This window comes from Heptranchias perlo, chromosome 8, assembly GCF_035084215.1.
Source record: "Heptranchias perlo isolate sHepPer1 chromosome 8, sHepPer1.hap1, whole genome shotgun sequence".
In the NCBI taxonomy this organism is placed as follows: Eukaryota; Metazoa; Chordata; class Chondrichthyes; order Hexanchiformes; family Hexanchidae; genus Heptranchias; species Heptranchias perlo.
In genome coordinates this window covers 35,118,966-35,191,054 of record NC_090332.1, presented here as the reverse complement: position 1 = coordinate 35,191,054, position 72,089 = coordinate 35,118,966, and the positions used below count along the sequence as shown (strand labels likewise).

The window sequence follows — 72,089 nt, the reverse complement described above, 5'->3', positions numbered from 1 at the left end:
TCCAACTACTAGCTACAGACATTAAATGGTTTCAATTGCTGGCAAGAATTTATGTATGTGAATTTGAAAACTGGAGGAAATAGACAAATTCATTCATTTAAATTAATGGAAGGAAAATCAGGTGAGCTCCATTACAGCCTTAAAATTCTCACCACCCAATTTTTCTCTCTTTGCCGACACTTTATGCCCAGGTGATGCAGACAAAAGTATACCTCATTATATTTATTGGCAGAACTATGTTGATAGGAAGATAGTTAATGTCTCAAGATTAACACCCGTGATATGAAAGGCTTCTTTTGGGTTAAAGGCTCTGCCATAGCTATTCATTTTTCATTGAGTGTTCAATATCCTTAATTAAGATCAGTTTCAATAGTCTAAATTGAAAGCTGGATTGTGAGTAATGGGAACGAATATTGCCTCAATCATGTACAAGATCACATTGGAAGTTTATGAAAGACTGTTTCCTCCAAGGGTCTTTTAGATTATTGAACTGTGTAAGAAATATGTTCTGAAGAATTTATTTTAACTCCTTATGCACTGACTCAGTCTTTATTGTTTCTAAATATTTTTACCATCACTAACTTGGTGTTTCTTTTTGCTACTGTGTAATTATTTTATTTTTAAGTAAATCTGACTATAAATTTTAGCCTGAACATAATGTTTTGACAATGTGCTGTTTACCTTCTTTCAGAGTAGACAGAAGGAAGAGCACGTTGAGCTGCTCATGTGATCTATGCTGTAACTAAAAGATGTTTGTTAGTCCTGTAGCATACTATCCCATTCATAACACAAATAACAGTGCAGGTATTGGTTCATATATTTGACTTTCTTCTGTGAACACAAATTGGGAGGAGGCCTCAACTGCAAATATAGTGTAATTCAGACAATATTTAATCTTTACCCATAAGGTTGGACAGTCTTTTACCAATCTAATAAACATGGAATAATTCTACAAATGGCTAAAATACTTCTCCAAATAATCATTATTTCTTTTGAATGGATTATTATACTATTAATACTCTTCCCTTTTTTGGTTGTGCATTCATTATTTCAATCCATTATACCAACCACATTGAACTCTAGTCACAATATCAGCTCTGATTCAATATACTAGAACTGGCCAAATTTTGATTGGCTCAGTTCTCAGGCCTGGTTTTCTGCGTACCATTAGAAACCAGGCCCCATGACATTCAACAGTGCAAAGTTGAGCCTTTTAGTCATGAAAGTATGTGAAACTGTGTTAAAGCGCAGTGTGTTACAAAAGACATGGTGTGAGTTCAACTTTAGTCAGCAACTTTGGCCTACTGCCTGCCCTGCATACTGTCTTTTCAAGTTAGAACTTGGGAGGGAAGGATTCAAAGCATACAGATCAGCACAAAATGTGAACCTACAGTACAATGACTTCATCAATACTCCATTTATCAGTAATTACTGACTCCATTAAAGCAAAGTTTACAACATAGACTGAAACAGAGCTTAAAATATGCCTCAGCAGATGGACAGAGAGTGTCAGTGATGCCATATTTCAAAGGCATCTGTGAGTTTGTTATCATTTAGTTTGGAGTCAGAAAGACAGCATAAACCAGGGTTTGTTGGGAAGAGAATGATTTACTTGACCTTGCATTTGTAGAACTGACAGCACGAACCTCATTAATTCCCTGGGTCACTCTCAAAGACATAAATTGGTTTGAAATCGAAATAAGTGGAGATTTACCAGACCTGTGCAAGGGATTATGAAATCTCTATAACCCAGGAAAGCATTTCCAAATCATTCTTTTAATAAATCAAACTGACTTTTAGGAGAAGGCTAATAAGTTTAATCAGGGAGTTTTGGAACTTTTTGTTCATAACAAACAGAAAATATAGTTATATTTCATTTGAGTATCAAATAAGAGTGATAATTCATTCCTATTTCTTCTTGGCCTGCTTATTGCTGTTGTTAAAAGCCACAGGCATTGAAAGAAATGGAAGCATAAATAACATTAGTGCACTCAGTTATTTTAAAAAGTTTCAAATATCTTTTGGCTGTTGCTCAAAACTTCTCAACTGAAAATAAGCCTTACCTTTTTCCATTTCAATCTTTAACCTCATCTTCTCTGGAAACACAGATGTTTATATAATGATTTTAAGCCAAGCTAATTCCTCTGGTCTTTCAAATTGTCATTTCTACATTTTTTTTGTTATTATTCACATAAAAATGGGAGAGCCCTGGCCAGAGGCCAGGTCACTGGCAGTAGTTCTGCTAAAAAGAGCATCAAGACCTGGAGACTAGCCAGCTATAAACACTATTCTTTGCATGTTTTTGACTCTTTTGAAGTTTGTTACTTTCAGTTATAATAGAAAAACAAACACCAATTAAACAGGACAATTGGCGAGGAGGATAAGGTCTGAGAATCAGGAAAATGAAACAGAGGCAAAAAAAAATGTGTCAGATGCCTCCTTACTTTAAACAAACAAAATTAAAAAAACAGTCAAGGCTTTGAATTTTTGTAGCCAGAATTTATTGTGGTTAAAGTAGGGTTATTTCAGTTTGCAAAGACCACATCGTTGTAGATTTTCAGTCATTCAACACCGAGCACTCCCTATCAATCTGTCTACCACAGAAAGATCTGTTATTAAAATGGACAGTCGGAAGGAGTGAGAACATAAAAACGACTTCATTAGCAGGTCATCATGGCCTAACTTACTATGTACCACTGTTGCACTATACCCTGCTTGGAAAATGCCCCTACTCAAAGTGTTAGATGGGTACCTCCCTTTCCTCAATGCATGAGCCAATGCTTGAAAATAAAGATAGCTAGGATACTACATGGATGAGCAATCATTTGTAACTTTGTTGACAGGGATGAAGTGCAGGTTGTTGAAATTTGTTTCTGGAATGTTAGCAGCTTTCTCTCACTTACATCTGGAGGCCTTGGATTTTTTAAAGTTGGTTCTGCTGTCAAAGGGCCTCACACGGAGTGACGATGGGTCGCAAGCCTTCCAACGCACAGACGAAGGATAAAGGATCGTGGGCCTGTTGCTGCCATGATTGAGACATATGTTATGTCCAGATCATCACACTATCAGGCCTGTCAATCGTTTACCACCTGATTAGGTGGACTACATCAAGCAGTGGGAGAGTGATTTGTGCATGTGGGGACGGGGGGAGGAAGGGGCAGGCGAATGGGCAGCATGAGAGGAGACAGAAAGATTGAATTAATTAACACTATTACTTCAGACAGAATATGAACGAAAGGGGACATAGTGAAATGCAGTCCAATAACTGAGTGATATAAAAATTACAGATATGTATTGTCAATAGCATAACATTGAAGAAAATAGAATACAGGACAAAATGAAAAGGCACATGAATACCCAAATCTAATACTGATACTGAGGTAAATTAATGGAAAAGTAAGGCTAGTATTTTCCCCAATGCTCTAGTGTGTAAATTCACCAAATGGGGGACTGAATGTGACGGACCTGAGGTGCCCCAGAATCAATCTATACTGAGTTAGCTGATCTCAAACATGATGACAGTGGGGTTCTACAATTGGCCTCAACTCAATGAGGACAACATTGAGCTCGGCTGTGATGTGCCTATGGTTAAATAGCCAGCAAGCAATCATTGTCTGGGATTACCCAGGAAAAATAAACACTTGGGTGAAGTATCAGAGAACTGCCAGTGCCCATGGAAGCATACCAAGCATAGTCCAGGATGGCAGAGGAAAAAGGAAAGAAAATTGAAGAAAATTAAGACTGGCATATTGGTTTACCCAGCCATCCTAAACTTTTGGACACTATTTGTTCTGTGATATGGTCTGTCTGTGGAGGTTAGAATCTGTGAGCTCTGTATGAGTCTGTGAGTCTGACTGATAATGTGGGGAAGCACTGGTGCTGCTGTATGGTTCTGAAGGAAGCAGGACCTGGATGTTTAATTTTAAATGTAGGATTTGTAAGGCAGAGATAACAAGGAGGCTGGCAACGTACCTGCAGAGAGAAATGAGACACAGATCAGGACTGAGAGGCAGAAATCTAACACAGAAGAACTAGAGGAACATTATGGGGGGCAAATAACAAGAGTAAGTGGGTGAAAGGCACTGTGCAAAGGAAAGAAAGAGATCAGAGAGTGTGCGAACAGGCAAAGGAGAACAGGAGGCCAAGTGAAACAATGAGAGCAGGTGAAGATCAGAGAGGCTGAGAGACAGTAAGAGCAAATGAAGGAAGGATGTGACTGAGGCAGTGATAGAAGGACGAAGAGAATCATAGAACTGTACAGTATGGATGAAAGCCATTTGACCCAATGCACCTATGCCTATGCTAGCTTTCTGAAAGAGCTATACATTCAGCCCCATTCCCCTGCCTTCTCCCCACACCCTTTTAATTGTTTTTTTTCAAATATTTAGCCATTTTCCTTTTCTATTTAAATTTGCTGACAACACAAAATTAGGGGGTTTGGCAAATAGTGAAGCGGACTATGAAAGAGTTCAGGAGCTCATTGACAGGCTAGCAAAATGGGCAGACAGGTGGAAGATACAATTTAGTGCAGAGAAGTCTGAGGTAATACGTTTTGGGAGGAAAAACAAGGGAGTATAAACCCAATGGAAAAACGCCGAAGGGTGTGGAGGAAGACTGAGACCTGGGAGTTTAAAGTGCAGGTAGTTAAAACCATAAGAAAGTCTAAAAGCATTTTGAGTTTTATAAATAAGATCAAAGAGTACAAGAGCAAACTGGTAGTGATAAATGTGTACAAGGTAAGGGTTAGGCTGCAGTTCGAGTACCGTGGACAGTTTTAAGTACCCCAATGCACCACCACCAATTCCCTAAAGGAGCTATCTATTCAGTTCTATGCCCCAGATCTTTAACATTTCACCTCCAACAGAGCCCTTAGTACTGCACTAAAGTATCAATGTCAATTGCATACTCAAGAAATTCAACCCATAACCTTCTGATTTAGAGGCAAGAATGCTACTAATTAAGTCAAGCTGACATTTTAGAGAGCATGGGGCAATGAGAGCAGAGAAAAGAGAGAATGACTAAGAAGCAGTGAGAAAGGATGAGGAGAGAGATCATGAAACAGTGAGAGCAAATAAAGGAGAAGAGATGAAAAGGAAGAAATCCAGGCCCAGAATTTCCATGAAGCTGCTCCCACACCACCACTGTAACATCACCAGAAGTGCGGTGGATATCCCACTTACATGTATAAACTGGGTAAGGTAACATAGTGGTTATGTTACTAGACTAGTAATCCAAAGGCCTGAACTAATGATCCAGACAATGCAAATTCAAATCCCACCATGGCAGTTTGAGAATTTGAATAAAATTTTTTAAAAATAAAATCTGAAAGTAAAAAAAAAAGCTGATACTAGTAGATGTAACCATGAAGCCGCCAGATTGTCATACAAGCCCAATTGGTTCACTAATCCCTTTTAGGGAAGGAAACCTGCCATCCTTGCTCGGTCTGGCCTATATATGACTCCTATCCCACACCAACGTGGTTGACTCTTAACTGCCCTCTGAAGTGGCCTAGCAAGCCACTCAGTTGTAGCAAACCACTAGAAAGGAACAAAAGAATTAAACTAGTTGGACCAGTCGGCTGTGACCTAGGCATGGAATCAGGACACGATAAAAGTGCACCCAGCCCAATTGACCTGACAAAGTCCTCCTCACTGACAACTGGAGGTCAACAGTGACCAGAAACTGAACTGGACCATCCACTTAAATGCTGTGACCATTAGACCAAGACAGAGGCTGGGTATTCTGAGGCAAGTGGCTCACCTCCTGACTTCTCAAATTCTCTACCACCTACAAGAAACAAGTCAGGAGTGTGATGGAATGCTCTCCACTTGCCTGGATGGTTGCATTGCCAACAACACTCAAGAAGCTCGAAACCATCCAGGACAAAGCTGCCCGCTTCATCAGCACCCCATCCACTGGCTTAAACATCCACTCCCTCCAACATCGGCGCACCGTGGCTGCAGTGTGTACTATCTACAGGATGCACTGCAGCAACTCACCAAGACTTCTTCGGCAGTATGTCCCAAAACTGTGACCTCCACCACCTAGAAGGATAAGGGCAGCAGGTTCCTGAGAACACCATAATCTCCAAGTTCCCCTCCAAGTCACACACCATCCTGACTTCAATATATATCGCCGTTCCTTCATTGTCAAAATCCCTACCTAACAGCATTGTGGGAGTACCTTCACCATACAGACTGCAGCGGTTCAAGGGGTAGACCCACCATCACCTTCTCAGGGCAACTAGGGATGGGCAATAAATGCAGCCATTGCCAGTAACAGCACATCCCGAGAATTAATTTTTTAAAATAATTTCCACCACACTTCCGGAAAAGTTACAGCAGTGGAGCGGGAGCAGCTGCGAGATAATTCCAGGCCCTTGATTTGGCAGAGAGAAAAACTAATTGACATCACTGGCAGGGATGCAGTCCGACAGAACAAAATAGAAATTCATAGTCTCATTCAAAGCTTCATGCTTGAAGATAAGCAATAATGAGAGGAAAATAAGGGGTCAAGAATAAACTACATAAGAACCTGTATAGTATGTATTACCATATGAAAACAAAAACTTATATATTAATAATTGGCAATTTCAGAAGATGCAGTGTAAAATAATTTCGTGGCTCATGCATAAGAGCAATTTAGCTACGTATCATATGCAGTTACAGCCAGGCAGTATGCTTCTGGTTTCAACCTAGCATGGCCAAGCTGTAAATCACATGTAAATTAGGTGTAGATAAAGATAATACCAGTCTGTGTTTTGTGCAATGTTTAAAGTTCTTGTATTGGGTCAAAATAGTCTAACACAAGCTTCTGGAAAAAGCTAATTACTTAAGATAAGAATACCTTCTAATTAAAGTTGCTCTCTTGTAACTTTTTCCACTACAAAAGAAACAGCACAGATTAGTGCTGAAACTTTTTTGTCTGCAATCTTTTCCCTGCAGGCAACACAGCAACAAATAAACAAATAAAAGAAAACTCATAACAAGAGAAAAATAATTCCCAGGAAAGCAGCATTGACAGAGGCCTGTGAATAGGGTGCCTATTTGCTTTTCCAGGCAGGATATGGAGTGCAGCATGGTGGCTAAACAGGTGTAGGAAATATCTGACAAAATGGATTAATATGAATAATGAGCACCTGGGATTGTCCATTTCTGTTATCTACTCTTCTAACATTATTTTTTCCCCACTGAACCCTTCCTGTGTGGCAGCATCTTCATTGGCAAAGGAATAGGTTGGACTCCTGTTCTGACCAATGTTGCTGCATAAAAATGCCCTGGAATGCCCCTCCTCCAATTTTCCCTCCCTGTGCCAATTGGGTCTCTACTCACTGCCTCTTCAGGATGGCACAACTGTGATTTGAAAGCTCATTGTATGAAGCATCATAGCACCAACCATGTCTTACTCTGCAATAGCAGAGCGTGTTGGTGCTCCAACACATTGTGCCACTCTACCTCCACAATATTTATTTTCACATTTTATCAGAAGGCTTGTCTTGCAGATTTCAGACAATAAACACATACAACTGGTATAAGTCAGAAAGATCCTTCACTGCTCATTCGCTTCTATGATTACATCACTACGCTCTTTACATTGGGTCTGGTGTTTTAAGTGCAAGTGATATTAGTGTGTGATGGCTGTGTTGCAGGGTCTTCCATTTAGTACAGAACGGCTCCAAAAACTTTTTTAAGGAGGTCTGATGATTCAAAATGTAACTGTGCCTGATGGAACAGGAAGATCCCAAGTTGATTCTAAGGACTACACTGAGTTCGCTAGTCTCAGCTGGGGCAGTAATACTGCCACTATAATTGGCTTCAGCATCTCTGAGCTAGGGAAAAGAAAAGTGCCAGTCAAGGTTCCCACTATTTAGTGACTCCCTCTGGAAAGAGGGGCTATGTGAATGTCCGGTGATGACACCATTAGACTCAGCTATGATGCGCAACCCCCTCAGAAGGACAATTAGTCTGCCAGTTAGTCTCATTGTCTAGGCACACACATGAACAATGGCCATTTGGGCAAAGTACTGGACAGACGTCATTCTTATGAAATTGTGCTATGGCATAAGTTAACACTTCAGGAGAGATGGGAAGAAAATTGGAGGGAAAAGGAATACATCTTTTTATCATACATTTGGGAACAGTTAAACTGCTATTTGTTGAAAGATTGTGACAATAAATGTGCGGATTCTTTATTTATAGGCAAGGCTGTGAGATTAGAATAAAGTATACTCCAGACTTGTAGTTGTACTAGTCAATTCCTTAGCGCTCTGACCATGCAACCTCAATCCGAGTCTCAGGACAATTTTTACTGCACTAGCCGGTGCCATTTACATCCTTCATCTTTAACCCTAGCCTCATAGGACTTGCTTCCTGAATTGGAAGCTATTTCCTGCTGTGAATTAATGTCAACTACAACCAGACCAAACTTCCACTGCTCATTTCATTTGTGAGCAATTTATTTTTGCAGTAAATGTAATACGTACTCATCACATTTCGGTGCAATCATTAGTTCAAACACTTTTAAAAGAAAGGCTGCCTCTAGGAGAATCTCTGAGTACAATACATGAGGCAGTGTGCATGGAGATACTGGAACATTCGACTGATTTATGTACTTAATTCAAGAAATCCTGTTATTAGATTATAGCACATTCTGATGTTCTTTCAACCAGCTCCTCTCCCACTCCCAATGTTTCCATATCATTATCAGAGCTTTGCTGTGCACAGCCCACTTTTTACTTGAATCCCACTGAATTTCCAGGTGTTTTTTTGTTTGCGGGAGTCAACATACCAAGAAAAAATATGGGGTACTTATTGGTAACAAACAGGGAAAGATTGCTCCCAATAAATTTATAACTGTAATATCCATGGCTTACGATTTTCACCTGCAGCCTATAAGGCTAGAATATCTGGCCCAGTCCCACCTGGAACTACCCCTCCCCCAAGGTTTTGTGTATAGTGTTCTCAAAAGGGGTGTGTTAGAACTTCATTAAGTATGTGTCCAGCATGTAAATAAGATCCTTTACATTAATCTCAGGATTTCCCAATCTTTGCATGGAAGATCCATTCAGTGTTAAGGTAAGTTGTATGAGCTTTCAATGGGACAGAGGCATTATTTGGCAAGGCAATGTAAAATTAATGATAAGGTTTGCTTTTAAATTAACGCACTTGCAGTATTTAAATTCTTGAAGTGGTACACAATGAAAGAAGGCATGTGAGGGAGATCATCTAGTACCAGAGTTGGGTCAGCAGTGAGGCAATTGCAGAGCTATAAACAACCTTCACCACTGCCATTGGCCTCATCTGCTATGCCTCTTTCTTCCAGTCTTCTAGTCAATTTGTTGCCCATAGATGTATCAAACAAGTGACTGATGCATTGTTCAGTAGGAACAACACCTCCAGCAACTTCCTACTGAATAACATTACCAGCATGGCATTACTGCCCAAATTCACTGCACTGCTGGATTCCTCAAAGTCTAGGAATTCATTGATGGCACCAGCTGGCCATTAGACACAAATGGTCTACGTGACCAAAAAGGGCTTCCACTCCAACAAATGCAGGTTACTGGTTATTAGCAACATCATATCATGCAAGGCAATGCTCACTTCCCAGGTAGCCATAACAATGCTTTCATTTTAAGATAATCATTGGTGGCAAGTTTATTTGAAGGTGCCACACTCAGTCAAATGTTGCCTCAGTCAAAAACAGCAAGGTCTCACAACAGCAACGAGATAATTACCAGATAATCCGTTTTATGTATGTTGCTTTAGGGATAAATATTGACCAGAACACTGGGCAAATTCCCCTGCTCTTCTTCAAATAATATCATGGAATCTCTTACGACGGGATCTCAATTTTAACGTTGCATCCGAAAGACGGCACCTCTGACAGTGCAGCACTCGCTCAATACTGCACTGAAGTATGATCTTAAGAGTATGTGCTCAAATCTCTGGATTTTAATTGAACCCACGCCCTTCTGACCCAAAGGCGAGAGTGCTACCACTGAACCAAGGCTGACACCATACAAATATTATCCTTACATTGGCCAGCCTAGAAGTGCTGAGCAGTACCCATTATAAATAAATTCATTCATTAATTAGGAACAGGACTTGCAACATGGGATCAGACACATTATCTGAGCCATGCATTTAAAGATTACGTGAAAAGCAATTTTATGAGAAAATAAACTTGAAATTGCTGTTCCTAACTAAACTTTAATCTCTTCCACCAATTCAATTTACATATAGCTATTTGCACCTCCAACATCACCGTCCTCCACAAGAAGAATCACCACTACCATTCCCAGTATCATGGTTCCCCTTTTCATAAACATAATTGGGTCAAAAATCATCAGTATCTCCTCATGAGGGACTCAGTGACTTTTGAGACATATGTTAAACCTTTGTGCTTCTAGCAAAATGTTTTTCTCTGAAACTGTCATGGAATATTTATAATTTTCTCCAAACATTAATTTTCTGGATATGCTTCTGCTTTGTATTGACGCATTATGAAAATTCTGCCAGCTTCAGCTGTGGCACCGTGGCATAATTGAACCATTCAGTTATTCATTGTCATCTGTTTAGCTCATTAGCTCACCAAGCAGCCTTCAGCAACTATCCTCTACAACTCTCTAACTAATAAAATATCTTTAGATAGCCCTCTATAATTTTCTAAACTTACCATAAAATAACCACCGTCAGAACCCTCTGTAATTCGTTTACAAGTGCTCAGGTTTTATCTATTCCGTGCGACAAATCCTCTGTGAAAGCAATTTTCAGTTTGTATGACCCTGATGCCCATGTAATAGCAAACATTTTAGTGACTACTTGTGCTCATTATGATGAGTTATATGAAAAATAAGATGACAGTAATAAATACAACGCTGGCAGTTGCTTCATCAATTCTGTTTCTTTTAGCTTTTCAAGATGTGCTGTTTAATTAATCAAACATGTAGCTGGAGCACTGGGAGACATTTGAAAAGGCTTGTGGTGCATACATCATCCATGGTTAAAATAGACAGAATTTGCCATTTGGAATAATTGAAAACATGAGCAGCAATCATTTTGATTGATGGTACTTTGAAGCTCACTTAGAAACTAAAAAAGAAAGACTTGCATTTAAATAGCACTTTATCACATCTTTTAGAAATGTCGCAAAATGCTTCACATCCAATAAATTATTTTGAAACACAGTGACTGTTGTTATGTAGACAAATGCAGCAACCAATTTGCTCACAGCAAGATCCCACAGACAGCAATAGGGTGAATGGAGGTAATTCTAAGTTTTGGCATTTTCCAATGGCTTCAATGGAAAAGAAAATTAGGAAAAGTGTATAACGGGCAGTTGATATGCTATCGCCCATTTTACATTATCGTCAAAAGTTAAAACTACCCCAAATGATTCTGTTTTAATGATGTTGGTTGATGGAGAAATATTGGTTAAGACATTGGGAAAACTCCCTGTTCTCCTCCAAATAGTGCCATGGGATATTTAATATCCACCTGGACCATCAGAGCAGACAGATAGGGCCTCAGTTTAACATTTAATTCAGTACTGCGCTGAACTGTCACCCTAGTTTATATGTTAAAGTCCTATATTGGTCCTTGAACTCATGCCTTCTGACTCAGAGAGTGCTACTAATGGAGTCAAGCTGACAAAATGTGCATTGTTTTCTTGGACCTTATTTATATATGTAAATTAAAACCTCGATCCAACCTAACTACATAACAGTATGTTATATTGACATATCATTGTGCATCGAGATGTTTTCATATTACAGTGACATAGATGTTTATGTTGCCTCATGCAGCAAGTGACTGGACTCCTCCAGTATGTTCTGTTTCAAGATGGAGCGAATAGGGCCATTACTTCTCCACTCAGGACAACACGTCCCCTGGCATCCAATGTATGACCCTCTAGCTTGCATTTTAAAATCCAAAAGAAAGCCCTGTGGAGGATTCTGCCACAAGTAATGTGTTGTACCACTATTTAGCAGCACCCTTACATGTCCAGACTCTGGAACTGATTGATTTTTGCACTAGTTCTTGCTCCTAATGTTAACCTTTGTGACCATGGTGTCTTCATCAACTTCAGAAATTGTGATGGCTTTCTATCAGTCATGGACTCATCTGTGAAGACATAAAAAACACAGTTTACATTATTAGGCTTTGAGCATTGCATGTGCTGCTAATGTAGGACTCTACAATAATACTATTGCAAAAGACAGAGAACAACTACATATACTATTTACTTGGAACTCAGCAAATGAGGAAGAACTCAAAACATTACGAGCTGAATATTTGCAAGAGTTTGCTACATATTTTTGGCATGGTATATATTTAATTGTGGACTATATTAAATATGTATCTACAATAGAAAATTACATGAAAATTATTCCGTAACTTACGGCAGCCTTCACCAGTCTCAGAAAAAAAGATACTTCGATTGGAATGTCCATATAATGTTTTCTGGCCTTGTCGGCAAAACGTGGTATACAAATCCTTCGCCCTCTCTGAGGCATCAGAAAGAAATTGTATAAGCTGACATCTTGTGCCTCTGAAAAGTTTCAGATTACAAAGCGTGCACAAGCATGGTCATTGCACAAGTTCAACATTTGAATAATATCATAGAAACACAAGAGCTAAAAAGCAACATCTAAAAATAACACCAGCGGGTTTTCCTCGTCTGCAAAACTAACCCAGCCCTTGATCCTTCATTTGACCGTCAACGCCCTGTTCAGAAGCTGTGATTTGATATAAAAGCAGTGGAACTATTGATGCAATACATATTAACCACACCTTCGAGTATAATTTTTAACTTACACACAACATACATGCCAACCTACAAAACTGAGACAAGTTGCCAGTTTCAAAAAAGCTGATAACTAAAAAACGACTGAAAAACAGCCTTGAAGAAAGGTCTATGATCAAGGTCACTGCTTCAAGGTGACGGAGTAAGTTAAATTCCACTTTATTGCATTGGATTTCAGAATTTTTATTGGTGCTTGTTTTTCAATGGCCCTGCGTATCACATATGAAAAGAAGTAGTTACAATTGGAGTGCTTATGACAGAACTTCTTAAGCTTCAGTTACACCCAATATGCTATTGGTTCCATTATAGGAAAAAAAATACACATAAGTGTAATTTTGGTGTGGTGGATTTAGAAATTTTCGAAAGGGGAAGAGAACTCCAATATTGTAACATTCATTCTCATGGGAGGCTCTGGGAGCATGCCGCCAGTAAATTTTAATTCTTGACACTTTATTGGTGCATTTTCCAACATTTTGAAGAGTATTGTGTTTCGGTATTTGGGGCCAAAAATGATTTATGCTACAATGGTTTAAACACATATACATACACAGACACAAACATAAATATATATATATATATATATATACACAATTGACTCATACACCCGCAAGCATTTGCATGCAGTAAGCAAGGAAGAAGCAGCCAATGGCAGGCTGTGGTCTTGGCAGGGCAATGAGGTTGAGACAATATCAGGCAGGATAGTAGAGGAAAGTCCAGTCCTTGATTTTTGTACCATCAGAGCATAAATAGTCAGTGGGTATAACGTAGAAAGCCCACATGTAGGCAGAAGTACAATGGGTTCTGTTGGAACATCACACTGGTCTTTAACAAGTCTCTCATCCCTCTGAGATAGATCATTCTGCTACTCTTTGTTCTGCCAAGGAGCCTGATTGAAAACTACTGATCATTTCCTAATGAGACTGAGCCTTAGTATCAATCAAGGCTGGATTCTGAACTTGCAAGCGAAAAATTTGGAGCCCAATCTTGCACCGCCAGAGCTGCAAGACTGTCCTAAATTATTTAAAGAGACGGGATTATTTTTTTGGAATAGTATGGTTGTAGTTTAAATGTCCAAATATCAAATCTTCTCAACAGTTAGGTGTGAGAAAATGTTTTAGATCTGATTGGCAGTAGTTTCTTGGTGTTTCCCTTTCATGTTCTCCCAGTGTGGGAAGACGCCAAGGATGGTTATCATGTGTCCCTTGTAGTGTTCATTCGGAACTTCCCCTCCTACCCCAGTCTACCACAGGGAGAACAGTAGGTAAGTATTCTACTGAATCTAATGTCCTTAGATGAAATCTCTAGTACCCATCATGAAAGAAGAGAGTTCTCTTACAGAATTTGGGCCCAATTTTGTGACCAGGAGCTCGACAGTACAAGGTTTGAAAGAACCACACCTGCCATTCCCCATCTGTCCCATTGGCATAGTGGCTCCTCAACAGCATTTCTACCTCTAACAGATTCTATCTCCATATATTTTGGAATTTGCTGCTTCTGTGCAGGCTCAATCTCTGCACGTGCATAAACGGCAAATTATGAACTTTATGGAGCAGAAGTCAGTTAGAGCCAGAATTTCCAGTTGCCGTCATTACACGAACAGACTGAATGGGAGTCAGAAAAGCCAGCTGTTCATTCCAAAGGCAGACAGTTGCTAACTATGGGCTCAATTTTAGGAGGAAATTGCGGGTGCGTTGGGGTCTTGGGCGCTCCGAAAATCCGCAACTAAAGCCGGTGGGAGGACAGTTAAAGAGCCAAATGTACCTCACATTGTGCCTCCAAACGTATCTGGTGAAACCAGGCGTGAAGGGCCAGATCAGGGAAAAAGAAACAAAATTAAGTACATCAAAAACCATGGAAGGAAGTTAAAACACAAAATCCACCTACCTTTCCACCGTGCTCCGACGTTCGATGTCTCCCTCTCCAATGTCCCGCTCTTCAACCCCCGATCCCCTTTCCCCCTCCCCAATCTTCCCCTCTCCCCCCGATCTTCCACTCTCCCCTCAGATCTTCCCCTCTCCCCCCCTCCCAATCTTCCACTCCCCACCCCCCCACCCCGATCTTCCTGTCAATCAGGCTGGCTGCCGGGCATGAAACCTGGAGAGGACATTAATCATCAGCATTCACCATGCGATCGCCTCGGAAACGGTAAGTTTTGTTTATGCGGGTTTGCCACACGTACCTTCAACCCCCTGTTGCCAACCCGCCACCATTTCAAAATCCACCCCTATGTGTCTGGACTTCACAGTATTTTACTGTATGTGAAACACTTTGAGATCTTTCTCAATGAAGTGATTAAGTACTGTGTAAATATGCCTTTTTGCCTTTCGTTTTTCATTCTCTGTTTGTGTATCTCTGTTTTTCTCCTTTCTCTCTCCAAAAGACCTATTCACCTGCTAGCTTGGCCCACTTGACTACTAGCCATGCTACCCTGCTGAAGTTCCCACAGCAGCAACTTCCCTCCCAAGAAAAGCCACAGTTGAGAAGGAGAAACCCACAGCCCTCCCTGAACAGGAAGTACAGCTTTGCTTTCTTCATGAAAACCACCAAGAGCAACCTTTAAAGTGTGAAATGCACAAAGGTCTCCACGGAGATTGTAATCCAGTTAAAGTTTCAATATTTGCTCAAACAAAATAGTGCTGGCTCCCAGCCTCACTGCCGGTGTAACAGTCTCACTATCCCTAATCTAACCTAGTTCAAAAACTGCTCCTGATAAAATAAAACAGTTGCTTAAATTAGTGAACAAACAGCAAAGAACTGCAGACACTGGAAATCTGAAACAAAAGCACAAAATACTGAAAAAACTCTGCAGGTCAGGCAGCATCTGTGGAGGGAACAGGTAAGTTAATGTCTCAGGTGTGTTCTGGTGAAGAGTCTAGACCTGAAACGTTAACTTGTTTGTTCTCTCTACAAATGCTCACTGACCTGCTGAGTGTTTTAACATTTTCTGTTTTTTGGCTCAAATCAGTGACTTGGGAACATTCCTGAGATTACTGCTGTTAGATTGTTGATGCAGTGTGCAACAAGTTGCCAGATTCAGTGAGGTAAAACTGGGCTACACTGAGGTTGGATGGAGAGCCTAAGGGCAGCCAGGGCTAACTACATCAGAAGGAGCAAAGAGACGATGGACAGAATATGGGACGTGTTAAACTAACCCTACCTGCCAATGGTTGAGGGACCAATGAATATAAGCCAATGGCTTGCACCCTGGGGGTAATTTTCAACTTACTGCCAGGGCGTAAATCCGACTTGCGATGCCAGTTTCATGCTCCATCGGTAAATTGAAAATTACCTCCAAAATGTTCAAGAGTCAACGAGTATTAGGGGCACCATATAAGTAGCACGAAAAGGGTCCCAAAACACGTCCCATTCACTCAAAAAGCATGCAGTTAGCAACTGTGACACATGGCTGTATTTTTCACACAAATGCCTGAGGATGAGGCTAGGCCTTTATTCTATTCATTGGTGTCTCCATGCTGTAGCAATGCAAAACAGTTATGTACTCCTGACAGATGTGGTATGAAATATTACAGTGCCCTCTTGCACTTCTGTTTCACTTTGTCCTTTTTATGCTTTTCTACCCATTTCCCTCCACTCTGTCCCCAAGTATCTATTCATTCGATCCTCGAGTAGACCTCAACTAATTCAAAATAATTTTGACATAAGATTTGCTTGGAAGAATAAGACTGATTTTTGTAAAACAAATATACTTATGAGAAAGGAAGTTTCATTTTTTACAATCCTCACACATTTGTTTTAAATACAAATGGATATCCAGTGACGTACTCACCGTCAGTTTAATGATACAATGGGGCAGAAATTGCTCAGCGTGATAAACCAACAGTGCTCGCCGCTCCATAGATTTATACTAACCCACTAAATTACCGCAGTCTTTTCTTCGGGCACTTCCTTGAATAGGAAGCGGAGAAGAGCCCAGCGTCAGTTCAAGCGAAGCTAGGACCTGCGGGAATAGCAAGAGGATCGATCTCTCCCCTCGACCAATCAGATTGCAGCATTTTTGACAAGCTGCATTAACTGTCTCTGCAGGCTCGGAACGTTAAACCAGGAAGTGAAAAACACAACATTAAAATCAATGCAAAAACAGTTATGGACAGCAAAAAAAGAAAGGGTAAGAAATAATTGAATTAAATAAAAGAGACAGAAGGGAAAAATAAAAAAATATTTTTTAATTTTTTGATTTAATTTTTTTTTAAGGACCAAAAACTATTAACGTAAGGAGTAATGAAACACCACATTTTTAAGAGTTAATTTTTAGTTGTTTGGCACTGTTAAAACTTAGTTTAGACCTGGTATTTTTAAGCCTACCTATTTTGTGGTGTAATTAGTTACTTTCCAGCTGGGCAGATGAGCAAGTTGCCGCTTTTTCAATGATTTTCTTGACTGCAGCGTGCGATATACCTTTAATTCGAAGCTGTCATATCATCAGCGAACCAATAGGAGCAAGTTCCAGATTTCGCGTTTCACTGCGCATGTGCGAACACCGGAACGTGCTCCTCCATTTCGCCACTACAAATGGTGAGCGCTGTTGAGCTCACCATTATTTCGTAAGCAATTTCTGCCCCATTGTTTTATAATAAGAGGAGTGTTCGACCATGCAATAGAGAATTATTCTGCTAAAATGTGTCCTGTGCCCACAAAGTATAATTGTCGTAACGTAAAGATAGGCGCCAAGATCATTCAAAGTTTAATTGTTATTTGATCAGGGAATTTTGAGAATGGAGGATGCTCCTCAGTTTCAGACAGCAGATTAGAAGGACCCAAGATTTTAAAATTAATTACTCTTGAGGTGTGCATCAGCATCCTGGATGGAATCTCCGGCTGCCTTTATGCTTTTTTTAAGTGTGGTTGCTAAGATTATTTTTGATTTTATTGTGTACAGAAATTTCCATATGAATCAATTTGATTAGAAAAACTTGTTTCAGTCTGCCTGTACTTAAGTGTGATAGATATGACGGGAATTGTTACACAGGAAGTGTGACATCTATAGTGTGATAGACAGGAAACATGCACACTTGTACCATTTTTATTATATTGCTAGAAAACCTCCCATGGCACTGCTCATGGTAGGTTGGAGAATTCATTCTTTTATAAGGACAGGAGTGTTATACCGTGTAAAATAGAATGTAGATATGTGCCTCTTTAAGGCAGGAAGGTGTAATTCCTCTGCTTTCTTGAAATCAATGATGGGTTCACTTAGAGGCTAGGTGGCAGATAGGAACCATGGCTTTGTTTGATTGACAGGGCTATTAAGAAGTTAGAAGCATTGTGGAATTGGCATGTTACTGGGAAGGCGGAATTGAAACACAGCACTGTAAGATGGCTTTGCATGTGTAACAAAGCGATCCGAGTGCAGGAAGTAGACAGTGCAATAATCCTAATCGCAAGAATCATTGTGGAAAAAACTTGAATTTTCCTACCTTTACAACCAGCTGGTAACTGGGCAATTGTTTATAATTTGCTTTAACTTATTGTCCATGGTCTGCTGCAACTCTTGAGAGAATAAAGTCAGGGTTGGGATTCAACCATGTGGGAATATAGAGCCAATGAGATGTGACAGAATAAATTTAAACAAGATTAAGCCGGGCACAGCACCCTTACAGGAAGTATTACACAGAAGATTTCCAGGAAGTGTGTGATGGTGGCACAATGCACAAGACTTTTACGGATTAATTTTATGATTTAGGGCTCCTGGCACAGAGCTTTGCATTCCTTTCACATAAAGCTCAGCACCAGGAATACCAAACCAAGAAACTTACCCCTTAATATGTTATAGATAGATGGGATGTAACACCAACAATCACTGACATGAAGCAGTGGTTTTGTTTTGATTTCTCTGAGCTGAACAGGCACTACTTGTGAAAGCCAGCTATACTGCAGCAACTTCATAGAATCATAGAATGATACAGCACGGAAGGAGGCTATTCGGCCCATCATGCCTGTGCCGGCTCTTTGAAAGCTATCCAATTAGTCCCATTCCCCTTTTGGTAAAATCGTGCCAATTGTTTATTTTCATTCATAACAGTTTAATAAATATATTTGTATGAAGAATAATCCACAACACTCAAGAAAATAATATTCCATAATAATGATTAGACAGTGTTGTAAAACAGTGTAAATGCTAGTACAGGAAGTTTGGGCTTACACCAATAACTTTCCTTACACTGCAAAATATATTTTAATAGGTTTCTCTCCTTCCTCTCCTGGAGGCAGAGACTTATGATGGGGCAAGACCACAAGTGTTGACTACCGTCTTATACCTCACACAAGTGGATATTGTTGAGCTGGTGAGGTAGAAACTTGTTTTGGGTATTTGACTTCACTGGAGCTGAATATTCGACAGGGCCTATAACAGGTGACCGGTGATATCAGATGGGGCCTATAACAGGCTGCCAGTGATACCTGACAGGGCCTATAACAGGCTGCCGGTGATACCTGACGGGGCTTCTACTAGGTGGCTGGTGATATCTGACGGGGCCTCTATAAGGCGGCCGGTGATACCTGACGGGGCCTATAACAGGCGGCCATTGATATCTGACGGGGCCTATAACAGGCGGCCGTTGATACCTGACGGGGCCTATAACAGGCGGCCGTTGATACCTGACGGGGCCTATAACAAGCGGCCATTGATACCTGACGGGGCCTATAACAGGCGGCCATTGATACCTGACGGGGCCTATAACAGGCGGCCATTGATACCTGACGGGGCCTATAACAAGCGGCCATTGATACCTGACGGGGCCTATAACAGGCGGCCGTTGATACCTGACGGGGCCTATAACAAGCGGCCATTGATACCTGACGGGGCCTATAACAGGCAGCCGGTGATACCTGACGGGGCCTATAACAAGCGGCCATTGATACCTGACGGGGCCTATAACAGGCAGCCGGTGATACCTGACGGGGCCTATAACAAGCGGCCATTGATACCTGACGGGGCCTATAACAGGCGGCCATTGATACCTGACGGGGCCAAAAACAGGCGGCCAGTGATACCTGACGGGGCCTATAACAGGCGGCCATTGATATCTGACGGGGCCTATAACAGGCGGGCATTGATACCTGACGGGGCCTATAACAGGCGGCCATTGATATCTGACGGGGCCTATAACAGGCGGCCGTTGATATCTGACGGGGCCTATAACAGGCGGCCGGTGATACCTGACGGGGCCTATAACAGGCGGCCATTGATATCTGACGGGGCCTATAACAGGCGGCCGTTGATACCTGACGGGGCCTATAACAGGCGGTCGGTGATATCTGACAGGGCCTATAACAGGCTGCCGTTGATATCTGACGGGGCCTATAACAGGCGGTCGGTGATATCTGACGGGGCCTATAACAGGCGGTCGGTGATATCTGATGGGGCCTATAACAAGCAGCCGTTGATATCTGACGGGGCCTATAACAGGCGGTCGGTGATATCTGACAGGGCCTATAACAAGCTGCCGTTGATATCTGACGGGGCCTATAACAGGCGGTCGGTGATATCTGACGGGGCCTATAACAGGCTGCCGTTGATATCTGACGGGGCCTATAACAGGCGGTCGGTGATACCTGACGGGGCCTATAACAGGTGGTCGGTGATATCTGACGGGGCCTATAACAGGCTGCCGTTGATATCTGACGGGGCCTATAACAGGCGGTCGGTGATACCTGACGGGGCCTATAACAGGTGGCCGGTGCAATACTGCCCGGTTTGCAATAACTGCCCAAGACGAGTTTCTGCCCCAGTGAATATTGGCAGGCTATTCACTCACAGGGAGTCCACAGCCAGGCACAATCCTGTGGCCTCCTCTAACATACGTATATTCACCTTTTTTTCCAGCACAGATAACTGGACAGTGATCACTCTAGCTGATTATCACCTCCCTAGTCAAGAGTACTGTGCCAATTGTGGCATGCTACAACCATGCCAGTTAAAATCATCTAACTCAGCACAAACCAAGGGTCAAACCTGGTCTCTATGGCTCATTACTGCATCTGGATGATTTTCTTTACAATTGTACAACTGTACTTGCATTGTAAAATTCTCCCTTTCTTCTCCCCTTCCTCCCCATTTCAGCAGCACATTGCAATGATGATCTACCATTATTACTAAGCAAACTCACAATGTCAAGTGGCTGGAAGGAGGCTCTGCATCAGTTTCTCAATTCCATTATTTTAATCATGGAAAACAACAAGGAGATTTGTTATGATGAAATCTTGTTTCAGATTGACTTGTCTTTGGTAAATAAAAGTAAATCTTACAGTAAGTCCATGACCCAAATTATTTCCATATTCAGGCAGCTCACAGCGTTAATAAAGATTCAGGGCTAGAGTTTCCGCTTTGGATGTAATTGGGAAATTGCGCCCAAAATGTGCCTGAAATTACGCTATGATGTGGAGATGCCGGTGATGGACTGAAATTACGCTGATTAGATTACAGTTCAGTTTCTGATAAAATTAATTTGCATAATCACAAACGTAAAATCTTCCATGAACCAGCACAATCGGGCAGCATACTAGAACGTAGTCATTTCTTTTTTTTCTCTTTCCATTAAAAAGCATTCCTTGATGTATTTGAGAGTGGTAACCTGGCACAGTTTTATTAATACAGCTGAAAATGGGTTTATCACCAAAAATAAGCATTTTTAGTAAGTGTCCAGTCCTCTGCTTGTGAGTAATCTGATTTAAAATCACTGAAAATGACTTTGAAAAACTATACTGAACCATTTAAAAGTTTAATTGGTGTACACTAGTCAGCGCCTTAGTAAATTAAATATTTTTTGATATGAGAAAGCTTTTAAAATATGCCTACTAGTGCCTAAGAAAATGAATGCAATTTGAAGAGCTTTCCCAAACCAGCGCATTCATTAGAATCTCACAATTTCAACCTGGGGGCCGTGACCAGTTTAGTGGGCGGGGCCTGATCAGGGCAAATTGATTCTTAAACCAGCAGTAAAGATTGCAGAAAACACGAACGTAAGTGGTTTTGGGAGTATCTCACTTAAGTTTAAAATTCCCTGATCTTTTGCGCTAGTTCGGCCGACTCCGCCCAGATTGCACTGATATTACTGGCGTAAACGAGCGGAAAGTCGACCCTCTCAGTGTTTAAAAGATTAAATTAGAAAAATGAATGTTGCTCCCCTAGTTTTAAAGGAAATGATCCTGTAGATTTCAGCAGCTTATATGTGATTCAGTCCATGATCCTGGGCCAGATCTCACTGGAGAAATAATGGCCTGTTAATGACACACGCCATTATTAACGTACAAATCAGATGATTAAGAGATATGCCATGAGTTGCAAATCTCCAGAACATGCTTGTCAATTTACACTGCTCCGCCATTTGCTTCGCACAAATGGCATCTTGCCCTTATCGAGGGATAAATATTGACCAGGGATAGCTCCCCTGCTCTTTTTGAAATCGTGCTATGGGATCTTTTGTGTCCACCTGAAAGGGAACATGGAGCCTTTGTTTAATGTCTCATCTGAAAGACGGCACCTCCGACAGTGCAGCACTCCCTCAGTTCTGCACTAGTCAGCCTGGATTACATGCTCAAGTCTCTGGAATGGGACGCGAACACTCGATCTTCTAACTCAGAGGCGAGAGCGCTACCAACTGAGCCACAGCTTCTTAAATAATGGAGTTCCCAATCCAAGGGGATTCCTGAATTGAGTGTGTTTTGGAAGATCATGACTAGAGCATCTGCAATTTCCTCACCTACTTCTTTAAATACCCTGGGGTGGAAACTATCAGATCCTGGAGATTTATCTATCTCTAGTCTCATTATTTTCTCCATTACCATTTTTGTGCTTATATTAAATCTAGTAACTTCCTCCCCTTGATTTATTTTTAGTTTTCCTCGTATCCCTGGTACTTTATTCTCATCCTCTACTGTGAAGACCAATAAAATGTAAGTATTTAGCAACTTTGCCATTTCCTGATTTTCAATTACAATATCACAATAGTAACTTTCAAAAGGGAATTGGATAAATACTTGAAGGGAAAAAATTTACAGGGCTCTAGGGAAGAGCAGGGGTGTGGGACTAATTGGATAGCACTTACAAAGAGCCAGCACAGGCAAAATGGGCCAAATGGTGTCCTCCTGTACTGTACCTACTATGAGCCTCCCCGTTATTTTTAAGAACTTGCTAGATTTGCACATTAATTGCCCAATAAACTCACCACAGAAAGTTAAGTCTGGTAATTAACAGCGTAAGTACCTTTTAAAGACGTGATAATTGTTTATGCAACGCCAATCAACCTCTCTGGCCTAGAATGGGAACAATTTAAGCCATACAGTCTAATTCCTTCAGGTGGTAAATTGTTCTTAGAGATTTTAAAAATGTAAAATTTAAATTTTTTTTCTTAATTTTCCTCTCTCTCTTAATCTAATCTTTATTTAGCTCTCGTCATTTCTCTTTCTGTACCTGATTTGACTCTAATTCACCCACTTTAATTCACGCTCCTTCTCAATCGTTCCTCTGTTTCCTTCTCGATCCTTAAATCTCATTGGTCCTGCCGTTCATTGAGGTCCCAGATGCCCCTTTGTTTCACCATGCCGTTATCAGCTTGCACTTCCAGCAAGTTATGGCGCTAAAAATTTTTGAGCTGTAGGGTACAGAAAAAGGTCTAACTAACAGGGCATGCCACGAGATTCCCTGCTTCTGCAAGATCCGGCCCATTATCAGTAAGGTGTAAAATGAAGCAACATAAATTTGCCAATAAAACTGAAGGGCTTTATTCAGGACCTTAAATTCTTTGAATGTTATAAATTTTCTGAGGAATTGTTGCTAATAAGTTGTATATACTTATATTAAGACTGGCCCACTGCACTTTTTCTCAATATTGGGACTGTTAATGATTGCTCTAATAATGTACCTCCTGTTTGAATCCTTTCCTACAGTAATTATTTTATAACAAGTTTATTTTATACAGACCACTTCAAATGTTGTTCTGTTTGTTTTGTCTCCTTGTACTGTGGACTCTGCCCAATTTAAATTTCAGGGAGGATTCCACAACACAACAGAAACAGTGGGGGTAATTTCAACCTAACTTGCTGGGCAGGAAACCCACAGGATCAGGTGGAACACCAATTTTACATGCAGGCCCAATGTTACTCTCGATTGACTTCAATGGAAAGTACAACCGGGCGGCGTGTAAAACCAGCATTGCACCCGATTCAGTCAGTTTCCGGACGGGCTGGTCCGTTAAAATTGCCCCCATTAGTTTGTGCATGTGCGGCTGTTTGAAAGTTGCCATCACAATCTTTATTGTCATAGTTATAGGACATCCTTTGGTGGAGGAGGAAGGTCCATATGGACCAGTAATAAGAAAACATTACTGTTGATCTGTATGGCATGGTCAGGCACTCAGCTTATCCACATCTAGAAAAAATGATGGCCAGCAGCAACTTACACCATCTTCAGCAGTATTTCCATTATTGCACCAGCTCAGCCCTTGCAGTGGGCCATCATGCTGCCAAGGGCAGTCATGCCACCTCCTTTATGGGTAGCAACTCTGTAAGGCAAATACTGCAACAGAAAGCACACTATAACAGAGCACTATGGACTCAATAAACTTTGGCAATAGATTCAGCATTTGGCAATAAATTTAGATCATGTTTGAGGCTGATCCATGGGGCTCCTGGATGATGTAATGTTGGGGGGCAGGGGGGGGTGGGAGGAACTGTGGAGATGTGGATTCACACATCTCCATCATACCCTGTGGAATTGTGCCTCCTGCTGGCCAGAAAATGAAGCAACATTGGTGTCAGAAGCCATGAAGAGGTGCACAGCCTATTTCCTGTGCATATGGCCAGAACATGCTGTGAATGCAATGAGCTATGAAAATAGAGAAAAAGAATAACTAATAACAAACCCAATGTTAGCAGACATAGCACGAACAGACAAAATAGTTTTCCTTTCTTCTGTAATCACGTCTGCAGATAGTCACAAGAGTGCTCGTGCCCCTCTGTGTAAAGTTCACTATAATTACAGGATATGTTAAATTTTCTTCACAGTCTCTGCTAATGGCTGTTATGTGGCCGTAATGCTCAGTGCACCACCTCACTCTGCTCTGCCACCAGTGTAATGAAAACCAGATGTTGTTTGAGCTAATAAGGATCAATTGAGCACTCATCTGGCCTCTGGCAGAACAAACTGTTTGCTTTGAGAAGACATGTAAAACAGTGATAAGTTTGTTGGGCTGTGCTTGGATGTTCCTGAGTATGAGATAAATGACTGGTATTCCTTAAACCAAAAATGAGGAAGTGGAAAAGCAAAGCAATTTGACTGTAATGAGATACAGAAAGTGCTGGTTCTGAGTCCTGCCTCCATTGTACTAATTGAGGTTGAAGTCGTAGCCAAACTTTTTGTGAGAACACAGCTGAATGGATGTTTTAACCCTTTAAGCAGAATGGCTCTCTCGATTTTAAAAGTTCTATTAATCACTTGCTAAACTCCTTAAACATCCTCTCGATAAACAGCTTTTAAATGTAGCTCTATCTATGACAGCATCAAGCAGCAAGGTACCCTTATAGTCCATTATAAAACAGAATTGCGAAGACAATGTTGAGGAAAGATTCCCTAACTGCATGCGCAATGTTTAAAAATTAATTTGCTTGAACTTCCAACTCTGCTTTTTGAACGGCTTCACAAATAGCATATTTCATGCTAAAGCTCTTAAAAGAAAAGTTGAATTGCTGAAAATATTATGAGTGTCAGACTTCAAGCAGTAGGACAAATGTATCTTCTATTCTGTATCTCTTTTTTTTGAAAAATCATTTCTGTAATGACTTAAAGAGTCTGGCTGAGCGCATGTGGGATGCAGGCAATGAAATGCAATGTATCATTTCCATCTACTCCCATTGTTAGAATTATGATCCAAAAATACAATTTCTTGGCAAATCAGATGTGCTTTTATCAGCACTGAGCTGAATTACAGGACACAGTAAAGAGACAGAACACTTAGTGTGTGCTCCATAGATAATAGAAAAATCACAGCTTTCATTCTTTATTTTAATGTATTGCGCAAATGCTACTGGAGCATCCAAAAAATAGGGAAAAAAGGCAAAACTATTAAAAAGATATCTCCTTCCAACTTTACATCCTTCTAACAGTCCAGCCAATTCACGGATAATTCACTACTTAGGGGCCTAAATTTACCACTGTGGTGGTGTTCCCACTGGGAATATGTCAAGGGGGGACTGCCACCCATTAGTGTGACCTCACTCTGCCTCACAGTATATTCCTCCGTTAGAGCCATTAATCAGAGCAGGCTCTCAAAGCTATTAGTGCTCTATAGTGGGAGCTCACCTCTAGGACAGGTGGGAAACCAGTGCTGCTGCAGTGCTTAACTGGCTGCAGCAGCTTAAAGGGACAGGCTACTGATGTAACGCCAAGGAGCAAGGACTTCAAAGAGTGCAAGAAGATGCATGTCTGAGGGTGATACAGCAGAACCCAGAGCCCCCAAGTTTTCAGACTCCTCCGTAGAGGTTTAATTGGCTCAAATAAGAGAAAGTTGGGAGCATTTATTTAGCACCAAGAGACAGAAGCTGGCCTCGGCAGTCAGTGCTACCTCCACCAGTCCCCGCATGGTTTCTTAGTACAGGAAGAAGCTGAATGACTCTCCCAGGATAGCCAAGGTAAGAGGAAACAGTGACATCTTGTAACAATGTAATGTAATAAGTATGCTTCACATTTGCAGCCACCTTGCCCTCACTGTGTTGAACAGCATATACAACTTACCAGAAATGTACACAAATTACAATGATACCTTTCACACCCTCTTGCTTCCCCTGCAAATGGTAAAAGCCTCACATGATACATTGTTACTAATTTCCTGTACCTATTATTACCCCCATTAAAGAATGGTTATTGGCACTTGGTTTGCATTCCACTTAACAACAAGTAGAGAACCTTCACACCATCTACTTTCTGCTTTAAGGAGAAAGTGGTACGTAACTAATGTCAGAGAACAGCTACAGGTGGGGCAACTTTCATCCCATATGAAGAGGAAGCCTGGGAACTGTTGGGCAGGTGTACAGGAGAAGCAGTGAGTGATGGGAAAATAGATGGGCAGGTGCCACCTGCAGATTGCTTCTAAAATTCATGGCCCTGACCTTCTTTGAGCGTTTTACAAGTCTTCCACTGTATCTAAAGCAGGAGATCAACAGAAGCCAGGAAAATGGCAGAGACTTGGTTGTGCCATATTTCTGCCATTTCCTGGGCTTTCCCGGTTGCCTTTTAAGGAATGAAGCCTCTGTCCAGCCCTTACAAGGCAAATGACGGCTGATGAGTGGAGCCAGGATTGAGTTCTCACTCCATAGGCTGGATGGGGTCCCGACATAACAGTGGAGGGCAGTACATCAACTGTACAGTTGATGTATAGGAGTACGTGGGCCACATTTGTGAGATCCAGGCCAGGCGAGTGGTCTGGACCCCTGAAGAAAGGAAAAGTTTTTGAAAACATTTTTCCAGATCAGCCCCCTTGCTCAGGGGAAAGGGGAACTGCTGAAGTGCTGTCTTTGAGATGAGACATTAAACCAAGGACCTATCTGCCTTCTCGGTGAATGTAAAAGATCCCATGGCACGATTGGAAGAGCATTGGAGTTCTCCCCGGTGTCCTGACCAATACTTATTCCTCAACCAACATCACTAAAACAAATTATCATTTATCTCATTGCTGTTTAAGGGACCTTGCTGTGTACAAATTGACTGCCACGTTTTCCTACATTACAACAGTGACTACACTTCAAAGCAGTTCTTCTTTGGCTTTAAAGCACTTTGGGTTTTTAGCAATTTCATTCTAGGAGGAATTTTGAGAGCATGGAAAAAATGTCCCATTGCTCCATTAAAGCTAACACACCAAATTATTATATTATATTAAAAGGCACTGTAGGGTAAATTTTGCAAGGCCCTAATTTTTCGTACATTGAAATCAATGCCCACTGGCTGTATGCAATTTATTCTGTATGTCCGTTAGTTCACTGCACCAGTGTCATTCAAAAAAGCTTCTGTTAACAAAACAAAAGATATCATTTGCACACTATAAAATTGTGGAAAATGTAAATAAGTCTACACTTCATTTCCGATTCCAGTAGTCTTGCTTGTAAAAAGAGAGTGGTTTTAGCAATACTGCATCATGAAAGTGAATAAGATTGCTGTACAGTTTCAATGCACATCTTCTAAAATATATAGTAATGGTCAATCACAATTACTAGACTTTGCTTATTTTACTTTATATAACAAAGAATTACTTCAGGTAAAGAGGCAATAATACATAGTAAACATAATCTGACTGTTTTCTTTCTAATCATCTTGGAATGTATACTCTACGTAACTTTTCACATTAAAATAATTTAGTGCTGAGGTAACAGTAGCAGATGCAAAACTAAGAATAGTTATCTGTGCATCATTTGGTATTGCAAAATAAGGAAGGAAGTGAGCAGATCAAAACAGAAATATATCAGAATTTTGCAGAGGAAAAAGTTCTGTCCTCATGCATAAAAACCAGCTGGGGACCCGACCCCTCATAAAGTTTAATGGGGAAACACAAATGTCTGATGAATCCAGCTGTATATCTTCAGCAGGATCAACCAGGACTTGCAGGAATTCTGTGAGGAATCTCCTGTCTGGCCATGCGTGGACTTTGTCATGTCTGCACTGTTGTCAACTCAGTCATATGGCCCAATCATCTATTGTTTGTACTTTTCAATCACTTTTATTTGTCTTAGAGCACCAACAAGGCAAATAAGAATGACACTTTGTTTACTCCATAGCTTTCACTGCAAAGTATTTAAAAATCGTCGTAACCTCTTGTCAGTTGTTCCAATACACGATAATCAGTGGTGACACTGAGTTATAGGCCCTCCTCCACAAGCTAACATGTTTATATACTGTCAGGGACGCCTGACAGATTTTAACCCTGTAAAACAAGCAGTGATAATGAAGCTTCCATCAGATAAGTGACAATAATAAATGGCTGTGATTTGTTCTCTGCTGATGAGACTAGTTGGTGGTCCAGCACCATAAGTCTGGACAAATTACAGGCTTTTTACGACTTACTTTTAAAAAGAAATGTGGCTAAGATTGTCACTTTTCAGGCCAAATTGAGTGACCAGAAGCAACACTTGAAAAAGATAAAACAATGTTAGATTTTCTTATTGCTTTCCCTACATAACAACAATGACTACAATTCAAAACTACTGTGAAGCATTTTGGGAAGTCCTAAGGATAAGAAAGACACTATATAAATGGAACGTCTTTCTTTCTGGTTATTTATTTTCAATAGAAGTTAACATGTCAAAAGGAATTGTATGGGGGGAGGCTCTACACTGCTGAAACAAATTGAAATTATTAGAAACACTTATAACTCAAGGATACCTGACTTATCAGCAACACTCCCAGTTCATTGCTCTTCAAATAGTAGATCAAAGTTAAGAAATAAAAGAAGCATTGTTAGAGATAATTGGCTGAGTTCGTAGAACAGCCAAAAGCAGCTTGCTGTGAAAGTTCAGTTTCAGAATGAGGACATTGGCCTACAGGAAACGTTTGTACTGCAGCAGATCCAATAGTGTGAGCGATTGGGAGGTTGTATCACTTGCCTTTGAAAAACTTTATTAACCATAGTTGTGATCAGCGATGTGAAGATCTCTTCGAATCACTGCATTTGTTTACTAAAGTGACATACTAGACATTGTACCAAACTGAGTGAACAAAACAAACCCTTGGAAAAAGATTACACCTGCATGAAGCAATCTAGATTTTCTCACTGGATATTGAGCTTCAGAGCAACAATATCCCTTCAACAGACAACACAGTCCGGCGACGCCATTTTTTTTTTCATTTTATCAAATGTAAGTGATTGTTAATTTTATTTACAATCTAGTCCGTATTTTTTTAAAATAAAAACATAACATGCTGAAAATATACAGCAGCTCAGACAACATCTGGAAGAAAAAGATAAAACACTTCTGCTCCTCCTGGCCCCAACAGAAGTCTCCAAAATAAATTTTTGGGCCTTTTCTTGAGCAGCCACCAGTGGTCCCTTTAAGGAACATAAATGGAACGCTGGTTAGGCTGCTTAGTGCATGATACAAACGGGCACATTCTGCCCATTTGTACCTGAAAATTGCAATTGCAACTTGTATTGCCCATCCCTAGTTGCCCTGAGGGCATTGAGTCAATCACATTATGCCTGAACTTGCTGGAGTGGGACATCTCACAGCGTATGCCATTAGTTAGACTTTGTTCTGGACCCTTCAACTCAACATCCTGGAAGTACGAGCTGATAATGGCGCAGCAAGGGCAACGGGGCATATAGGACCTTAGTGATTGCCTGGTCCAACAGTGTATCTCCTTAGCCAGTGAGATTTAAAGATTGAGAAATAAACAGAGGAATGACTTAAAAAAACGGTGAATTAAAATTAAATCAGGTACAGAAAGAGAAATAAAGATAAGGGAAAGAAAGATTGCATTCAGAGAGAGAAACAAAAGACAGAAAGGAAAAGTAAGAAAAAATGTTAAATTTGACATTTTTAAAATTTCCATCAATTCACTTCCTGAAGGAATGAGACTCCGCAGTTTAAATTGGTCTCTTTCTGGGCCAGAGAGGTTGATTGGCAGTCATTAATAATTAATCACGTCGTTAAAAGGGTACTTACACTATTAATTACCAGACTTAATTTTCTGCGGCCAGTTTAATAGGCAATTAATGTGCAAATCCAGCAAGTTCTTAAAAATAATGGGAAGGCTAAGAGTGAGATGCCGTTTGTGCAAAGCAAATGGTGGAGCGGTGTAAATCGACCAGCAAGTTATGCAGATTCGCAACTCATGGCGTACCTCTTAATCCCCTGAATTTGCTGGCCGATTGGCACATCAATAATGCCATGATTTGTTCACATGCTGTTATTTTATCAAGTTCTGGCCCATGGTGTCAGATTGGAATCACATGTATGATGGACCCACTATCTACTGCACACTGTCTGACAAATCCCCAGTGCTCTGTATCCTTCTTTTAAAAGCAGGAGTCCGGAGATCTGGATTCCATGTTTTTCAACCGATGGCTGACCTTTCCTGGCATTCTGGTCAACGACGGCTCCCTTCTGATCTTAAAACACCAGGAGTTCCTGATGAATCGTGATCAATGAGTTACCCAATGTACTCCCCCCTGGCTCACTCTCTAATTCCCCATGGGTGAACATCTCTGAGCTGGTGCTTGGGAAGGAGAGAGTGAGCGACAGCACGGAAAGTGAAATGTTGTCATAGCCACATGGAGAAGGATCTGGTTCTTTTTCTTCCTATACTTCTTCTTCAGGCATAGCTAGGGGATAAAAAGAGGAAAAGAGGTTAGACTGGGTTGAGGCCAAGGCTTCTTCGACAGCACCTCCCAAACCTGCAACCTCTACCACCTAGAAGGACAAGAGCAGCAGGCACACGGGAATAACACCTCCTGCACGTTCCCCTCCAAGTCACACACCATCCCGACTTGGAAATATATCGCCGTTCCTTCATCGTCTCTAGGTCAAAATCCTGGAACTCCCTTCCTAACAGCACTGTGGGAGAACCTTCACCACACGGACTGCAGCGGTTCAAGAAGGCGGCTCACCACCACCTTCTCAAGGGCAATTAGGGATGGGCAATAAATACTGGCCTTGCCAGCAACGCCCGCATCCCATGAACGAATAAAAAAAAACACCATCTGTCACCAGTCTCTCTCTCGTGTTATGGATAGTCTTGCCCTTGAAGAACAATGACCCAAAAATTGCTGAGACATCTCACAACAAGTGCCGAGAATTCTATTTTTACCCCTCACCCTTCAGGTCACATTATATTTGCGCGCAGATTGCTGGAAATGCGAATCGATAATGGCATGGCAACATCAACGGGGCATCTGGGACCTTATGAACTTCGGGTCCAATGGTCTATCTCCTTAACCAATGAAATTTAAGGATAGAGAAAGAAACAGAGCAAATGACAGAGAAGGAAATAGGGTAAATTAGACCCAAGTTAGATACATACTAAAAAATAAAGAGGAAAAGAAAGAGAGTGGATTAAGAGAGAGAAAGAAAAGAGACAGAAAGGAAAAGTAAGAAAAAATATTTAAAATTTAAGAAACCTCTAGAAACAATTCACTACCTGTGGAAGTGATACTCCACAGTTTCATTGTTCTCTTTCGGGGCCTCCAAGGTTGAGTGGCATGTCAGGACCATAAATCATGTCATTAACAAGGTCCTTACGACATCAATTACCAGTCCTAAATGGCAGCGGCAAGATTAATTCGTATTAACGGCGCAAATCCAGCAATTTCATGACACACAATGGGGAGGCTCACAGCGAGACGGTAATTTTTTTGATTTTGGTGAGGCTAACGGCAGAACTGCGCAAATCATCCAGCAACTTGTGGTGAATCGGAACTCAATGCATATCTCAACTTCGCCACAAATTGTTGTTTTTTTACGCACTAATAATGGCGTGTGTATGAATTTGCCATTATTTTTCCAGCAATTTCTGGTCCAATGCTTTTGCTTACAACAACAACTTGCATTTATATATTACCTTTAACATAGTAAAATGTCCCAAGGCGCTTCACAGGAGCGATTATCAAACAAAATTCGACACCAAGCCACATTAGACAGGTGACCAAAAGTTTGGTCAAAGAGGTAGGTTTTAGGGAGCGTCTTAAAGGATGAGAGAAGTAGAGAGGTGGAGAGGTTTAGGGAGGGAATTCCAGAGCTTAAGGCGTTGGCAGCTGAAGGCACAGCCGCCAATGGTGGAGTGATTAAAATCAGGGATGCACCAGAGGCAAGAACTGGAGAAAGCAGCAATCTTGTAGGGTTGTAGGGTTGGAGGAGGTTACAGATATAGGGAGGGGCGAGGCCATGGAGGGATTTGAAAACAAGGATGAAAATTTTAAAATCGAGGTGTTCCTGGTCCAGGAGCCAATGTAGGTCAGCGAGCACAGGGATGATGGATGAATGAACCTTGGTGAGAGTTAGGATACGGGCAGCAGAGTTTTGGATGATCTCTAGTTTATGGAGGGTGGAAGATGGGAGGCCGGCCAGGAGAGCATTGGAATAGTCAAGTCTAGCGGTAACAAAGGAATGGATGAAATACTCAATATGAAATTCAACAAAACCCATTTATTAGCATGCAGCCCATAATGGGGGGGAGGGGGTGATAACATTGCATGCACCAAACAATTCATTGAATCATAGAATGATACAGCTTAGAAGGAGGTCATTCAGCCCATCATACCTGTGCTGGCTCTTTGAAAGAGCTATTCAATTAGTCCCATTCCCAATTAGATTCCATGGGATGCTTTTAGGGAGGTGTTTGCATGTAAAACACCTGGACAGATATGTTAATCTTGGTTCGATGGCTGTGGATTTCTTACTCAACATTCTTTTTTATTTTTCTGGGTTTGTATGTTTCCTAATTCATTATTTTCTAGCCTAGATTTTCCACATAGGTGGACACTTGGTGGCGAATGATTCATCTTCAGCTAATGAGAATTAGGCTGACCTTGCCGCAATTTACGGAGTCAGCCTAATTAGCATAACGATAGCCAGCTCCCGGCGTTAGGAACTCCAGTCATTGGGAGCTCACCATCTAGGATATGGGAACCAGCACATTGCCTTTAAATCCTGCAGCAGCTTAAAGGAGCCACGATACAAAAAAAATCATTTTGAATGACTGACAGAAAGTTTAGTTTAGTTTTCCTCTTTTTCTTACTTGTTTTCCCTTATAAAAAGAGCTTTATGTTCCCAGCTTTTCCATTGAGCCAGTTCATATTTTGTTTGCTACACCTTAGATTTTCAGGATTTTTCTAAACGATCTACTAATATTCATGCATGACGAAGGAAGATTAATGTTTAGAAGAAAGAAAAACAAGTTGTTTGAGACAACCAGCACTGTGTTCAGGTCACAAAATCACATTCATTTTTTAAAGTTTTCAATTTGTGTATTTTTCTGATGTTTGAAATTCCCTCTCAGTTGCATAGTAAGCATTGCCTTTTACTCCAGGTTCTATAATAAAGCATCCAGATAAATGTCTCTGCCGTCAAGTTACTGTCACTAGTCCCCTCTCTCAATATGATAATGTAATGTAATAAGGTAAACATTTTAATCCTATTACCCTTGCTTTACTCTAATTTGCCCCTTTGGGGTAGCTCGACTGGATTTATGCTCCTGTCTGTTGCTTTATTCCCAGCAGTCACAGCAGTTCAAGACTTTGATCACAAACTTGGACCTTGGGGAAAAACGGTGTCCCTTATTTTGCGCCTCAGTTTCAAGCTTTAAGGATTAACTCCCGAGGTTGGTTGATTTCGACCTGCAGTTAGCTTTTTTGATTCTAGCGTTTTTAGTTCTCTCATCCAAGAGATTTTGCTTATTACAAATTCTCCTGCTCGATCTTGTCAATCAAACTCAAATATCAGGGGTTATTTAAACCCACCCTGCCTGGTGACAATGCAGCAGGTGGGGTTTAAGATAGCGGGTAGGGGAGGGGACCCGTTCCTGCCCCCGACCATCTTAACTTACCTGAAATCAGATACAGGAAGGCTGCCCACCCAAGAGGAGCGGGGTCCTAATTTAAATGATAAAGTCGCATCCTAATTATGCTATTTTAACAGCGGGCCGACAATGGCCTGCACAATCTCAGACCCGCCCTTGAAAGCTGACAGCAAACAGCATCCTGGCCACAGGAGGCCTGGATGAGTGTTTTCTTACTTCTTAAATATTCGTTGTGGGCCAGGAGGAGCAGGAGTGTTCCACCTTGCCCTACAAGGATACCTGGGGCCTTCTCTGGCCAAGCTATCTCCCTCTGCCCCTCCCCTGACTGTGAACTTTACTGATCCCCCCTTCATTACTTACCTTGATGGGGATCATTTCCAAGGGTCCCCAGCGACAGCCTGGCCCCCCCCTTAACAAACTTGCACTCCCACCCACCAGCGTTGCCGTCGACCCTTCTGGCTTCGGGCAGGAGTCAGTGTCGGAGCATTCAAATGAGGACTAGGAGTTAAAACCTGCCAGGCCTCACACTCCAGGGGGCCAGTTGAATCAGCCCCCTGCTCCGGCTCCCGCACCCCCGATTCCAGCCCCGAGTTAAACTTAGGACTCTTAAGTCTACAGACAGGAGGAAAGGATTAATATTGGGCCGGAATTTGCTGAAAAAATAACAACGTGTGAACAACGCATATCGTTATTAATGTGCAAATCGGCCAGAAACCTGTGCCCAGGAAAAGATACCCTGTGAATTGCGCATTGCCACAAGTTGCTGGACAACTTGCCAGATACTGAGGCCAGTAGAAGAATACCAGTGCCAAGTGAGTACCTCAATGCCTACAATCTCGTTCTGGCAGCCCAGAACATTACCAGGGACATTCGACCTCCCATTTCCATCTCTCCTTCATCGCGAGGGGGGGCTTGTTCACTCTTTCTCACTGTCAGACATCTTTCCCTGCAGATGAGGGCTTCCAATGGCAGAAGAAGACTCTGAGGAAGAGGAGGAGGTAAATTTGAGCTGGAAGTAGTAGTTCTGGAGAAGGAGGATGAGTAGGAGAGCAGACAGCAGGCCAGCAGGCTGATTCCATCCTAACTCTCTCATTCCCAACTCCGTCAATGTTGGTCACCCATGGAAGCTGCTCCTTCTCACCCAAGCACCAGCCTAGGGTAATCCACCCAAGGGAATGTACATAATGAAGTTCAGGAAGTGTCACTGGTAGAATCTTCCAGCACAGAGCTGGACGAAGATGTGTTCTCTTCCCAGTGGAGGCTGAGGAGAAGGCTGCCGATGGTTTTAGAGTTGCGGGATCCAGACCTCCTGGGCTGTCGCCTGGAGATGGGATGGTTGAGGAACAACATCCAGGCTCTGAGGACAATCTCCCAGGATGTGCAGCAATTGGCAGGTGTGACAGTCGAGTCTACATTTCTTTTTTGCATCAACATCTCTTCCTTGCAGGCAATGATGTCGCAAGTGGCAGCTGCAATGACATTTCCTCAGGTGAGAGGCAGCCAGGGACCAGTTGGGGCTCCACCTCCACGGACACACAGACTGCAGCTCTGGAGGCAATTGGTAACAGATTGGAGTGCAGTGTTGATCAAGGCTTCCAGACAGTGGTGAGTGCCAGGTCTCAGGCCTGGACAGAACTGATAGCTGCCATTAGACCAGCCATCCAACACATCAGTCGAGTTGCAGATCCAGCACCCAGTGAAATGGCAGAGACTGAAGTCCTTGTGCCTGATACTGCTCAGGTCTGCAGCATATGCCAGGACTCCAGCAGTACCCCCTCAGAGCACAATGCCTGTACATAGTGGCAGGCGAGACCAGGCTGCCCAGGAACTCCCTACAGAGATGCAGCCGGCAGTGGCTCACTGTCAGGAGCCAGCTGCCATGAGCTGAAGGCCACCTCAGTCCCGTGACCCTTCTGTGTAGCATGTGGAGCCACCCATCTCCTGCCAGCCTGATCCTGTAGTGACACTTAGAAGTAGCAACAGATGAGGGGGTAGGAAGTGACACTTAGTCAGCAAGAGGAACCAGAGTTAGTTTCAAATGGAAAACATGTTTTTGACTACTGTACATTTTTCACTGATCTTGTACTTGCTTGTTCATGGACATTAAAGTAATTTTTTAAGGGGAGCATTCCACTGGTCCAATTGAGGCATTGAGAGCTGCTCATTATTCATATGGTAAGGTTAGTAGTGGTTTTGAGGAAGATCATTTTCTTGGCAACTGGCACAGAAGGAGGTGACGGTGCAGTATGCTGCTGTAGCTGATCAGTGTTTGAACACCTCCTGTACAATTTGATTTCAGGTGGCCCAGGTAGCAGCCAGATGATCCCCCCAAATGTTCATCCTCCCGAATTGCTGGGGCCTGCAACTCCCTTTCCTCGGGCAACACTGGCTCCTCGTCATCGAAGCTGAATTCATGGCCTTCCTTCTGTGCAGAATTATGCAGAGCGTAGCATGCGATGACGATTCTCGCAACCCTTTGGGGCGTGTACTCCAGTTCCCCACAGGCTCTGTCCAGCTACTGAAATCTGCTCTTCAACAGTCTCATGGTCCTCTCCACCACAAGTCTTGTTGCTGCGTGGGCCTGGTTGTATGCGTACTCTGCCTGCATTCTCAATTGCCTCGGTGGAGACATGTAGTGTGTATGCCTTGTCTTCAGCGGAGCTATCCTTGAACATGGTTGTCCTCATGGCAGAGGTCAGCGAGTGTAGAGTGATTCAGAATGAAAGCATCAAGGCAGCTGCTGGCACACTTGGCATTCGTGTACAGAATCTTTTAGATTGCATCGCAAACAATCACAACATTCAGTGAATGGAACCGCTTCCTGTTCACAAATGTCAACGGATCTTCTGCAGGACTGTCGTATGAGGAGAGATTGGGTCGACTCGGCTTGTATTCACTCGAGTTTAGAAGAATGAGAGGGGATCCATTGAAACATATAAAATTCTGACCGGGCTAGACAGACTGGATGCAGGGAGGATGTTTCCCCTAGCTGGGGGGTCTAGAACGAAGGGTCACAGTCTCAGGATACGGGGTAGGACATTTAGGACTGAGATGAGGAGAAATTTCTTCACTCAGAGGGTGGTGAACCTGTGGAATTCTCTACCACAGAAGGCTGTGGAGGCCAAGTCACTGAATATATTTAAGATGGAGCTAGATAGATTTCTAGACACAAAAGGCATCAAGGGGTATGGGGAGGAAGCTGGAATATGGTATTGAGATAGAGGATCAGCCATGATCATACTGAATGGCTGAGCAGGCTCGAAGGGCCGAATGGCCTACTCCTGCTTCTATTTTCTATGTTTCTATGTTTCTTTTGACCCCTTCAGTGCCTGGTGTGTGCCATCTATGGCACTCTGCATCCTGGGGAATCCAGCATTGTGATAGAATTCCCTGACTTTCTCCCTCTTTTGCCTGGGTGTGATGCAAAGTGGATGAACTCCACAGCTCTGCTGAAGAGCACGCCCCTGACTACCGAATCGCTATCATGACCGTTCCCTGGCTGATGTTGCACAGAAGCCTTGTAGCATCTTGAAAGAGCACAGTGCTAAAAAAAATTCAGGGCAATGGTCACTTTCATTGCAACAGACAGAGCTGTTATGGCAGTGGAGCGAGGCGGAAGATCTTCGCGAAGAAGGTTGCACGGGTGTGCAATGACAGCCTTGGGCGATTGCAGCCTTTGAACACACTGCCCGTCCACTACAAGGTCAGTCATGTCAGAGGGAGCAAGGCCAAGTGTGAAGTCTCCTTATGCTTTCCCAGACCATAAGGGACTCAGCATATCTCTAGAGACCAGTACATCAAGTCGGTTGAGGTGTTCTGGCCTACAGAGGAATGCAAGTAAACCCCACTGGGTGATCCACAGAAGTGACCTAGACCCCCAAAGATGAGAACACTTTTTTAAAATTAAAGTCTCAGTATCGATCCTCTTACACAGGGTCCAAGGGGGCAGTAAATGAGGAAATGAGGTCTGGGTTGGGGAGGGGGGCCTGGACATCCCCCCAGGCACCAGAGATTCCAGCAGCGTGGGACAGGTAAAGGCCCAAGCCCATAGTTGCAGGGGTGCCCACCAGCCCCATGCAAACTCTGACAGAGCCAGCGCTGGAGGGCACAACCGGGCATGTTCCTGGCATAACTGCGGCTCACAGATTCTCAGCCCCAATATAATTTTTTATCATTGTTTATTACTTAAACATTCACGATAATTTACGATGGTTTTTTTATTCAAGCCTAAAATCTGTTTACTTGTCAGCAAAGTAATTTTTTTCAGAAACAACCTTACATGAGCAGATTTGAAATGTTAATGATGTCAGAGCAGTCAATGCCAATTTGGCACAATGCCCAAGCTAAATGTCAGTATTATTGCAGCAGGATGGCAACAGATCCTACAACTTGAACATTTAGAGCTTCACAAACATCATTTTAGAAGCATAATATCTTTCTCTGTTCCTATCCCAATCTCTCTCTCCCTATCCCTAATTTCTCACTGTCCCCAATCTCTCTTTGTCCCCAATCTCTCTCTCTCTGTCTCTAATCTCTCTTTCTCTGACCCCAATCTTTCTCTGTCCCCAATCTCTCTCTTTCTCTGTCCCTAATCTCTGCCTCTATCCTCCCATTCACTTTCTGCGCCCAATCTCTGTTCTCCCAATGTCTACTTTTATTGATCTCTCTCTCTCTCTGTCTATCTGTCTCTCTCTCTCTCTTGCTCTGGCCCTAGAGAGGTGGTGGCAATGAATAGCCCAAGAACACACCAGACATCAACGGAGCATTGTTGCCCTGATGCAGTCTTGACCAAAACTTTCCCTCCCCTAAACCCCACAAATCTTCTCATTTGCGGGGGATGTTGAACTTTCCTTTCCCAAATTCGCAAAGTTCTTCACACTTGAGGGAAGGGGAAGATGAGATGAGCTGAACTTTCCCTCTCACAATTCCTCAGAGTTCTTTTCAGTGGAGTGGGGGGAAGGATTCTGAGCTGATTCTTCTCAGTTTTAGGGGTAGGGGGGGTGGTCCTGGGCTGAACTTGTGCACTGCGGCTAAAAGTACTTCTGTGCTGTGGGTTGACACAGTAACACTCTTCTTCCTCAATGGAAGTTATTTTCATTGGATGAGATGAACTTCGATGTCGGAATGTGGGGGCTGGAGGATCCTCATTGTGCTAATTAGTGAAGCTCTTTCATCATTTGGAAAAGAGTAAGGGCGCATTAGTTCCTAATTACCATTCTCGAGCTGGCCTAGACAATACTGAATTGTTCACTTCTGATGAGCAGTAGTTCCAATCGGCATTGCTTCTTAATGGACCTGGGTGTTGGAGACTGAAAGCATGAGTAACAATAATGGGCTTATGGTCTGCTGTTTTTTTTGCAAGGAGAAATGGAGACAGATTTAGCCATGAGGAAAGATTGGATAGGCTGGGGTTGTATTCTTTGGAACGGTGGAGGCTGAGGGGAGATTTAATTGAGGTGTATAAAATTATGAGGGATCTACATAGACTGGATAGGAAGGACCTAGTTCCCTTAGCAGAGAGGTCAATAACCTTGGGGCATAGATTTAAAGTAATTGGTAGAAGGATTAGAGGGGAGCTAAGGAGAATTTTTTTCACCCAGAGGGTGGGGTGGGTGGGCTGGAACTCACTGCCTGAAAGGGTGGTAGAGGCAGAAACCCTCAACTCATTTAACAAGTATTTGGAACCTACAAGGCTACGGATCAAGAGCTGGAAAGTGGGATTAGGCTGGAGAGCTCTTTCTCGGCTGGCACAGACACGATGGGCCAAATGGCCTCCTTCTGTGCTATAAATTTCTATGATTCTATGATTTAATGAATATACAAAGAAGTCAGCCAGGTGACGTTTTTTGGAAGAGGCCATAGAGCAGGTCAGGCAGGGATTATATTTATTATCAACAACGTCCTAAACAGACCACCACCATAATACACTCTTCATTATCATAGAATCATAGAAAGGTTACAGCATGGAAGGAGGCCATTCAGCCCATCGAATCCATGCCGGCTCTATGCAAGAGCAATCCAGCTAGTCCCACTCACCCACCGTATCCCCGTAGCCCTGCAAATTTTTTCCTTTCAAGTATTTATCCAGTTCCCTTTTGAAGGCCATGTTTGAATCTGCCTCCACCATCCCCTCTGGCAGCGCATTCCAGATCCTAAGCACTCGCTGTGTAAAAAAGTTTTTCCTCATGTCACCTTTGGTTCTTTTGCTAATCACCTTAAATCTATGTCCTCTGGTTCTTGACCCTTCCGTCAACATATAATCGTTCTCTTCATATCAAACACATCCTTTAACTATCTATTTATCAACGCTAGAACAAATCCCCAAAACACTGATAAAAATCCCAGAACGCCATTTAATAAACAGAGAATTTGATATATTCAGGCAGCGTAAATCAGTGCCCTTGATAATACATTGGTGCAGAAATTAGTTATGACCCATTTTCGGATGTATAGCCAACAGTGCGCTCGGAACACGTGCCCAACCGAAAGGCCCAAGGCTCACCTGAAATTTGGCCTCAGGCCTCATTTGCTTAATTTGAGCGAGCTGCCAGTGCCTGTTGTGCCTCCACAAGCAGCTCGCCCATTTTACCTGCACAAATGTCAAGCCACTTGCCTCACCGGCAGTGGCCTGAACGTAAGTCTCGGAATGGGAGGGGGCATGATTTCAAATACTGTGGAGGCAGGGGAGCACTCCTGCTCCTTCTAGCTCGACAGTGACGTTGCTGGAAAAAAAACATTTAAACTATCGGTTGGCGGCCACAGCAGAATCCTGATGCCTACCCCACTTCTGTACGGGGGCCTAAAACAGGCATTTGGCCCATCATTTATATATATAATTATCGGGTCAGACATCTTTCAGGCACCCTTGGGGCGCAGGATTTGATTCCTAAATTGGACCCTGTTATGTCCGTTTTACTCTCGTAAAATGGGCACAAGAAGTTCCAATTTGTACCCCATTGCGTGTTACATAACAAAATACCCCGGGGATAATTTTAGCTTTTGGTGATAGTGTAAAATGCCGATATCAGATCAGAATCATGGAAACGAAAAGCGGGAGAGGTATTATAGGCGGCCAATCCATAATCATCCCATTTGACACTATCGCCAAAAATTAAAATTACCCCCCATTCCTAAAAAACAGTAAATCAGCATATCCTTCGACGCACTGTGAATAATGCTACAAGTGTATGTAAATAGATTTGCTGCATGTTAGACCAATTCATTTTTAAACTGTACAGTAGGCTCTCACCTTAACTCTCACGTACATCTTATGATATAATGTACATTTCTTTATGGCTTCTCATTAATTAATACAGCAATCATACAAAACCTCTTTATTAAACGTTCTTTGCTCAAACACATTTTGTGTGCTTCCCAAAGTAAGCAATAAAATAAGGATTGATTTCATTGACTTTCATATAAAAATATTTTTAATGCCAAGCACAGGGGTTATAAAGGTAGTACTGTTAAAGTGCTAACCAGGATAGTTTTACTTAAATAAACAGACCACGGTTAAATTTAATCTTAATATATCACCTTAAAATAATGGGCCCTTTGAAACATTAGATGGTAAATGATGAGGTACAGTACATACCAATAACATGGACAGTATTTTTATTTTTCAAAAGGTTTGAATTTGACCTCATGCTTTAAGGCTCAATTTTATCCCTCCCCCTCCCCCAACCATGGTCTCCTCCGGACCCACCCCCCCAACCACCTACCTTAGTGCCGGAGACCGTTCCCTTGGTCCGCTGGTGACGGCCTCCTGCCACCTGAGCTCAGCTCACTTCCTGGGGTGAGGTGCATTTAAATATTTCAGGCTCGTGCCACTTATAGTGCCAATGGGTCACTTGCTTAGGTTGGCAGAAGGAAATTTCTCCAGCACTTTGTCTCAATGTAAGTAGGCCCATGGGGATGCAGGAACAGCAATAAAAAAACCTTTAAATTCCCACTTCCTGTTTCTGCCAGTTTTGGTAATGCTCTATGATCAATTGCATTGCTGAAACAACCTTTTAAATCTTAAGTCCCCCTGAGGCCCTTACCAACACTGGATCCCAAGGACACATAGGCATCTCAGCGTTGCTAAGACGTAAATTGCTAAGAAATATGTTCTGAGACATATTTCCTTCATTTGTACATTTTCATAATATGCCCACCCATATGTGACGGCCCCCAAGCTCAGTGAAATTTTGATGGGTGGAAAGAATGGAGGGAACACCATGTAACTAGGTCCCACCCCAAATTCCACCCATGCCCACTCAGATTAGAGCGTTTTGTGCTGCAACAGAAGAGGACATTCAGCTACTAAATGAATTAAAGTGTCAGTATATAGTATACCAATATTCACAAAAACAATTCAAAATTGAACAGTGTACATCCTTGAGGGCTCCAGTAAAAGATATTGTCTGAAATTGCTTCTGAACCATGGAGACCAGAAAGGCCCATCTTAAATATCCAGTTTGCGTTAAGTTATCTAATATCAGCAGTAGGGGCACAACAATTGGTTTCAGTGCCCTTTTGCGATCTAAACTGAGCAAATGTTCTTGGTCTTGATTTGAATTCAGTGACCCCTGTGGAAAGTGTACACCTGTGAATGTCAGGTGAGGCTAGGATAGGGTTTGATTGTGAAGACCCCCCTCCCCTGGGCAATAGCCTGCCAATACTGTCTGTCTATGCACACCCATCAAGGATATTCACTTGGGTATGGTTTACAGTTACCTGTGAAACTATACCACAGCAAGAAGCATCATTTTCAGAAAAGAAGGAGGGAAGATTGGGAAGGGAGGTCAGGACAGTGTTGATTGAATGTTTCCAATTGTTAAAATGAAGAATTGGAGCAAGCAACTTAAAGTTTGGATTTGAAATATAGCTATAAAGTTGTATTACATCACTAATATGCTAACTCTATAAGCTACAGGGTTATCTAGCTGTTAGCGCACTGCCTGTGTACTGAGCTCTGATACTGTATTATACAGAACAACATTCAGCAAATTGCAACTGATCACTTTCAAAAACAGTGACAATGTTGAAGCTCATAGAATAATATCAACAGGATACTAAATATCCTGCTAAAATAGCAGTAGGACAATGACTTCCTGTCTACAGACCTTTCACTAATCTTCTTGTACAAGTCCCTCTTCCTGACACGTGATGTAAAACTATAGAGTATCATTTATGGTCACAATTAAAAATAGGCATCTGTTGAGCAATATTCCACAGTGGGGGACCAAATTAAAAAGGCAAAAAGTGGAGATTGTAATGGAATATAGAACGAAATAATGAAACAATAGAAGAAAAAGGTAATTTTTTAAGGCCACTGTAGGGATGTGTAAAGGAAACATATCGCCTTGAGAAAAGTATTAAGACCATGACTGCACCAACTTTTTTTTTTATTCGTTAACGGGATGTGGGCGTCGCTGGCAAGGCCGGCATTTATTGCCCATCCCTAATTGCCCTTGAGAAGGTGGTGGTGAGCCGCCTTCTTGAACCGCTGCAGTCCGTGTGGTGACGGTTCTCCCACAGTGCTGTTAGGAAGGGAGTTCCAGGATTTTGACCCAGCGACAATGAAGGAACAGCGATATATTTCCAAGTCGGGATGGTGTGTGACTTGGAGGGTAACGTGCAGGTGGTGTTGTTCCCATGCGCCTGCTGCCCTTGTCCTTCTAGGTGGTAGAGGTCGCGGGTTTGGGAGGTGCTGTCGAAGAAGCCTTGGCGAGTTGCTGCAGTGCATCCTGTGGATGGTGCACACTGCAGCCACAGTGCGCCGGTGGTGAAGGGAGTGAATGTTTAGGGTGGTGGATGGGGTGCCAATCAACTGAATAAAAAGATCAAATTAAACCTAAAGGCAATGGCCTTAACCCTACTGTACATTTTGAGGCCCATCTGTTTGGCCATAGGAGCATTAACACAACGGAGTGCAGCCCACAGAGGGAGAACTGCTTGTGTGTTGTTGGTCACACTCCTGTAATATATGGTATTTTTACACTGTAAAAGTGCAGCTGATGGCAAATGCCTAATTCTGCCCTTGTCGTCTACACTTAGAAATGTAAACAGCCTGACTCCGACTTGTTCCAGCAGTAATGGAGACCCACTTTTTCATGAGACCTTGGGAACAGCTGCCAGCTTTACCAGCTCCACTTCTAACCGAATGCTTGATGGAAAATGGTGCCAAGTGGAACGATAAACATGGGAGAGCAGCAGCAGAAGGCTGTTCTCACCTCACTTTCCCAAAACAACCACAGCAAAGTAAAAAATGCTTACACAGAGGGCTGAATACTGAAAAGACATTTCAGGGAAAAAGTTCTTAAATACCGTGAAAATGTTGGCATTGCTCGTGATATAAACAGTGCTGGAAAGCAATGATGTGATATCAATTTTTCACAATTATTGCAAAACATCTGCAAATTCACGAGTTCCATGCCAAGGCAACCTTTTCTGGGAAAAATAGTATCAGACTGGTGCCTGGCACCTATTAGGCAAGTAACACACTCCAGCCCTATGTACTTTCTAGCAATGTACTGCCGTTGATTTCCTTGTAAATCCAATTCAATCACCAAGGAGTACAATATTCTGTAAACCATAATTGTTTCAATCAGGTGTCCATGGACCTTGGGAGGAGGGAGGGGGGAGGAGTTCATGAAGGGGTCCTAAAAAACACTCCAACATCATCAGATTTCTGAATTTTCCTGCATCTGTTGATATTCTAGCAAGTTCTTCATATTTCTGTACACTATCAGCACACTTTTTTTTGCAATGATAGCAATTAAGGAGGCAACACTATTCCTTTGGAGGTTAGGACAGGGGATACCCAGGAATGTGTTAGTATTGGCAGCAGGTTCCACACACATAAAAGTTTGAAAATCACTGTTTCAAACACCACTTGGCATTACACTGAGATGCTCCAGAGGCTACACATAGCCTCTGATATCTTCTTTTACTCAAAATGATTTCATTACAAAAAAATGAACTACAAATATTGAACTGAGAATACAATATTGCAGCAGTGTGGGCCTGATTCAGGAGGCCCTCACTAGAAGAACTAAAGCCCCGATTTTAACTCAGGGTGGGAATCAGGCGGGCGGGAGGTGGGCCAAGAGGCAAGCCCCCATGACGTCACCAGCATGAGGCCTGAGCGATTTTAACTCCCAGGCCTCATTTTAATATGATTAATGAGCTGCCGACCTGATCATGTTGGGAAACGGGTAACCTGCCCATTGTCTCAGCACAATTCCGCCTCCCGTGGCCTATTTAAAGCAGGTATGCACTTCTTAAAACAAGGTTGTATTCCCTGCTTTCACGGTTCATTGGAACAGTGTGGGCAGGATACTCATCACAGTGATGAGTCGCAGGAGGTCAGGCCAAGGTGGGGAGGTACTGTCCCCCAGCACCCATAACAGCATCCCCAGGACGGCTACCCAGTAGGCCTGGACAGAGGTGGCTGAGAGGGTCAGTGTCAGTGGCATCACCCCCAGGACCTGGGCTCAATGTTGGAAGAGGTTCAATAACCTCACAAGAGCAACAAGTGCTCCTCTTGACCCCACATTAAAACTGCCGCCAGCCACCCCACACCACACCCCCCCGCCTCTGATGACGATCATGACACCCCCTGATCATGACCTCAACCCTCTCCCTGAATGCTTCCCTCCCGGTTGCCCCCCCTCTCCCAGTCCCCTTTAAGGATTTACCTGAGGGCCGCTGCCAGCCACGCCTAGCCATGAAAAGTAAACTGCTCACCTCACACAAGCAATTATACCAGATATTGGAAGGCCTACCAAGGAGTTTCAGCACCATGGCTGAAAGTATGGAGGAATCCGCTTCCAGCCTGGTGTGGTCTTATCCCGCACGGCATCAGGACTCTGCAGTCTATTCTGCAGGAAAGTGCAGCCACCTCCAGAGATGCTGCAGCTTGGACCTCACAACAGGAGTCAATGTCAACAGCCTTGTAGCTTTGGTGGAAGCTCAAATGACTGCCATGCAGGCTTTAAGATCCATCTTGAGATGGGTATCCACCTTGGACAGATTGGTGGATCTAATAGATCGGGACTTTCAAGGAGTAATTCATCTTCTGCAGTCTGCTTTCCTGCTGATCAGTGGAAGTGATGAATTCTAGACCCACCAGAGTGGCAGTGGCTCAATGGGAGTGACAGCTGTTACCCTCTCTTAAGATGTCAGCACGCCTGCTCCTTCGCCATCCCCTCAAGCAATGACCGCCATGGTTGGTGCCAGAAAGCCAGCTGGGCCAGATTGCCCTAGCAGCAACTAAGGTGCAGCAGTTTACAGCCGGGTCCTTACAGGCTCGAGCATCCTGTATTCACCTGCCATTAGCATCTCTAGGGTCCCAACATAAGCAACAGCAGCCTCCCAGCTACTTTGCTGAGGCCACTGGGGAGCACCTCAAAGGAATAGTAGAGTTAGGAAACTTTCTTTTAAGAAAGACACCATGGGTTGACATTTGAGTGAGAAATGGATGGAAGCCAATTATTATGTTGGGAATTAAATTCATCACCTTTGTCACATTTGGCACTTTGGTCTGCAGTGTGGTTTTATAGCAGCTTCTGAGAACTGCATTGTCAGGATGTCATTGATAGAGAAGTTGACTGAATGGTTTCAATGTTCTTTAATGCAGGATTAAGGGAGTGGTGAAGGATGTAACAAGGACTGTTAATGCAGAGGGGCTTTGTGTAAGTTTTCACGGCAGGGGCATGAGCAGGTCACTGGATTCGCTGAGCAATTAATTCATCCCTCGCATCTCTTGCTGCAAGGTGCTGAGGTGACCTCCCTTCTTCTGCTGTTTCCTTGCCTTCACCCTGGTCTTCCTCATACAATGAAGACTGCTGCTGAGTTCTACCCCCTTCAAGCGCAGGCCTCTCTGTATGGCAAGGTTATGCAGGATGCAGCACACCACTATGATGTGAGAGATTCTTCACGGGGCACATAGTAGGTATCCCTTCAGACCTGTTCAGACTCCTGAACCTCTGCTTCTGCAGCCCTATGCTGTCCTCAATAGTCATCCTAGTGGTCCATGGTCTGTTTTGGTCAGGCGTGGTGGGGTTGTAAAAGGAGTGCCATAAGCCACATGTGTAGAGGGTACCCTTTATCCTCCAGCAGCCATCCTGTCATGTTCCTGGATGGATCAAATATTGGGAGGATGGTTGAGTGTCGCAGAATAAATGCATCGTGACAGCTGCCTGAATACCTTGCACAAACCTGCATGATCTTGTTTCTGTGATCAGAGACTAGTTGGATTTAATGGAGTGGAAACCTTTCCTATTCATGAATGCTGTTGGCTGGTGTTCTGGTGAATCAGATAGCAACATGTGTGCAGTCAATGACACCCTGGATGTGAGGGAAGCCAGCAACTGAGCTCTCTACTGTTGACTTTTGAGGTCAATGGGGAAGGGGGTGCCGGTTAACTCTGACAAAAAGGATATTGATGACATGCTTAATGTAGCTGTGTGCTGCAGACTGGGAGATGCAGGCTGGAAGGAACCAGGGCCAAAGAAGTTAAGGATGACTGACTTTGAGAGCCACTGGCAAAGCATGGCCCCCTGGTCGAGCAGGCAGTAGGTTCCGTTGTAGGAGGATTCAGAGATCTGCAATAGCCTGCCTGGAGAAGTGCAGCCTCCTGATGTACTGGTCTTCAGATAGATCAAAGAAAGTGGCTCTTGCCCTGTACACCCTGTGTGGTGGGTATGGCTTCCTACAAACAGCCCCCCTTGTCCAGCTGCTGCTCATGCTGGTTGCTAAGGCTGCTGCTGCTGCTCTTCCTCCAACTGTCCTTACATCGAAAAGAAACTGGCAATAACAGTATCCTTGATAATCAGATAGATCTTACTGCAGGTAAGTAAGGCAAAGAAAGTGACCTGAAAACTGGAAACTCTCCTGATAATCCGAACACTTACTCACTTACTCACCAATAAGCAGCTCACCGATGCTCAGTTTGGGTTCTGCCAGGACCACTCAGTTCCAGAGCTCATTACAGCCTTGGTCCAATCATGGACAAAAGAGCTGAATTTCAGAGGTGAGGTGAGAGTGACTGCCCTTGGCATCAAGGCAGCATTTAACTGAATGTGGCACCAAGGAGCCCTAGTAAAATTGAAGTCAATGGGAATCAGGGGGAAAGCTCTCCAGTGGCTGGAGTCATACCTAGCACAAATGAAGTAGTGGTTGTTGGTGGCCAATCCTCTCAGCCCCAGGACATTGCTGCAGGAGTTCCTCAGGGCAGTGTCCTAGGCCCAACCATCTTCAGCTGCTTCATCAATGACCTTCCCTCCATCATGAGGTCAGAAATGGGGATGTTCGCTGATGATTGCACAGTGTTCAGTTCCATTCGCAACCCCTCAGATAATGAAGCAGTCCGTGCCCGCATGCAGCAAGACCTAGACAACATCCAAGGCTTGGGCTGATAAGTGGCAAGTAACATTCACGCCAGACAAGTGCCAGGCAATGACCATCTCCAACAAGAGAGAGTCTAACCACCTCCCCTTGACATTCAACGGCATTACCATCGCTGAATCCCCCACCATCAACATCCTGGGGGTCACCATTGACCAGAAACTTAACTGGACCAGCCATATAAATACTGTGGCTACAAGAGCAAATCAGAGGCTGGGAATTCTGCGGCGAGTGACTCACCTCCTAACTCCACAAAGCCTTTCCACCATCTACAAGGCACAAGTCAGGAGTGTGATGGAATACTCTCCACTTACTTGGATGAGTGCAGCTCTAACAACACTCAAGAAGCTTGACACCATCCAGGACAAAGCAGCCCACTTGATTGGCACTCCATCCATCACCCTAAACATTCACTCCCTTCACCACCAGCGCACTGTGGCTGCAGTGTGTACCATCCATAGGATGCACTGCAGCAACTCGCCAAGGCTTCTTCGACAGCACCTCCCAAACCCGCGACCTCTACCACCTAGAAGGACATGGGCAGCAGGCACAAGGGAACAACACCACCTGCACGTTCCCCTCCAAGTCACACACTGTCCCGACTTGGAAATATATCGCCGTTCCTTCATCGTCACTGGGTCAAAGTCCTGGAACTCCCTTCCTAACGGCACTGTGGGAGAACCTTCACCACACAGACTGCAGCTGTTCAAGAAGGCGGCTCACCACCACCTTCTCAAGGGCATTAGGGATGGGCAATAAATGCTGGCCTTGCCAGCGACGTCCATATCCCATGAACGAATAAAAAAAACAGCACAATGGCACACAGATCCTATGATCCAATTTTCTGCAGCTGAGTGCCCCTTTAAATATTGCTTCAATGGCTCTGAGAGACCAATCCTGCTAGATTTTACTGGCGAATTGGGCATTGGGCGGGACGTTAGCCCTGCTCTCCTAAGAGGTCCCCCCATGCCCCCCGCCCTCCCCCCCCCCCCCCCAGAGTTTGTTCTTCCAAAAATGTGGCAGTTTGAACTGCTGCAAAATGAAAGTATCATGGGTGCTTGCCCCGAATAATGGCTATTGACGAACACAATGATATTTCTGTGGCCAGATACCACCTTGACATTAATTGAGTGCAAACCTTTCTATTCATGTCAGCCTTAGGGTTAATACAAGGACCTCTGATGCCCACATGCAATGTCATGTACTCAAGATGACCCTGCCACCCACTAAATGCTCTGCACCCTGTCCAGCTGATGCCTCCTTTCCACAGAGAAAATTATGACGGTATTGCCCCTTGCAAGCATAGCATCTGTCAGTTGCTTGGTGTGTACACTGCAAACTGTTTAATGTAGCAGATGTCTCCTGGGATGACCATTCCCGATTTTCCTTTCCATTGAAGTCAATGGAAGGGAAATTCGGGGTGGGGTCTAAATTAGGCAGCCAATTTGATATCACCCATTTTGCAGTCTCGCCCAAAGTTAAGATTACCCAAAGGATCCTTATTTTATCTTTGAAGCAAAGACAGGTCTCTAACATGTCCAGGTACATGTGGAGGGAATAATAATCATGGGCCCTGAAGTAGTGACAGACAAACTACCTCAGGTGTTGTTGCATCTGCAATGCACTTGGAACCCCCAGAGAAATTCCCAACCGTACCATTTTGCATGGTGCAATTTAGATGCAATTTAGCAGCAAGAAAAAATAACAAAAGAAAGTATTAGAAGGGGGGAAAAAAATGCAAAAATCAAAGATTTTCCAGTAAAACCATCAAACACATGACTCAAAATGTAATTAAAAACACAAACAACAAAAAGGTTCTTACCAGCAACTGAAAATGTCATCTCCCTTTAAGAAGCCTGATTCAGCAAGCCAAGACTCAGGACTTCCAGTCATCAATTTCATAAGGGCAGGGTGCATTCAGCGGTTGGCTCCTCATTCAAAAATTCAATGCAGGGTCTGATTTGATAATCTTAGACACTTAAATGAGACAAAATATAGTGCAAAGCAATTCAGGTGAGCTAAATCACACACTCAATTTTCTAGCCTACGCCTATTCTATTGTGTTAGACTGAGGGAAAATTCCAGTAAACCAACAATTTTCAAAGAAATTTTAAAGAGGTTCTATGCATGGAAATGTTACTTGTGATTATTTACCTTCCTTCAGTCAGTTAAACAAGTTAGAGAGAATCCGTGGCAGTGCAAGTTGTATCTGACCCAATAGAACCAGATCTGATACTCTCTTATTTTTATATAGTTACCAATGTTTCTTTTATGCACAAAAGGAGGTTTTGAACTAGATGGAAAGGTATTTTTTTTTATTCGTTCATGGGATGTGGACGTCACTGGCGAGGCCAGCATTTATTGCCCATCCCTAATTGCCCTTGAGAAGGTGGTGGTGAGCAGCCCTCTTGAACCGCTGCAGTCCATGTGGTGAAGGTTCTCCCACAGTGCTGTTAAGAAGGGAGTTCCAGGATTTTGACCCAGCGATGATAAAGGAACGGCGATATATTTCCAAGTCGGGATGGTGTGTGACTTGGAGGGGAACGTGCAGATGGTGTTGTTCCCATGTGCCTGCTGCTCTTGTCCCTCTAGGTGGTAGAGGTCGCAGGTTTGGGAGGTGCTGATGAAGAAGCCTTGGTGAGTTGCTGCAGTGCATCCTGTGCATTTTTTTTTGATTCGTTCATGGGATGTGGGCGTCACTGGCGAGGCCAGCATTTATTGCCCATCCCTAATGCCCTTGAGAAGGTGGTGGTGAGCCGCCTTCTTGAACCGCTGCAGTCCGTGTGGTGAAGGTTCTCCCACAGTGCTGTTAGGAGGGAAGTTCCACGAATCTCACCCAGCGATGATGAAGGAACGGCGATATATTTCCAAGTCGGGATGGTGTGTGACTTGGAGGGGAACATGCAGGTGGTGTTGTTCCCATGTACCTGCTGCTCTTGTCCTTCGAGGTGGTAGAGGTCGCAGGTTTGGGAGGTGCTGATGAAGAAGCCTTGGTGAGTTGCTGCAGTGCATCCTGTGCATTTTTTTTTGATTCGTTCATGGGATGTGGGCGTCACTGGCGAGGCCAGCATTTATTGCCCATCCCTAATGCCCTTGAGAAGGTGGTGGTGAGCCGCCTTCTTGAACCGCTGCAGTCCGTGTGGTGAAGGTTCTCCCACAGTGCTGTTAGGAGGGAAGTTCCACGAATCTCACCCAGCGATGATGAAGGAACGGCAATATATTTCCAAGTCGGGATGGTGTGTGACTTGGAGGGGAACATGCAGGTGGTGTTGTTCCCATGTACCTGCTGCTCTTGTCCTTCGAGGTGGTAGGGGTCGCGGGTTTGGGAGGTGCTGTCGAAGAAGCCTTGGCGAGTTGCTGCAGTGCATCCTGTGGATGGTATACACTGCAGCCACTGTGCGCCGGTGGTGAAGGGAGTGAATATTTAGGGTGGCGGATGGGGTGCCAATCAAGCGGGCTGCTTTGTCCTGGATAGTGTCGAGCTTCTTGAGTGTTGTTGGAGCTGCACTCATCCAGGCCTTGTAGATGGTGGAAAGGCTTTGGGGAGTCAGGAGGTGAGTCACTCGCCGCAGAATACCCAACCTCTGACCTGCTCTTGTAGCCACAGTATTTATATCGCTGGTCCAGTTAAGTTTCCGGTCAATAGCGACCCCCAGGATGTTGATGGTGGGGGATTCGGCGATGGTAAGGCCGTTGAATGTCAAGGGGAGGTGGTTAGATTCTCTTTTGTTGGAGATGGTCATTGCCTGGCACTTGTCTGGCGCGAATGTTACTTGCCACTTATAAGCCCAAGCCTGGATGTTGTCCAGGTCTTGCTGCATGCGGGCTCGGACTGCTTCATTATCTGTGAGGTTGCAAATGGAACTGAACACTGTGCAATCATCAGCAAACATCCCCATTTCTGACCTTATGATGGAGGGAAGGTCATTGATGAAGCAGCTGAAGATGGTTGGGCCTAGGACACTGCCCTGAGGAACTCCTGCAGCAATGCTCTGGGGCTGAGATGATTGGCCTCCAACAACCACTACCATCTTCCTTTGTGCTAGGTATGACTCCAGCCACTGGAGAGCTTTCCCCCTGATTCCCATTGACTTCAATTTTACTCAGGCTCCTTGGTGCCACACTTGGTCAAATGCTGCCTTGATGTCAAGGGCTGTCGCTCTCACCTCACCTCTGAAATTCAGCTCTTTTGTCCATTTTTGGACCAAGGCTGCAATGAGGTCTGGAGACGAGTAGTCCTGGCAGAACCCAAACTGAGCATCGGTGAGCAGGTTATTGGTAAGTAAGTGTCGCTTGATAGCACTATCGATGACTCCTTCCATCACTTTGCTGATGATTGAGAGTAGACTGATGGGGCGGTAATTGGCCGGATTCGATTTGTCCTGCTTTTTGTGGACAGGATATACCAGGGCAATTTTCCACATTGTCGGTTAGATGCCAGTGTTGTAGCTGTACTGGAACAGCTTGGCTAGAGGCGCAGCTAGTTCTTGAGCACAACTCTTCAGTACTACAGCTGGTACATTGTCGGGACCCATAGCCTTTGCTGTATCCAGTGCACTCAGCCATTTCTTGATATCACGTGGAGTGAATCGAATTGGCTGAAGACTGACTTCTGTGATGGTGGAGATATCGGGAGGAGGCCGGTATAATGTTTTGTTTTTTAAAAAATTAATTGAAACCTTTTAGAGCGATCTGTTTTTTTTCCCTGTGGAACTGAACAAACAGAACATGATGATTAACAGTGAATAAATTTTTTTTGTAATTCAGCAAAAATATATGATTACTGATTTGAGTGTTCAGAAATGAATACATATGGGTATGGGGGATATCAACAACTTCCCAATAGGCGCAAGTCCTGGACACCTATGCTTCGGCCTTTACCAATATGCAAGGTAGCAACTTTTGGCGTGGAATTTGAATGCATATGCCTCCCGCCATACTGGATGCGTAGGCGGCCATTTACACCAGTAAAACAGGTGTGGCAGCAATGAATTTCTAGGCCATAGTGTTCATTTATCTGCATTACCCAGTCTTGTTCAGTGTTTCATGCTGTTGTCTGTTAAAATAAACCTCCTCAGATAATATTGGTTCCCATATCATATATGGTGACAAAACAGCCTTCATGGCTGCACAAATGATTCACCCAAATCCTAGTTCATGACTGATGCCTCTTAAAATATCAAAACAATTGGGGTAGATTTTGACTTTATGTGATAGTGTAAAATGAGTGATAGCAAATCGGCAGCCTGTTTTACATCTCTCCCAATTTTCATTTCCATTGGCAGTCCATGTTAGCATTTACCAATCATGCAAAATCACATTCTAATCACGTTTAACCATCATGTTCCCATATCCCTTCAACTCCTTTTTCTTAATCCACCTCTCCAATCCAAACCTGGGATGTTCACATAGTTTCTGCCTCAGCCACTAGCCCTGAGAATAAATTCCACACCCTCACTACTCTCTGTGTAAAAACATTTCTCCTGCTCTCTGTTCCAAATCTCTTACATTTAATCTTCTATCTATAGTGCCTTGTTTTTGACCCTTCAACTACTGAAACAGTCTGCTTCTATCTACCACGTCCGATCCTTTTATAATTTTAAAGACTTTCATCATATTGCCTCAGCATCTGCGTTGTTCTAACAAAAAAAGCCCCACTTTTGCCAAGTCTTTGTATTTCTATTTCTTCATACCAGGCAGCATCCTAGTGAATTTGTGTTGTACTCTCCCTTAAGCCTCAATGTCCATCCTGTAGTATGACGCCCAATACCGCACACAGTATTCTAACTGAGGTCTTATTAATGAATCATGAATTCCTATAATTTTAGAGATGACAGAATTTCCATGTCTAGGAGAATCTATCAGACAGGTTTGTGGCTAGGCATTTCTTTGACATGGGGGGGTGGGGGGAAGGTGCTATGAAAACCTAATTCAAAATGGGTTTTAACTTCCATGATACTGCCAATAGGTTTACAAAAGATTGATTTGAGTCCTTCAGATTTAACAGCCTTTAATGTCTTTAAAGTTCTGAGCTTTGATTGATTGAAGGGCTGATTTTGGAGTTGATTTTAAGCAATCAGGGACCAATTTTGGATGATGTGAGCCCCGTCTCCAAAATGTAGAGTAGAAACCTATTGGCACTGGAAAACGAGTGCATTTAGACTACAGCTACCAGCCTGACACCAATAGCTGTAATTTGGATTCCATTCAGGCGGTACTCAATTTACACTGCCTGACTCAAACGGCATTTCTGCTGCCCAAGAGAAAACTCTCCGCTCATATATCCAGGGCATGATAATTGATTTGCGGAGAGAAAAGCAGCTGCTGGTGAAGCTTTGCTTCTCCAACTGGTAGAACCACCATATCATGGGGTATGGTACAAGTCCAAGCTCTGGTCAGGAGGATAATAATGATCCACTCATACCTTTATGGTTACTTGTGCTGCCAGCCATGCCACTTGTGAGAAGTTCATGGTAGCTGCTGTCCGCTAGCAAAGGCTCTAATCCACACTTATCAGTTGTCCAACGCCAACGGGTGACTATTCTCCTTGGGGAAGGGGAGATAGATGGTTTCAAAATGCTAAGATGCCTGGCAATGGAAGTTTAGGACCAAGTCTACCCTCTGTGACAGGCTGTATAATCTAATACCTGAATCAGCCAGGTCTGCAGTGTTGTAGGACATTGTTAATGATTGACCAGCTAGTCTGACTCACTAATAGAACCTGAAAGGATAGGCCTGTCACTGGTGACTGGGATTCTTCGCACTTGGCCACAAACAACCAAGCATCAAATACCCTCACAAGTAGGGTTGTCCTAGTTAGGCAAGCAAGATGTTGATAGTACACTGTAATGGTAAGCTATGTGGTTGGAGAAAGTTGAACTCCAGCAGTGTCCCTGTGCACCCTTTGGGTACTTAAGCCATGGCACTGCCAACCTGCACCTAAGCTCCGTGGACATTGGTAAGTGGGTTGTGCCCTTATGGGGAAAGAATGTATATTCCATATTGGGCCAGCAGAAATTCTACAGGTGTTGAATCCAAGTAGCTTGATTGGAGACTCTTGAACACAGTGATGGGTTTCCACCTGTGTCAGAGATCCAGCTGATCAAAAAATGCTCTGAATATACTCATCTGCATGAATACAGAGAATCTCTCCCAGAAGAGTAAATTTGAAATGTTTAGGGAAATTGCAGGCAGCAGTGCATGCATTATCCAAAAAAATTAATTAACTGCAAGTAAGTTTAAAAAGTGTCTAAATTGTTCCTTGGAAGGGAAACAATGTAAGATTACTTCTTCCGGGGATCCTCACTCTGCTTTACTCCAGAGTCACGTCAGTCACTGACTCCAGATTTACACCATAACTTTGGCACTAGTGCAAAACTTCATACCAACACTAAACTTGTAGGGAAAACGTATCCTTAATCTTTAAACTTCAAAAAATGTAAAACGCATAGAATACTTAAAATAGAGAATGTTATTTAGAAATAAAGTAAATGAAAAGTTAAAATAATAAAGAGAGAATAAGAAAAAGAGAAAGCAAAAATAAAGTTAGCATGTAAGGTGAGATACATAAAACTTTTTTGGCTGGGATTTTCCACATTGATGTTCAGCAGCCCTGAATTTTTCATCCATTCAAATGAATGGGCAGAAAATCATGGGCTGCATGCAAAAAAGTTGAAAAACCTGGAGGGATTTTATTTTTTCTAATTATTATTGCAGTTTACAATTAATATTTCTGAAAGTTACTCCTAACATCTGAGTACAATTATTACTGTAATATTAGGGTCTGTTTCAAAGTAACAGTACATGAGCTGTATAAAAACAATTGCTGCCCAGGGAGCTTGGAATGCCCTGGAGCTGCCAATGGTCTAAGAGTTAGTAGTGTCTAATCTTGATGCACAGAAAGTAATGCAAATAGTGACCTGGCATTTTTAGACTGTCCTGTTCTATAATTATTGCATTAAATTGTGATTTTTTTTAAAAATAAAAATGTTGAACTCCTTAAATAGTTTTAATAAGCAAAGTTAACCCATTGTATTAGATGTGACTTACCAAGAGTAACAACCAAATTACATTTAATGCCCCAGAAATGATTTTCTGTACCTCCCTCTCCTCTTTTAAGGCCTTCTTAAAACTCACATCTTTGTCTAAGCTTTTGGTCAACCCTCCTAAAAGCTCTATTTTGTCTGATTGCTCCTCTGTGAAGCGCTTTGGGACAAATTTCTGCGTTAACGGCGCTACATAAATTCAATTTCTTGTTACTAACTACAAAAATGGACAAACAGGACCACACACAAATTCATTTCGGCCAAAGTTCCTTAATACCAACGGGAAAGCCTGAGGTGTATTTTCAATAGAATCCTACTTGGTGCTGAATCCACTACATTATCAGATTTATTCTAATTACCTTGCTAGACAGTGTCTGTAGAATTTGTTGTATACTGCCATTGGACTAGTAATTTCGTTCATATTGCCAAATGTATGTATGGACTTATTCTATGTTCCACGACCAGACAAATAACGCAGCAAAATGAACTGACGTTCAGTCCAAATTTCTGCCTTTACATTTTTGATTTAAAAAAAGGTTATTTTACGGAATACGAGAATTGCATTTTGGATTTTAACTTCCATAGTTTAACTGCTAATAGCTGAATATTATGTAACTTGCGACCAATGCTGAAATTTAACACTTTCCTTTCACTCAAGAGCACAAGCACTTTTCAGTCTGTCATCAGATCATAAACGCCACACAGCGCTCTCGTTATAACAACGCCAAGCTATAAGGTCATATATTATTCAGACTGTACTATTCCATTTCTTTTTCAGTAGACTAGTCTGTTTATTGAATGAAGCGTCCACGGCAGCATCCCCCAGCACCCAGAGATATGATATGTGGTTGCTTTAATAACCTTGACATGTGCTGCTGCGGATCCTAATTTACAGACCGATGAGCACTTCATACTACACACGTACGCGGTTAGGCTGTTCTCTGTCTCTCTCAAGATGCAAATACAACAAGCGTCTTAGACAAACACCTTTCCGAATAACCGTGCACATGAATGCATTTACTGATGACAGGAAGGTGTCTCCGTCCTGTATTCGTACTGTTTTTATCCTCTGGGAATATTAAACAAATCAAATATCTCCACCTCCCAAAATAAATGTCAAATAGATTAGATAATAAAACATAAATCTGGGAATATGGCAAACCTTTGTTTACGTTTAGTTCAATGTTTAATGAAGATTGTGTCAGAGCGAGCAAGGTGCCTCTTTATAATTGAGTTTCGATTATTTTGCAGTTGACTTACCAGTGGAAAAAAAATTCTCAGGATAACATAATTTTACCTGAAGAACATCCGAACATGGTGATCTGCTTTAAAGTTGCAGACTTTGTTTCGTTGCAGAGTTTTTAGTCAATTTCTCATTAATCTCTCATTCTCTGGGTGCTGGGGAATGCTGCCGTGGACGCTTCATTCAATAAACAGATGAGTCTACTGAAAAAGACATGTACAGTCTGAATAATACATGACCTTATACCCTGGCATGCTTATAACGAGAGCGCTGTGTGGCGTTTATGATCTGATGGTCGGTTCAAAAGTATAACTGTCACCAAATAGATTACTGTCAGAAAATGTGAAGAACGGGATAATCTCAGAAATTCGAGACAGCTAAACATGTATTTCTGATTTTTTTTTAGAAATGTTAGCCCAATTATACACATACTGACAAACTTTCAAGGTGTTGCTCCAAAGTAATTAGTAAGGCAATTTCATCGCCAGGGTCGTTGGCGATTTAGGATGGTGCGCTTAAAATCACACAATTTACTATTCAACACATAGAGATTTGAATGAGTTCCGTTTTAGCAGGTTGTGGCCAGTATTTCCGTAATAGTATAATCAAACAAAAGTTTAATTGATCGGAACATCAAAACGAATGAATCAAAGTCCAAGTGACAGTGATAATGCCTTTAGCAGAATGAAAAGCTCAGCGCAGTGAAATTTTTTCAATAAAACCTCCGAACAATCCTTGAATTGCATTGATATATAAATCTTTTCATTCAAAATAAAGAACTGCCTTTATTACCCGTTTTCTCAAATTGTTTTATAATATATATATAAGCTGATGGAAGTTAGCAATAACATCCTAGTATTGATTTGTTTACTGTGTACCCATTATTGTAGTATACGCGTTGCCTTTTTGCCCTGTTAAAGGTTATGCCAGGGTAACGTTTATTCTAAGTGGGCAACAAGAATTCACGCTACATTTTTTTTGGGGGGGTGGAATCTGAGAATTTAAAAATCTAATGGGAGCTTGCACCTGTCTGAGTTAAGTTTATAAACAACCCGAACACGGGGTTCTATTGGCTATCTCTTAATTTTATTCTGTGTGTAAAGTTAAACACTGTGGAGGTTTATTAGAATTTTCCTTTAAGGTTACAACAGAGCAAAATATATGCGCTGATCTCAGTGCTGTCCTATTGAGAACCATAAGATCCGTTCATTTCTGCATATTATACACATTTCTGAAAAGAATATGAAATAGAAGCTAACAGATAATTTGCAGAATTTTACAAAAAGGAACATTTACGCCATAACAATAATTTAAGCTAGAAAATGAAATAAAAATCGACCCTATTTCAAAATAACTGGAATGTATCAGCTAATAATGAATATCCAGAATAGCCAAACGAGAATCATTCATTACAATTGCAGTTTACTCCACAGAATGCGTAGCCAGTATCCTCTGGGAATACCTCCAGGAATCAAATTCTGTTTCATTTCTGTGGCTGTGCATATGAGATAGATTTTATTTTATATACCGTTCTCCCGGTTTAATAGTTATTAAAATGTGCGATTTTATGTGTGTAAAATGATTTCAGGAAAATTAATGTGACTGAATAACTGCTCCAACCGCAGGAGGATGGGAAACGACAGTCCAGAGTCCCACCGTCGACAATAATCGACTTCATGCACGTAGACAGGAAAGTGAAGTAAACATATAGACGGTAGTTATTATTAAACAAGGGAAGAGTAATTATTCTTTGATCTACAGACGAATAATTGAAGAATGAATAACCTTTGCCCCATCGTCTGGCCATTGGTTCAAATGGAAGTTATCAAGATATCAGTTCAATAGTCCGGGTAAACGGAAATCTTGGCGGGATTAAACCTTTGTAAAACGTTTAGAATAAATAAGTCAGTAAAAGTTATGGAAACTTAGCACCTAAGGCAGCAATCTTGCCAGTACGCAGCATCGTTCTGGTCTGCACAGTATCGTAATTCTTTCCCTTTCTCTCTCTCTCTCTTAGTAGATTAGCCCAGTCCCTTTTTCTCGGTGATAGTGAATAGTGGGGGCGCTATCGTTTTGAGAGGGGGGTCTATTTTGTCGACTGTGTAATGGTTGCTAGGAAATCCCTGAGTTACAGTGAACTTCAGTCAAAGCAGGTGACCTTATTTTGCAAAGAGACTGGCGTTTAAATGTAGTCACTGTCTAGCGAGAACTTTTACAGATTTTAAAAACAATTTAAATTTTTAACAGCAAGGCTATTAATGATATATACGAGGCCGTTCGATACGTTCAATTTGTTTACGAGATTTAATAAAGTAGTCGATGGGAGAGCGGCAGATTCAAACCATGAACATTTAATAGCTCTTTAGACATCAACTTAAGGCAGTGTGTATAAAAATTAATTTTTGCCTGTTTTTATTCCCTCTGGGAAATCGAGTACTGTCAACATTCTTGTACAAATGTTGAATGACCCCTAACATGAGCAGTTGTATAAAGTTTGTTTTCGTTGTGGTGAGGAAATCCAACCAAAAGCGGGCCAAACGAAAGTTACTTTCACTTGATGTAATCAGTAACTTTTTTTTAACATTAAAAAGAAATTACCAGATTCTCAATTATGCTGATCTGTTTATTTAATGGACTAAATGGCCGTGGATTTTACCGCCGGCTATTAGAAGATTGTAAAGTGAAATTCAAGCTGCAGCTGCAAAGCGGAAAGCTGCATTTCTCGAGAGGATCTCCCTCTTTCCGGAAAGCAGGAAAGACCACACTGTTCACGACAGAAGAGGGAAAACCTACCAGTCTTCGGGGGACCTCAATCAAAGATATTATTTTCCCACAGCCTGGATAGACAGCCTTTTTTTTACTGTAGTTTTAATGTCGAATAAATCATATTTTAATTTACGTCCTGTAATTCGGATCGATTGAAATAACATATAGAGCCTTTAAATGATCATTTCGCCTGAAAGTTGGTCGCTGTGAATTCTGCACCCCACTCCCTCTGCACCCCCCTCCCCAAAAAAAAGCCACGTTGCTGCTGTATCGGGGTGGCACCAAACAGTTGCATTCATTTCCTAACCCATCTATTAAGAACACAAGTCAAGGAGATGTTTTATGGTTTCCTTGTTAGAAAATAAAATGACGTGGCTGACAGACAATGATTGATTTAACAGACTGCTTTCAGCCCTTAATAAATTAAATTCCATACTATCTTCTGTATCATCCGCTTATTTCAGACAACAGATGATTTATTGACTAAAGCTAGTTTTGCAATTTATCCTATCGAACTGAATAGGGCAACGAAGCTAATTTGTCCCAGGTTCCGAAACGAATAGTTTATTGTATCATCAAGTTAGAATAAACCATTATTTAGAACAGTAAGGCTACGTATTTGCATATTGTACTTTGTGTTTGTGTGTACACGCGCGTGCCCGAGAGAGAGCGCGCACTGCTATGGAGGAAGCATTTACGCAAATAAAAATTATATTAAATTGGTGAGTACCGGGACATCCAACGCAATGCTAACCCTAAAATAATACTCACAACTTCGAAAATAATTACAATCGTGCAAGTAGGTCATTTAACAGAAACTAGCATGTAAGTGACTGTTAGATTATCACAAGCGACTCATTTTTACAGATAATTGCAATACTGCAAATTATAGCTTTGTACTTTTTAGAAGTCATCTCAATATGTTATTTCTGAACTTTTTAATCTAGTTTACTAGGTGAATTCTGCAGTTGTCAGTTTCCCTGCAATTATACATGTAACAAATCACTTTGCAACCAATGAATATAAAAGAGCAGCTTTAATTATTTATTCACACCATGTTTTTTATTTAAACGATCGAGGATAAATGTATGCATTGTCATTTTAACCACGTCAAGTTTATCACAATATTGTTATATTATTTATATAACGGCTAAATACATTTAGCTTCTCACACATTCCGCGTGCGTTTCATATTTATTAGGCTTTCGTGCTAATTTGATTTTTATGGATTTGTACGCTTTGCTCAGAATTCGGATAGTACAGGTTAGCAGTAATAAAGGGTTTTAAATGAATCTGCCTTTTGGAAAGGCATTAGTAATTGCAAGCATGGTATACATTACAATCGTCGTTTTATTGTACGGCAGCCACTAAATTGATTTTAAAAGTGTGCTCTCTTTTTGTAAGCTACTATTAAATGGTTAGTTGATTCCCTGCAGGCAACGCTGCCTCTGCCAAGAGTTATTGGATCAGAATAAATACAGTCTGTGTTTGAATTATGATCCACACAGATGACTTTTCAAGGATTCCCAAAACTGTGGTTTGTAAATGAAGATTGCAGTTATTCTAGGCCCGATCCTTCCATTTCAGTAATGGAAAATGTCAGGCAGAAATTATCTATCCATTATCCACGGTGGATATGTGTATAAACGGTAGTATGGTGAGACTATTCACACAGTGTGCGTTTTTGCCTGTCATTGTTACTTTTATGTTGCTGTAACTAATATCTTAGTGGATCACCCTTATTAAAGTTTCATTCAAAAATCAGGTGGGCACGTGAATTTATCTAATTAAAAAGATAAATTCACATTCTACACAATAATCGCTGTGCTTTTAATCATTCCAGCTATTAAAACATATTTGTTGGGTTCTGTTGAAATTCTGAAACCTGTACAACATTAGTTGTGATAGTGCAATGGTGAATTTCCCTTTTACCGCTGAATCCATTATGCACGGACTTTAATTTACTCTGTTATGAAATACTCTATGGGGAGAAAAAAAGTTATTTATCATAAGAAAGTTTTCACCCAGCCAAAACATTCTCCATTGAGTTGCTTTAATGCCTGAGGAAGCATTCGATGAACTAAGCGTTACACGAACCTATGCATCATTTGGACAGTATAACGATGTCACCTTGTCGGGTCGCGGCTCTTTACAGAACCCATTTGCTGAATATCAGAGTCATATCCAGCTGATGAATTACAGCACGAACCTCTCTGGCTCAACATCTTCTTTCATAGGCATTCTAATTTAATCCCTTTTAGCCGTTTATGCAAAGAATGTTAGCGGTTGAGATGTAATGCCTTTAAGTACTGTACTGCAGAGCTAGTGAAATTTATAGTCTGTGTATATATTCTGGCTCCAGATATCAGCAGTATAATGGATGGCTGTATTTCATGAATCCAAGTATATCTTCCAGGCTGCTAGGAATCAAAAGTCATTCCATTTATGGTGCACTAATGTCTCTTAGTTAATCCACAAGACAGGCAATAAAATTTAGTAGTAAATGTGCTGTTTGATAACAAAGAACTTTTATTGATTACAGAAACGTTCTAAAATAAATAAACCACCTTTTTATTATTATATCTGCGGGCAAACTTTACAGCAGTGATTAAGGCAGCAAAAGAGACAGTAAAATCTGTGTAAATAAACTACGAACCTGTTTTAAAGCAAATGTACGAATGGATGTAAAGCAGAGAAAACACAGAAAGATATGCTTTGTAGAATTAAATAAATTCATTATTGACACAACGAACCTAACGATTTAAATTCCAGATTACATTGTTCATTTTCCCACTTCATCACATAACTTATCTGTTAAAATATTACCGTTTGAATAATAAAGTAAATGCTTATTAACACTTAAATATAATGTGCTTTGGCAGTCTACATAATCCATGTTGAAAAGTTTTTGTTTTTGGAAAAAAAATGTTGAGTTAAAAGTTTCGGTTTTGAATCTTCGGTAGGACATTTCTGACGAAGGATCACACCCGCAAAACTAATCTATCTTTTTCCTTCAGATACTGTGAAACCTGCTGTGCTTTTCCAGCATCTCTACTTTTATTTCGGATTTCCAGCAATGGCGGTTTTTTTAATCTCAGAAAAGTTGAGTCTTTTGCATATTAATATATTTTATGCATATATATAGTATATATATATATATATAGAATAGTAGAACGCTATAGCAAAGGCAGCCATTCGGCCCACCGTGCCTGTGCCGGCTCTTTAAAATAGCAATCCAATTAGTCCTGTTCCCTGCTCTTTCCCCACAGCCCTGCAATTTTTTCCCCTTCAAGTATTTATCCAATTCCCTTTGAAAGTTATTATTGAATCTTCTTCCACCACCCTTTCAGACAGTGCATTCCAGATCATAACAACACGCTGCGTTAAAAAAAAACTCCTCATCTCTTCTCTGGTTCTTTTGCCAATTACCAAATAATATATATAAACTAGGCAAAATGAACATTGTTAATAGCCTCAAATCAATGTCGCTCATTATTTTATGAAACAGAGGGGAATACTGAGAAATCCTTCGCAACAGCTGCTCTATATGATGGGTTCGGGTTGTTATAGTTGTGAGTTATAGTGCAGTCGGATCATAAATTAAATGATGCTGAGATTTTGTAACGCACCACAGTGAAATGACGGAACTACACCCATTGATTGCGCTGGCTACAAAATGGGTTTTGGAAAACACAAAGAAAAATAATGTCAAAATATGTCAATCCCGGGATATGTTTAGATACCGACGTGAATTACTGAAGTATGATGTACCTAAATAGCGGCAATATGTCAGAGAGCAGTATATTTCAGAGCTGCAAATCATGGAGCAGAGATACTTATCAGAAATGTAATTTTTTTTACAGATTTTTAACTCCAGGCTTCCAGGAACAACACCTGCTTTAAAACTGTCTACACACGACTCCCATACCACATGATCACAGTTTCTATGAAGATGCCGATTTTACAATTTGGCAAATTTAATTTTAACTCCTTCTCAGGCAAAACCGAATTCTGGACGATTTATGGGCTAAATGGGTTAACATATTTTCCTGAAAGGGTGGAGGAAGCAAATCGTGACATTTTAAATCGCGAATATCGTTTATTTTCTGCATTACTTTGAAGTTAGAAAGGGTATTCTGTATGTGTTGGCTATGTCACTATATCTACATTTACAGTTAACTCTGTTTCTGTGTATTTTCAATTACTGAACAACATAGCTATAATTGCTTGTTCTTTATGCAATCGCTATTAATTCATAATAAATCCAAATTAACGGCCAATGTGTGAGATTATACTGAAAATCACTGTATTTCCTACAATGAAGGTTACAATTCAATGGGGTATCCGATTAAAATAACGTACTGTTAATAGTCTGCCATTGCATCTATGACAATGAAATTGTATTTTCTTAGCAGCTGTTTTCACTTCTTTAAAAGAAAGCTAAAAACTCTGTCTAATCCCGCCATCTGACCCATAAAACGCTAATTAGTAGACTCGAGTCAATGATGTGCTTTGCATTCGGACCAGCCAGGTGGTCGGACTCACTGTCACCCCGATATGATACTTTCCCGCCCCTTTTAACTGGACCTCACGGAAAGACCTGGAGATCAATAATCAGCTTAATGGAGCTCATTAGGATGATTGCCAGCCACCAGCTTGTGAAATTTCCCAGCTCTTTTGCACCCCGGTGTTCGGAGTTGTTTAGGGAAGAGTCCACTTTCTTCTAGAGCCGAGGGCTGCAGTTTGTTTGTGTCCAGTGCGAGGGCGGACAATACATCAATCAGACAAGAACCTTTCTCCCGCACATCCAAGGGGTTGGGGGCCTTGCAATGACGATTTGTTTATAGCACAATGCCAAGGGAAACTCAGTAAGGTAATTGCATGTTTATGGCTGGATCTGAATACCTTTACATCATCCCAGAACACTGCCAACCACCCTGGTACACAGTGATCTATGTCGGTGCCACCAAAAGGTCAAAAGGCCCCAATTACCTAAAAACGTTTACAATCCATCAAATAATAATGACATCCATTACTTTGTAATACGTTATTAAAACATTTAAGTGATCGACAAGTCATATTCATATTTCCCATATATCATATTCATGCACGCTAATATTGGTTTTGTGTACTTTTTATTTAAAGCACCAATAATTACTATTTAGAAATCGTGCTACACTAAAAATGTTTCAGTTTTAAATGTGCACGAATTTGAGCTAAGAAATGCAGTGCTCTCTCCAAAATAGTATATATTTTGTGTTATTGCAGTACAGCCCAGTTGCTGCCACTCTGTTAACTGGAACGTGTTTTTAAATGGAACCTTATATTACGCACCCTATATAAACTATTTGATGTCATTAATAGGCCTATTTAAAGTTTTTTTCACCTGATAGTCTGGAAGATGTTGAATGTTAGAACTGCAGCATAAATAGACCAGCGAAATTCCATTGTGTCCTTATTGGTGTTTATTTTTACTTTATATTTTTTAGTTGAAACATATTCTTTGTAAGGTGTTGTTTCAAGTGTAAAATTTCACTTAATTTAAAATATATATATATATTTGTCTTCAATGGGACGAGCGATATGAAGTCATGCGCTGTATTTTTTATCTCTGTACGACATTCTAGAATAATTCCATATCAACATTGAAAAAGAACAATATAAAAAAGATGAAAAGTAGTTGTATTGGCTTGGCAGGATATTATACAAGTAACGGTTTTGTAATTAAACACTCGGCAAGAACGTTTTTTTCCCCAGCTCTCTCCAAAATAGTATATATTTTGCATTATTGCAGTACAGCCCAGTTGCTGCCACTCTGTAAACTGGAACGTGTCTTTAAATGGAACCTTGTTCAGACCCGGTTCAATTGCCTGCACATTCATTCTATTGTGCTCATTTTATGGAAATGGTCATATGCACACAACGTTTCCTTCGGCTCTTACCATTCGCTCGGAGGCTCCAGTTGTCTATATTTAATAAAAGTCGCTTTTAGGCACGAGATACTGGTAAAAATTTGAAGGTGCGTTTCAAAGGAATCTTTAATTTTCCTCACAGCCAATCATACTTCAGTTAATAAGTAAAATCCTGGTAACAGATTCGGCTTGCCAAAACATTAGCCGTGGGTTTATTTAATTTTAATAAACTGGTGTTTATTTTAAAAAGTGAATAAAGATTTAGTGTAAACGATCATTAGTTCTGATGAGCGTTGAACAGCAATAATAAGGTCGTTTATTTACTGAGAGAAGCAAAAGTTGACATTATAGATGTAACAATCTGTCTTGGTGGACGCCAGCCAGTCCAGGGGGTTTAACGGGGGCAGTCTACTGTGGAAAGAATTTCTTCTCTTGCTGAATTGACTTGCCCTTGTTCTTATTTTTGTTTCAGGGTGTCAGATGTCGCAGCTTCCAGGTGAAAGCCTTTAGAGCAGATTTTTAATCCTAATGCCCTGTAAGAATACATGTCACCACGCAGGTAACGGTCATAATAGTTGGCAGCCCAACTACAGCACCACTCTTAATGTTTGATTGTCGTGGAACCTTACGACTAGAGAGTTTTTGGGAGGGCAGAGGATTCAATAGGAAGTACAGACAGGTGGGGGGAGGGCGGTGTTGGTAATTTTCTCACTTTGTAAACTCCTTTTCCACAGCAAAAGTATATATATATATTCCACGTGAGGTGATATTACTGCATCCAGACTACAGAAGCACGGAAAGAGAGAAACTGGATGTCTAATGTTTATTATGACCAAATTGAGGAACGTCAACAAATGTGGACAAATGTAACAGGTTTTCTAAATGGATAAATTAAAGTTTACATCTTTGTTGAAGTAACAACAAATGTTTTGATGAGCATCTATTTTTAATAGTATCGTTATCCTTCAATTTCCTCGTGCTTTGCTTATCTTTTTTTGCGTAGCAATTATTCATTGAACTAAAAAAAATCATACTTGCAATCAGAACCAAACCACTTGGCGCTGCCCTAATAAAAGTAGATGAAACTCTGTTAAATTGGTACTGGGAAGTAACAAGTGGCAATATCACCGTCTGCTGTGGCAAATTGGATAGTCAAATAAATATTGTAACTAAGGGCTTAAATATGCCTCTATACTTGCTTTGTTTCCATTTGCGTATAAAATGACCACTTTATTGTTTGTGTTGAAAGCATTTATAAATTTGGAAGGCTGCTTAATGTCTTACCATTTTGTTCATGCAAAATATCACAGTTAACCTCAGGACTTTCTGAGTTGGGAAGGTAAATGTATTTAATTTCCCGTTTCCCTTTATAATGTTCCGATTCCGCAAAAGGGAAACATAATAACTGCACGGTTTTATGCAGACAGTCCTAGATCAGTACTGGTGGTCCAGGGCTGAAAGGTCATTAGCCTACCTCCTATAATCTGCATTTTCACTGGGTCACGCCATTAAGGTTACAGTATTTTTAATAAACACACGTGTCAAATGTCACTCATTTGGAGCAAGACTCACTCGACCTGTTTTAAAGTGTAACATATATTGCGATAATTCTCGTCGTTAAAATGAACACGGCTCCATTTATATGTGTTTATGATCTGATTCACTTTTTAAAAATCATAAATCCCACTCCTAGCATTTCTCTAATGTTGACAGATCTCATTTAAAACATGGCAATTAAATAGGCCAAGAATCAGAGAGTTTGCTAGCGGATTTGAGACATTTTATATTCAGACTGCTAGAAACTAAAAATCATGCCTGGGTCTCTTTAATTTAAAAAAAAAGTTCATTCTGTAAATTTGATTTGGGGAATTTTCAAAGTCAAGCCCAAGTAGGTGGAGAAAGCGGAACCCGGCCTGGTTTTACTTTCACAGCTCCAAACCTTGCTGCCTTCTGTCAACGATACGTCAAGATAGCCTCGGTGAGCTACATTGGCAGTGTTCCAAAAATGCCAACTAGGGAAAGTTCAATGTACTCGCACATTTACTGGGAATTGACATTCCAAAAGTTTTTATTATTAGATCGAGCTATGTTTTAAAATATAATCGAATGATTAAGTCATACCTGGTCTTTTATCAACAGCAGTGTCCCTATCTGTATTCCACGCTATTGATATTGGTGTGCTCGCTTTTTTTGTTTGTGAAGGGGTCGGTTAGTAAATGGTTAATAAGATTAAACAATTTATAAATATTGCACATTGCAATTAGCTGGAGTATCGCTGGAACTCAGAGACTATAACATAAAATAGGTCTGCAGAGGGCCTAGACTAAGGGCTCCTGTGAAATACTTCACTACATATCGTTTTAAGCCGCTAAAATAAATCTTTTAAAATTGACGAATCTGTCTGCGATTGTTTCCATCCCCCTCCCACAAGTAACACCCCGATATATAGGTTTGACTTGAAATATAACAACGAGCAGTAAATCTGTTGTTGGTGTCCTTTGCGAGTGTGGCGAGGTGAAGGATCCAGAGAGGGAGTGCAGAGGTCAGGACTCCTTCATTGATATGGATCGTACCGGGCTGCAGTCCCGTGCACCCAATCCCTGGGGCCGCACGGTCGCATGGCACGGGCCAGTTACATAAACATTAGTCTGGTGACAAGCCTGTCATAGATAAGGTTAAAGATAAAGCGCACTCAGAGTTATGTTTTTTTAAACGAAATTGTTTGTTAAAATAGAAAAATGCTCGTGCCGTATTAAAGCCTGCCTCTCTTAAAATAAGCACCTTGGAACGTTTTACTACGTTAAAGGCGCTATATAAATGCATGTTGGTGTTGCTGATTAACCATTAAAAAGCATTACTGAGAAACAATTAATCTCTTTTTAATATATTGAGTACACCAGTGGAAGTAATAGCGTAGATTTTTTTTTAAAACGTCAATTCAGTAACCACTAGCGCGGCTATTATTAGGGTTATTTTTTAAAAACAATATTAATAATAGAGAAATCCTTTCCTGCTTTCTGAGCACAGTCCCAAAAGAATCTCATGGAGGGGCGTCTTTACATTATCATGCATGTAATTTATTCCAATACAAAAATAAAAAGGGGAAAGATAAGCTATCAAAATAAAGATTCATTTAGTAAACTTAAATGTTACTAACGTACTTTAAAACTAAATTAGCTTTTATAACATAGTAGCAAGTGTGATTAAGGAAGAATAGCAATGATTTTCCCTATGAAGTCCGAAGAACGTCAATAAATATATTAGAATATATTTAATAAAATTCCCAAATTCAGGTAGCAAATATCTTAACCTCTGGTGCAGTATTCCTTAGGGTATATATTTGCTGAGGAACAGAAGATGGCAAAGAGGTCGCTGACAAGTACAACGAAGAGTCCTTTAAAACAGTATACCCATTTTATTAGATGTATTTACGATCAGTGCAATCTTTTGAATCAACTGGCATTAAAAGGAAATATTGGGCATCACTAAGTGAACAGACTTGGTAAGAGCAGATCATCACTGTTCTGAATGTTAATACACGGTGGTAGCGCAAAAAGAGGTGTTGAAAAAAAGTTTTGTCCAACCTAATATTTATAAATCCGGTGCCTCTAATAATCCAGCTGGGTATACATTAAGCAAATGGAAATCAATGTCAAAACATTAAAACTTATAATACAAAAACATTCACTCCTAAAAGAGATTTTTAAACAAGTCTGTATGATTTCGCGTGTCAAACCATGTATTTACATATGTGCAATTTACAGGTAGGAAGTTGAGAGTATGGTCTATTTCCCGCCTTCCTTTCGCAACAATATAACTTACTCTTTTCTTCTGAAAATGTCCTTTACATCGTGGTAATCCTGTTGAGGGGGGGGGGTTAAAATTATTTTCACATTTATAGCACAATTTGCGACGGAGATGCTGGGGCACTTTGTGCCGGTGAGACGCTTTGCTTTGACACTGCAGTACTTAAGGGGGCGAGCCCCGATCTGATAACAGTGGCCTTGTGATCGGGACAATCGTTCACCTCAATGTCTTTTTCATTAACGTCAGTCGATTCGGAGTCACTTTTCTCGCTGTCAGTCTGGTTCTCCCTCACACGCTGTTCTCCCTCCAGAGAGACTGGCTTCTCCAGTTGCTCCTTCTCCTTCTCCTTCTGTGCCTGAGCTTCCTTTGAGTGCCTCCACTTCATCCGCCTGTTCTGGAACCATACTTTCACCTAGTGAGAGAAGGACAAAGTCCCCAAATTAGAAAAAATAAATCACTAATTTTAAAAAGACCGATCATTTCCTCTCTGCTCGGCCCCAGAAGGTTAAAATGTTCGCACAGGGTTGGTTTTTAGCTCCATTGACTCACGCACATATCCACGTTACAAAATGCGGCCCTGGTTTTTGCACAAGTGACCACTTCCTCTATACTAAGAGCTTTACAACTCCATAAAGCAGTGTGGTCACCGTTTAACAGTTTCAGAAAGGCCACGTTGCACCTTCATTCATGTGAAAAGTACCACATTCTATTAATAATCAAAGCATTGGCACTAAATAGAGGTCGAAAGCCCGTGTGAATTCAATGTCAAATTGGGTACTTTCTGGAACTACTGTACTGGCTGTGATTTTAACGTTGCCTACTTCTGAATCTACATCCTTGAACTTTTTACGGCTGGTTTTGTAACGAATTCTAAAACAATTATATACCTAGTGTCAGCATTTCCAAATTGCTACTGTGCTTAAAGATTGTGCAAACAGGTTTTTGTATCAAATCATCAGATATTTTAAGCACTAACCTGCGCATCAGTCAATCCCAGCATCGCTGCGAGCTGCTTCCGGTCAGGTTTGGTCACATACTTTTGGATCTCAAATCTTTTCTCAAGTCCCTTTCTCTGCAGATTAGAGAAGACGGCTCTGGACCAGGAGCGTTTCCTTTTGTACGTCTGGGGCATGGTGTCTTTCGTTAGAACAGCGTAGGGCCCTGCTAGTTAAAATAAAAAAGTAGCATTAGAGTTAATGTTACAAGAAGTCCTGTCATTCTTTTAAAGAACAAAATAAACAAATTTGCTTCTAATATGATGTCTAAACTTTACTGAAGACCAATAATTTAAAATAACACGCGTTGTTACTAATTTCAGGAGTTAGAAGCTGAGATGTTCATTCTGGTGTGTTTGTTGCAGTTTGACAGTTCCACTATTGCAAGCTGAAAGGGCGCTGCTCCCGGTTTGACTCCATGTGCCGTTATATCGTTAGTAACTTCATCGGCTCGGATCATTTTCTTTAAATGAATTGTAAATATCATCGAACTGTTCTAATCACTCCGGTCCACATGCAGGATAGGATTATTGGTTTGTTGGGTTTTTAAAATCATAAAATTAGACTTAATAAACGGGTTATAAATAGGATACTAAAGATTTTGCA

At 41.7% G+C, this 72,089-nt stretch overlaps 1 protein-coding gene, 1 long non-coding RNA gene and 1 pseudogene across 5 annotated transcripts in view; 1 reads left to right on the top strand and 2 right to left on the bottom strand.

Moving 5' to 3' along the window:
- The first annotated feature begins 12,907 nt into the window (after window positions 1-12,907).
- On the top strand, window positions 12,908-64,788 carry LOC137324191 (uncharacterized). The gene is made up of 3 exons (XR_010963544.1): window positions 12,908-12,949; window positions 16,852-16,933; window positions 64,633-64,788. It is a non-coding gene; the product is annotated as an uncharacterized lncRNA (long non-coding RNA).
- Window positions 36,584-38,033, bottom strand: LOC137324282 (putative nuclease HARBI1; annotated as a pseudogene).
- Window positions 64,789-70,076: 5,288 nt separating the features above from the next.
- Window positions 70,077-72,089, bottom strand: part of hlx1 (H2.0-like homeo box 1 (Drosophila)) — a 3,442-nt gene continuing 1,429 nt past the window's right edge. For 2 of the 4 annotated variants that reach the window (XM_067988329.1, XM_067988332.1), the window contains exons 3-4: window positions 71,465-71,649; window positions 70,077-70,900 (exon numbers count right to left, since the gene is read on the bottom strand). In XM_067988329.1, coding sequence (XP_067844430.1) covers window positions 70,577-70,900; window positions 71,465-71,649 — 509 coding nt within the window. In that variant the 3' untranslated portion in view covers window positions 70,077-70,576. Of the gene's footprint in view, window positions 70,901-71,464; window positions 71,653-72,089 lie in introns of all 4 variants that reach the window. The other 2 variants (XM_067988328.1, XM_067988331.1) reach the window with 1 other exon arrangement.